The sequence below is a fragment of the Astyanax mexicanus genome, chromosome 12 (assembly GCF_023375975.1).
Source record: "Astyanax mexicanus isolate ESR-SI-001 chromosome 12, AstMex3_surface, whole genome shotgun sequence".
In the NCBI taxonomy this organism is placed as follows: Eukaryota; Metazoa; Chordata; class Actinopteri; order Characiformes; family Acestrorhamphidae; genus Astyanax; species Astyanax mexicanus.
In genome coordinates this window covers 49,596,375-49,668,463 of record NC_064419.1, presented here as the reverse complement: position 1 = coordinate 49,668,463, position 72,089 = coordinate 49,596,375, and the positions used below count along the sequence as shown (strand labels likewise).

At 39.4% G+C, this 72,089-nt stretch overlaps 2 protein-coding genes across 3 annotated transcripts; one reads left to right on the top strand and one right to left on the bottom strand.

The window, feature by feature from the left end:
- Nucleotides 1-33,042: 33,042 nt before the first annotated feature.
- si:dkey-72l14.3 (Glyco_hydro_56 domain-containing protein) lies at nucleotides 33,043-51,687 on the top strand. The gene is made up of 5 exons (XM_022666124.2): nucleotides 33,043-33,317; nucleotides 46,979-47,557; nucleotides 48,874-49,269; nucleotides 50,080-50,169; nucleotides 50,943-51,687. The coding sequence occupies exons 2-5, from the start codon at nucleotides 47,012-47,014 to the stop codon at nucleotides 51,474-51,476; spliced, it is 1,566 nt and encodes a 521-aa protein (XP_022521845.1). The 5' UTR covers nucleotides 33,043-33,317; nucleotides 46,979-47,011; the 3' UTR covers nucleotides 51,477-51,687.
- A 6,782-nt stretch (nucleotides 51,688-58,469) lies between these two features.
- borcs6 (BLOC-1 related complex subunit 6) lies at nucleotides 58,470-70,830 on the bottom strand. Of its 2 annotated transcripts, none has more exons than XM_022666101.2 (6): nucleotides 70,751-70,830; nucleotides 68,822-69,228; nucleotides 63,580-64,072; nucleotides 62,310-62,473; nucleotides 61,271-61,354; nucleotides 58,470-60,692 (listed from the first exon to the last, which is right to left on the bottom strand). In XM_022666101.2, exons 2-6 carry the CDS (start codon nucleotides 69,215-69,217, stop codon nucleotides 60,567-60,569), a joined length of 1,263 nt encoding a protein of 420 aa, XP_022521822.2. In that variant the 5' UTR covers nucleotides 69,218-69,228; nucleotides 70,751-70,830; the 3' UTR covers nucleotides 58,470-60,566. The 2 variants fall into 2 exon arrangements, with proteins under 2 accessions (XP_022521822.2, XP_022521823.2); XM_022666102.2 differs by having other exon boundaries at nucleotides 68,822-69,225; nucleotides 70,751-70,824.
- Between the last annotated feature and the right edge of the window lie 1,259 nt (nucleotides 70,831-72,089).

Sequence of the window (72,089 nt, the reverse complement as noted above, 5' to 3'; positions counted from 1 at the left end):
CTTACCAACTTAAAATTCACTTAATGTTTTACTTGGTCTAATTTAAATTTTATGAAATGTGAACTGTAAGTTCTGTTGTCTGTAGGATCAATTAAATACTATATATTTTTTGTTAATTTAAATTATTCACCTAAAGACTTTGGAGTTTCTGATGCTTTAATGCGAATCCAATCCAAATACATACAATACAATTTTTATGCCCCAGTTTACCCAGATAGCAAAAAATTATGTGGGCCTGGGTTGCATTGGTTCGACTCCAGTTTGAATCTTGGCCCAAAATGCTTTGCTACAAGTGCCAACACCCCAGCTGCAGAGTATAATATAGAAATCGGCTCCAGACATATGTTCCAACACCACAGTTTCAAACACAGTTTAATATTTGAATTGGCTTGAGTTGCTTGTTTAAACACCCCGGTTGCGGAGTATAATATGGTAATTGTCTCGTGCCCTGTGTGCCAACACTCTGGTATAATATGTTATAAGTTAGCAACTGGGAAGTGGGAATTTATGACTATTATACAGTATATCTGTATTTATTTTCAGTCATATAAGATTGTCATAAAGCAAATGTGACCAGCTGGACCCGACCAGCATAAAACACAGTACCTTGTTCTTATAGCCTACAACACTGAGGCCAGGCTATAGTTAACTATTATATAACATACATATACAGTATATAAATCCCAAGAGAAGAAGGCAGCAGCAGCCAATGGGGAATGACTACACACTGATAGTGAGTTAAAGGTGGGAGGACACTATGCAATATGCAAATAGCATGACCAACATCAGGTGAAAACTCCTGCAGAAATTAGAATCAGTAGACCTCGTTCAACTAAAGAGTTAAACTGAGCATGTGCAGTAGTGCAGAATAGTTGGCTTGACCTTAACTTGGGTTCAAATACAGATTGTGAAGTTGTTAGTTTAAACTTTTAACAAGAAACGTAATAATGTTAGTTAAGGCGACTAGTTTGCTATAGTTTAAGGTGCAAAATCGTGAAGGAGGACAAGTTTTACGTTTTTTATTACAGTATATAAGGAATTACGATCTGTAGGAGTGTTTTAGTTAAAATTTTCTACTTGAAACTTGAAAATTCTGATTTATGAGCTGAAATGGAAATCAGCATTAGTAGGAAAAGTATCTCTATTCTTTACTCTGTAGGTAGAAGTATATTTTAGATACTAGGGTTTAATAAAATACTTCTGTAGAAGCTGAAGAAGAATCAACTCAAGCTTTTTACTCTTTAAGTAAAAGTGTTTATTAAAAAAAATACTGATTTTGAAGTATAAAAGTAAAAGTAATGTAAGGAGAAAAAATAAAAAAGCCATTAAGAACAAAAGCTTAGGCCACGCCCACAGAGTCCTATAGTGCACTACTGTGTGTGTATGTGAGGGGGGGGGCATGTGCAGGTGTAATGGATCACAGTATAAACCAATAGGGAGTCGGAATGGTATATGTTTGTACTTCTCTACATCCAATCACAATCAGATTCACTCTATCTGGATGGAGAGATTTATCTGGATAGGGGTTTTATTGAACGATGAGAAGCCGGAATAAAAACCAGCTGAAATGAAACAGGAGTAACGAGGCTGTTTTTAAAAAGAAAATAATTACTCCAGTAAAGTATAGATAACTAACATTTCTACTTAAGTAATTTAATGAAGTATTTGTACTTCATTACTTCACACCTCTGCCCCCCCAATACTCACCACTACCACCACCACCATCCAACTCGGGACACATCCGGTTACAGATAACCTGATAATACACAAAAACACACACGGTTATAAAATTAGTAAACATTTTAAATACATATAAATACATATAAAACATATTTTTTTTAGTTGCATGCATTTCTTTATGATGCAGGTAAACAGAGTGAGGGAGCTCCAGTGCAGGACGGCACCTGTTGTCCTCTAGTATCTGGATAAAAGGATAAAATATGAGCTTTTGCTGCTGGATTTTAACTCATCATACAAGTTCTAATAAAAAGCGGGAACTAGAAGCACATTATATTGGTCATTATCAGAATAATGTGTCTTTTATGTCGCAGAATAGATATTTACATTTAATACAAAAACTGTGTAGCAATACTTTTTACATCAGCATTTACTCTGAATAAACTCATGATTACATATACAGAGTAATAACATTAACCTTCACTTTATTCTGTACTTTTTAATGATATTTTAAGTTTTCCCTGTCCTGCCTATCATCTCAGGATAGCCCCACCCCATTAGACCTTACCTTTGACTAGTAACCTTTGACCTCATCAGTGACATCACAACCTTCACACATTCACTTTATTTTCAAAAGGACTGAAGACACGCACTGCTGCTACATGTTCACCAATTACTAATGTTATTAATTTCTCTCAATATTATATATTTGATATTTTCTCCATACTGAGATTAAAAATAGTTTAGTCCACTCTCTCGCTGTACAATATCATAGTAATTTAAATAATTGTAGAATATTGAAAACCTCTGGAATATAATTACAAGCCATCAAACCACCAAACTGAACTGCTTGAATTTTTGCACCAGGAGTAAAGCAGCATAAAGTTATCCAAAAGCAGTGTGTAAGACTGGTGGAGGAGAACATGATGCAGAGATGCACATGCCAAGAAAACTGTGATTTAAAACCAGGGTTATTTCACCAAATATTGATTTCTGAACTCTTTAAACTTTAAGTAAAATGAACATTTGTTGTTTTATTCTATAAACTACAGACAACATTTCTCCCAAATTCCAAATACAAATATTCTCATTTAGAGCATTTATTTACAGAAAATGAGAAATGACTGAAATAACAAAAAAAAGATGCAGAGCTTTCAGACCTCAAATAATGCAAAGAAAACAAATTCATATTCATAAACATATATGTATAAATAGCAAAATCAGAGAAGCTAATTCAGAAACTGAAGTGGTCTCTTTTTTAATTGTTTTTTCAGAGCTGTATGACTAACAGTTAAAAGAATTAAACATCTTTTTTTAAGTTTTAATTCACTTAAAGGAAATGAAGATCAAAAGGATGCAGTTTTCTGCTAATGTTTTATAAAGATCTGTATGTTTTATAAAGAAAGTAAATTTGTACCTGTTTAGTGAACGCGTGCCAAAAGCAAAGAGGTGCTGAAGTCCCTCCAAAAAAAAAGCAACAAGCGTCCAAACTGCGCAACGTCCTCGTTCAGGTGCCGGGACCGGAGGGTCCCCGAATGCGGTGAACGCAAGAGTGTGTGTGTTTATATAGCGTAGTGCACGTGCAGAGTGGGGTCCGGGGGAATCCGGCAGCTCCAGTCGGACCCGGGAAGCGACTGGCGGAGGAGCGGTGCTGCCGGCGGTGCTGCTGCTCGTCCGACTGTGCTGTGCGCCTGTGTGTGTGAGTGTGTGTGTGCGTGCCCGTCCATTCCTCCGGTTGGGTAGGTAATGAGGCGGGTGGGGGGCGGCTGCCCCCTCTACCCACCCCCCTCACTCACTCATCCACCCCCTTCTTCCCTCCTTCACTCCTCCTCCTCGTGCTCCCGCTTCGCCTTCTTCAGGACACCCAATGGCGAGTCGGCTCCAAGAAGGCAGAGAGACCTGCGTTACCTGCGCGTGAGACAGAGCTCCCTGCATGCATGTGTGTGTGTGTCTCTCACACACGCGTGTGTGTTTCTCACACACTTACACAGCACGCAGCCTCTGGGCAGGGTCTGTTCACAAACTGTGCGGGGAGACAGGGGCTCTTAAATACTCACGCGGTGTGTGTGAGCGCGTGTGCGTGTGTGCATATGTGTGTGTGTGTGTGAGTGTGAGAGAGAGAGATGCGCACGCGTGTGCACGTGAACCCCTTTCATCCAGTCCTCTCCACTCCATAAGGCTTTTAAACAGGCTGGTAGAGTTGGATGTGTGCAATTCTCTATATATGTGTATGTGTGTGTGTGTTTGTTTTATATTGTGTTTTGTGAGGACCAGATTTTACACAACACAGTGGGGACATTTTGCATTTAAACAATTCAAAAGGGGACATTGGATAATTTGGTCCCCATTTTGTAGGAGAAAATGCTTTTTTTATTTAAAAATCCTCCTGTTTTGTTACTTGACTTTGATAAGAAGTAGTTTGGTGTGTGCATGTACTGTGGAGCTCTACCTCACTCTGCATAGATGTATCTCACTCTACCTCCTTCTGCCTCAGCCTACCTACGTTTGCCTCTATTTACCTCCCTCTACCTTACTGTAACTCATACTACCTCGCTCTATCTTGCTCTACCTCACTCTGCCTGACTGTATTTCACTTCTCTTCTCTCTATCTCATTCTAACCTTTTTTACTTCACTCTACCTCCTTTTAATTGACTCTAACCTACATTAGTTCACTTCACCGCACTTTACCTACTTTTGCCTCATTGTATCTTTTTTTAGCCTGCATTACTTTCCTCTCCCTCACTCTACCTCACTCCGCCTCCAGCCTCTTATTAGGTCCTTTCTTCAACATGTGACTTATCTGCATGATTTTTTCCAGGGTAATAGGTAGTTTGATGTGTGTGCATTTACTGTGGAGCTCTACCTCACTCTACCTCCCCATACCTCACTCTACCCCACACTAACTGACTCTACCTATTTTTTGCCTCACTGTACCTTAGTCTACCTCCCTCTGCTTCACTCTACCCCACACTTCCTCCATCTATGCTGCACTACCTCACTTTACCTTGATCCAGCTCACTCTAGCCAACACTAACTCCCTCTAGGTTACTCTACTCTACTCTACTTTTGCCTCATTCTACCTTCCTCTGCCTCCCTCTACCTCTTATTAGGTCCTTTGTTCAACATGTGACTTGTCTGCAGGTATTTTTTCCAGGATAATAAGTAGTTTGGTGTGTGTGCATTTACTGTGGAGCTCTACCTCACTCTACATCCCCATACATCACTCTACCCCACACTAATTGACTCTACCTATTTTTGCCTTACTGTACCTCACTGTACCTTCATCTACCTCACTTCTCCTCACTCTATGCTGCACTACCTCACTCTACCTCCTTCTAATTGACTCTCCCAGTACATTAGTTCATTCTAACGCACTCTACCTACTTTTGCCTCATTTTACCTTACTCTACCTAGCATTCCTCTACCTCGCTCTGCCTCCAGCCTCATATCATGTCCTTTTTTTGACACTTGACTTGGCTGCAGGTTATTTTTTCGGGATGATAAGTAGTTTCATCCCTTACTCTACCTCACTCTACTTTCTTCTACCTTACTCTACCTCACTCTACCTCCCCATACCTCACTCTACCTCCCCATACCTCACTCTACCTATGTTTGCCACATTGTACCTCATTCTTCCCCTCACTCGATCTCCCTCCACCTTCCTCTACCCTTTCCACCAACTTTTGCCTCCCTTTGCCTTGCTTTACCTCAGACTAGTTTACTCTACCTCGCTCTGCCTCCAGCCTCTCATTCTGTCTCACTGTTGCTAAATTTGTCAACAGATAATAATGCAGTTTGAGTTTACTGTTACTCACAATGCAATCGTAGGTCCACCTACACACTTACTGAACTACTCACATTGTTTTAAGGCTGTGTGTGTGTTTGTGTGTGTGTGTGTGTGTGTGTGTTAAAGTGTGTGTGTGTGTGTGTTTACAGTGCCAGGCGCTCGTTCCTCTGGGTTGCCCTAACGACAGACTGAAGCCCAGAACTCTGGGGACAAAAGGCCGCTGCCTCTACAGAGAGCAGAGTAAAGTAAACGACTCCTCGCCGCCGCATTCCTCAGCGTTTCCTCACGGCAAACGTCACGCCGGGGGGGGGATGGGGTGCAGTGGTGGAGGGGGGGTACGGGTGGTGGGATGGTACAGTCCCCAAAGCGCAGGCTTTATTTTGTGCAGGCACCAGTACAGCCATTAAAAGCAAATGTCAGTGATGTCACCCTGATATCTGCCTCCCTTTGTTGGGGAGGGTTTGTTCGCTGCCAGCTCAAAAATAATTGTTTGGACACATAAAGGGAACTATGGAGGAGGCCATGCTGGCTTTGTTAGTCATGTTTAGAGCTGGAAAAGAAAAAAAGTGCTGATTTTCTCTGCGTTCCTGAACGAGGCGGATTCTGTCAGCGTATCGTCAGAACGGTTTACCTGTGCCGGTTTTACTCTGTCTGAAGTAGAGATATTCTCTAGAACAGGGCCGTGCAGAGACCCTTTGGAGGGGCAGGTGCTCAAAGTCAAAAGGGGGCACATCGAGCATTAATTTAAAAACACTATACAGAAACATACCTTACAATATAACCTGTTGATCTGTGGTGTTACTGTAAACTACAAATGAACAGAAGTCATGTTAGATCAGTGTTTCTTAACCCAGTTCCTGAATATTCTACTGCATATCCCCACTGTTCCTCATATTCTAGAGCTTTCTCTGCTTTAAATGCACTTAATAAAGTAAGTGGTGGTATGATGTGTTTAATACACTGGCTAGATATACATAATGACTGATTTATGATCCATAGGGGGCTAAGATATTTGAACAGTTAAACTCAATAAAGGATTATATATTAGCTGATCAGTTTTATGGCAGTGATCAGGGTTAAGAAACTGCTTTAAACTACCAACATAAAGTATTGTACTAAATGCTGAATATCCACAACATCCAGCTTCTAGCTAACTAGTTATCTAAATGAATTTTCATTAATTATAACTTCAATATATATAACTTCATAACAATCCTAAATGAATGAACACAATTTAAAAATGAAATAGTTAGAAATAGTTAGAAATAGCTACCTTAATCTACTCCATGCAAGTTCACTCTTCCCCACACTACCTCCCTCTGGAAGTTCAGAGATGTTGTTTTATCTGGTGTTCTGACGAAACTATTACCAGATATTACAGTTCAGCCAGCTGTACTGAGGAGAGGAGAGTTCTCAGAAGGTAAAAGTAAGAGTTCTGTAACAAATCTGCAGAGTTGAAACTCTGTGGCAATATATAGAAATCCAAATCATAGCGAATGTATTCATTATTAACCAGTTATTATACCATAGTTAGTTCCGATCCTGCATTGTGATTGGCTGAGAGTGTTTCTATGAGTACCGTTATCATCTGGTAATGCAATGTAACTGAAGCTCTACATGTATTACTGTATTACTCCGCCACATACAGGTAACCTAGCAACGATGCAGCAGCGCTTACAAACCAAACAGTGCAGCTACAAACAGAGCAGCAATGGAACTATTTTAACTTGTCTTTTATCAGGGGCTGAGTAATCTGATGGGGACATCTTTTTACGCTGTGGTGTAGTAAAGTGGTTTTGTGTGGTTTTAGTCTGAATCTGCGTTTCGGCTCTTCCATCATCTCACGCTCCGCCAACAGGATTAAAACCCCTCACATCCTGTACAGAGCGACGGGAGCCCCGGGCCGGGAGGAGCCATTAGGACTCTGATACGACCGATAGTCCGTCCTGAGGCTGTAAACTAGTGTGTGTGCAGATACATCAGCATTTCAGACATGGAAAAACACACACACACACCTCTATACACACACACCTCTATACACACACACCTCTATACACACACACGCACAGTAAGGATCTCTCTGGGGGAGTATATCAGCTTGGCAGATGTTCTGATGTGACCAAATAAAAGGAATCTATTGCTGTAACTTCAAAACACACCATCAGCTGAACATCAGCTGGTGATGAACAGGAACGGATGGAGAACAGTGTAGCTGAAGGACGTGTTCAGAGATCTGTTAGTAATGTTTGTTGGCAATCTGGATATAATAATGTCTATATTAATAAAAGAACAGAATCGTGTCCCATGGCTTTTGTCATGTCCAACAGAAACTATAGATTGCTGCACTGACCTGTAAGATATATATTGTATGGGATATATATTGTGCATTGAATATATACACCCAGACAAAGCTATGCCATCCATACATCCCACTGCCCTTTCTTGCTTAGATCAAAAACAACTATGATATGCATGTGTTGAGTGCAAGCAACTTAATATAATCATTGCAATACATTTACACAAGTAAGATAGATCGAATGTGCAATAGTTACTTTAAGTTAAAAAAGTTAAGTTTCAGGTTCACCATATTTTCAGTTTGAAAACTTATGATTTGGGTGGACTTAACTTATTAGGGTTTACGGTGTACATGATTTACATGATTACAGTAATTTTGTTTGTTTAACACTTTTAAAGTTAATATATGTATATTATTTATGTATATGCAGCATCGCCTACTATCATAATTCAGCGTTATTTAGCATTAGCTAGCGTTACGCCTCAAACAAAACCGCAGAATCTGAGGGACGGAACATAAAGCCCCCTGACTGATTAGAGTTGGCCACAGTGGAAGAGCCTGTTTTAGACTCAGCGCTGCTTTCATGGCTGCACCTGTGTGTATGTATGTGTGTGTGTGTGTGTGTGTATGGGGGGATTGAGTGGTGGGTCACTCCGATGTTGGGAACAAAAAGCGAGGTTAGAAAAACGTGAGCGTCATCGGGTCTGCAGCTCCACGCGCCGCTCCAGCACTCGGCACAAAGCGCCGGGAATCAACAGGGATTTACCCAACACAAAGCCTGCAGCCGCCACACACACACACACACACACACACACACACACACACACACACACACACACACACACACACACAGGGGTACTAAAACACACGCGTACGCATACATCCCAGAACCACTGATTCAGCAGCTGGAGCCGGAGTTTGGGGTGTTTTCCATGTGTCCCAAAATATAAAATATACAATCCTAAATAAATAAATAAAATACTGCTCTGGCGAACTTTTGTTTACATGCCTCCCCTGTCTCTCTCTCTCTGTTGTGCTCGGCGTGACTTCAGTTAGTTTCCGCCCGTTCTCGTTTTTCCACCCGTTCTCAGGCTCCCTATCTCCTTATAAGGGCATTTCTTTTCCTGGTCGTGTCCCAATTCACTAGCCGGGGCAGTGGTAGTGTATTGGAGTGCAACCCTGACGACACGGGTTTGATCCCGCGTGAGGAGCGGTGTATTTATTTACTTATTATTTTTCCCTTTCTTTTTGGGTTTACCTGCTTTGAATTCAACTGTTCTAAGCAATTGGGTTCAACAAGCCTCTGGGCTGGAGAGCTACTGGAGAGTCTGTAGTAGCACTCCATCCCATTACACTTCATTACACTTCATTTACAAAGCACAATTTGTTAGGGGTTAGGGGAAGTGTTGGAGCTACATAATCCTCTAAACTAAGATTTTTCAGAGGCAAACTCCAAACAGAGGACTATAAGAATCACTGGCAATATAGCACTGACAAAGCAAACAAAGAAACTCACAAATTTGAGTATTTTCATTGTTAAAAATTACTATAACCACTATATGACATAGATAAATGTGTAGGATATTTATTTAGCTTTCTCCTCCTTACCTGTGTGTTCTCTCCTCACGTGTTCCTCCTGTATCTCTGCCTTAGTGTTTTCACCTGTGTTAATTTGTAACTCTGCCCCCTTGTTACCTATCCCCAGGTGTTTCCTGTTTCCCACATGTATTTATAGTCCATTTATTTAGTGTCCCTTGTCGGTTCTTGTGCGTCTTTATGTCTGTTAGGTTGCTACTCCTTTGTTTTCTGTTATTGTGTTTACTAGTTCCCATGTTCTCTTTTGTTTTCTTGTTTTTGTTTAAAAAATACTAGTTTTTGAGTTCACTCTCCGCGTCTCCTTGCTGTTTAACAGCATTTGTGCCAATTTTTTCATAACAAGCAACTAAAAAAAATCAGTTTCAGTAGCTACCTATCTAACTTTACAGTTTCACCCTAAATTGTGCAACAGATAGCAGAGCATTTAACGTGAAATGGAAAGATAAATTAAAATAAAAGGTGACAAAAGCTTCCTCACTTCCCCCTTCTAAAGCTTTTTGATGATTTTAGATGATATTTATGCAGAAATATAGAAAATTCACAAACAAAAAAGGTTCATAAACGTTCGAGCACCACTGTAGAGACCAAACCGATGTTGTTTCGTGTGTTATATTCAATTTTGTACATTTTATTCTGGTTAGGTTCAGTTTTATGCAGCAGTTTGCCCGACGCTTTAACACAAGACCATCACAAAGAGGCGGGAATCAAGCGGGATTTACCCAACACAAAGACTGCAGCCGCCACACACACACACACACACACACACACACAGGTACAGAAACACATGCATACGCACACATTCCAGAACCACTGATTCAGCAGCTGGACCCATTCTGGCAGATGAGTGTATACACACACACACTCAAACACACAAACAAACACACACCCACCTCATCTAGGATGTGCAAACAATATGCATACAAATGAAAAACAAGAGCATACACAATCAAGCAGATATACATTCAAATGTGATTACACACACACACACACACTCACACACACACACTCTCAGAATAAATATGTACCCGCTGCCTGGCTGATCACATCAAATATGACATGATTACATTAATATTCATGACGTGAGCAGCTGGATGTGATGAGGATGGGCTTTCATTCTGGTGAATGTTTGTGAAACCTGTTGTCGTACTGATAATTCACTTCAATTAGAAATTAGAATTTAATCCATGTACTTTTTAATCAGCCATTACATTAAAACCACCCCGACCTGCCTCAAAGCATCTCTAAACTCAGACACAGAGTAAAAATATGTGTTTTATACTAGTCATTATCATTTAGCCCATTAATTACATCATATAAAAGTGTTATTCACAGTTAACCTCTCTAAATTATACACTTAATTCTGATAGTAAACTACACCAAATAACACAATCAATCATGATTAACTGCAACAAATAAGTACAGACTGTATGTATATCAGTCTGTCAGTTGATCTACCTGTCAGCCTTTCTGTCTACATGTCTGGTGGTCTGCCTGTCTATCTCTCAGTCTGTCTGTTAGTCTGTCGTTCAGGTGGTATATAATTATGTTAGTTTATCTGGTCTGTCTTTATTCTGTCAGTTGGTCTGTCTGTCTCTCTGTATAACTAACTGGTGGTCTACCTGTATGTTTGTCTTTTAGTCTGTCTGTATATCTGTTTGTCGGTTTGCCTGCCTCTTAGTCTGTCTGTATACCAGTCTTTCAGTCTGCCTCTCTGTCTGTCTCTTGTGCGGTTTGTATTATAGTCTGTAAGCCTGTCTGGTGGTCTGCCTGTCTGTTTTCCTTCAGTCTGTCTACATATCTCTCTGTCTGTATATATGTCTGTTGCTCTGCCCGTCTCTCAGTCTATCTGTATATCAGTCTTTCAGTTGGTTTACTTATCTGTCTGTTGTTTTTTTGTGTCTGTTGTTCTGTCTGTCTGGTAGTCTGTCTGTCTCTCAGTCTGTCAGTTGGTCTGCCTGTATGTCTCTCTGTCTATCTCTCAGTCTGTCTGCATATCTGTCGGTCTATTGGCCTGCCTCTCTCTCAGTCTGTCTGTATATTAGTCCGTCTCTAGGTCTGTCTGTCAATCTGTCTTTCAGGTGGTTTGTATGTCAGTTTATCTGGTGTCCTGCCTCTGTCTGTCTTTTGTTTTTTTTCTGTCTCTCAGTCTATCTGTCTTTCAGTCTGTCTGTATATTAGCCTGTCAGTTTGCCTGCCTGTCTGCCTCTCTGTTTATCTTTCTGGTGGTCTGTCTGTCTTTCAGTCTATTTGTATATATCTGTATGTCTTTCAGTCAATCTGCCTATCTGTCTGTTGGCCTGCCTGTCTGGTTGTCTGTCTCTTTGTCTATCTTTTTGGTGCTCTGCCTGTCTTTTTGTCTTTCAGCATGTCTGTAGAACTCTCTGTCTGTATATCTGTCTGTTGGTCTTCCTGTCTCTCAGCCTGTCTGTTTATCTGTCTGTCTGCCTGGCAACCTGTCTGTCTGTATATCTGTAATCTGTTTTTTACAGTCTGTATTTTTTCTTTTGGCAGCAACAATAAACAGATAAGTAAATTCACAGGATCATTTTTACATCAGTTCGGCCATCTGTCTACAGACTCTCAGTTTCCTGTTGGATTATATTGATTCCTTCGGGACAGTGAGACAGATTTCTTGAGCTGTTCCTTGAGATGTAATAATTACAGTATATATCATCAACAATTTGGAAAAGAGAATTCAGCTCCGTTATGTTGGCAGCACTCATACAGCCCAAACCATGAAGCTACCACCACCATGCTTGACCCTGAAGGGACAGTTGCCTTGGTACTCCTTACCAGGATGCCACAGGACACGGCTCCTGTAATCCAAGATCTTGAACTACTCGTCTTCACTACACTGTTTGCAGGCTTTCTTGTGCATCAGCTTCAGAAGAGGCTACCTTTTAGAACAGCACCATGCAGACAGAGTTGATGCAATGCAGTGTGTGCAGGGCGTATGGTCTAATCACTGCATTCACTTCATTCGAAGTCAAACTTTGCGTGTCTGTTGTATATTTCTGTCATTCTGCTCCACTGTGACTGATAGCAGTTCACATTAGCATGTTGTAGCATGATGGTGTTAGCTAGCACTAGCCGGGATCACTTTTTTCATCTCAAATACTCACTGCGTTAGTGGAGCACTGAATATACATTTCGAGAGACTTACATGTTTTAAAAATGATTTAAAATGCCTATTCCTATTAGTTAGTGATTGTGATTATTATAAGATTAGCTGACGTTAGCTAAAGCTCAGTGCTAGCCTTTTTTTGTTTTAGCTAAAACACAAGCATATTTAGGTTTCGTAATATATAAATTTAAAAAAGAATATACGTCAGAACTTAAATTTTGGATGATTTCTCAATATCTTATTTCTTATCCATATAATTGATTCGATATTACATAAAACACATGTTGAGGTATTTTGTTATTATTATTTTCTTACAATTTTATAAAATTTTATTTTATTTTTTATACTTAATCGTTGAACATGAGTTCCACGCAGCTCGCTCCAGTCTATTCAGAGTAACATGGAAAATTAGCAGCAAACCAGCATCAAATGGAGTTCTCTTTAGCCACAGGGCTGAGTGTGTGTGTGAGTGTGTGTGTGTGTGTGTGTGTGCATGGCTGGGCGATTTTGCTGTAGATGGATGCCTGAGAGGAGGTGTGGTAGGGGGTCCAGCAGTGCTTTGATCATTACCGCCTGTGGAAGACAGGTTCTGACAGTGAAACTACCCCCTCTTACACACACACACACATCAACACACACACACACACACACACACACACACATATACACACACACACTTTCCCAAGAAGTATGATTATAGTAACTTTAGCAGCGAATGCACTTCTCCAGAGTCACACGAGAAACTGGAATAACTCTCTGTAGGCCTTATTCCACAAACCTTATTCCATAGTCTGCTGCTAACTGGCCCCTATGGTCTCACACTGGGTTCCAGGTGGTTGCTATGGTGTTGCTAAGTGAATGTTATATCTGTGGCTTTAATGTCATGCCTGATCTTTCTTTCTCTGTCTCTCTCTCTCTCTCCATCACACACACACACACACACACTCTATATAAAGAGAGAGAACTGACTTCCAGTTCTGTTTAATGCAGAGATTTAATTTAGTCTAGGTGTGTATATCAGAGTGTGTGTGTGTGTAGAGTGTGTGTGTGTAGAGTGTGTGTGTGTGTGTGTGTGTACAGAGTGTTTGTGTGTAGAGTGTGTGTAACAGGAGGTCTGTACATGGTCAGGATCTGTCTACAGTAGAGTCTGAACTGACTCAGTAAGACAGTTAACTGGGCTGTGTTCAGACTGCCAGCCTTAATCTTATTTACCACAGCAACCCATACAGATACCACATCAACCCATATGCAGAAACAGATACCACAGCAACCCATACAGATACCACATCAACCCATATGCAGAAACAGATACCACAGCAACCCATACAGATACCACATCAAGAAACAGATACCACAGCAACCCATACAGATACCACATCAACCCATATGCAGAAACAGATACCACAGCAACCCATACAGATACCACATCAACCCATATGCAGAAACAGATACCACAGCAACCCATACAGATACCACATCAACCCATATGCAGAAACAGATACCATAGAAACCAACACAGATACTACAGCAACTCATTCAGATACCACAGCCACTCATACAGATACCACAGCAACCCATTCAGATACCAAAGCAATCTATACAAATATCACAACAATCCATATAGATACCACAGCAACCCACAGATACCACCACAACCCATAGAAACCATAGAAACCAACACAGATACCATAGAAACCAACACAGATACTACAGCAACCCTGCAGATACCACAGCCACCCATACAGATACCACAGCAACCCATTCAGATACCAAAGCAATCTATACAAATACTACAACAACCCATATAGATACCACAGCAACCCACACAGATACCGCAGCAGCCCACGCAGATACCACAGCAACCCATACAGATACCACAGCAACCCATTTGCAGAAACAAATTACACAGCATCCCATACAGATACCACAGCAACCCATACAGATACCACAGCAACCTGGACTCAGTTGAGTTGTGTAGATATCAGCGATATTGAGGAAACCTCCCCTAAGAGTACCCCAGAGACCCCCTCCCCTCTCCATTTATGTGCGGGAGATGCACACATGTGTGTGTGTGTGTGTGTGTGTGTGTGTGTGTGTGTGTGTGTGTGTGTGTGTGTGTGTGAGTTTGTAGCTCTGCTCGCCGAGTGGTTGTCATGACGACAGAGAGGAAATGGAATGCAGTAAATATCTCAATTTGCCAATCAACCCCCTTCCACTGTCATCACACACACACACACACACACACACTCACTCTACACACTCTACACACACACTTGAGAGTCTGGGTTTTTCAGGAACAGGGTCAGGACACAACAAAAATAGACCCAGACAGACGACTGGATAAACAAACACTGGTGCTACAACGAGTACTAGCACTATGTCCCATGACTTTTGCCATATCGCATGTTAATGCTATAGAGCGCTGCACTTTAGCTGAACCGTGCCTGAGCTCACCTGTGCACCTGGGTATGCGTTACTGTACCTGCACCTGGGTTCTATATGGGGAAAACTATGATACAGGTGGAGTAAAACGAACATTGTTGTTTTATTCTATAAACTACAGACAACATTTCTCCCAAATTACAAATAAAAATATTCTCATTTAGAGCATCTATTTACAGAAAATGAGAAATTACTGAAATAACAAAAAAGATGCAGAGCTTTCAGACCTCAAATAATGCAAAGAAAACAAGTTCATATTCATAAAGTTTTAAGAGTTCAGAAATAATCAATATTTGGTGGAATAATCCTGGTTGGTTTTTAATCACAGTTTTTTTTTTCATGCATCTTGGCATCATGTTCTCCTCCACCAGTCTTACACACTGCTTTTGGATAACTTTATTCTGCTTTACTCCTGGTGCAAAAATTCAAGCAGTTCAGTTTGGTTTGATGGTTTGTGATCATGCATCTTCCTCTATTCCTCTACTAGTAAAGTCGGTTATTAGGCTGAAGCGATAAGAGACAGATCTCCTTCACCCGACACACAGGGGAGAGGAGGAAGGGCAAAAACGAATAAAGAAGAAAGGAGGGGGCAGAAGGAGTGAGAGAGGAGAACAAGGAGCCACGGTGAAACAAGACAAAGAGAGAAACAAAGACAGAGAGAAGAAAGAAAACAGAAAAAAGAGAGAAAAAGAGAGAGAGAGAAAGAGAGAGAGAAAGAGAGAGAGAGAAAGAGAGAGAGAGAGAGAGAGAGAAAGAGAGAGAGGTGGTCACCTGAAGATGCCCCGCCCAGCCTGGTCCGAATAGTGGTGGTGGGGGGGCGGGTATTGTGGGGGGCGTCGCCATGGAGAGGGGCACCGGTCACCATGGCAACCGCTGGGCCGGGGGTCAGCGGCCACAGGAATGTGTTTGCACACAGAGGTGCATGCTGGGAGGAGAGTCCTGCTGTGTGTGTGTGTGTGTGTGTGTGAGCGAGGGTTTGGGGTGGTGAGCAGGTTATCCTAAGAAAAACTTTAAATTTAAATGTAAAGAATAAAGTGATTATAATCCTAATTTTGTACATAAAGACCCTGTACAGGGCATGTTGCGATGCTCATCACTATCTTACACCTCACCAACAGTCTTTTATCACTCATTCCTCCTGTCTGTTTTAAACAGCAGCAGATCTTCGGAATATATCTACACTGATGGGCGTGGTGTTCTGGAAATGAGGTGTGTTCAGGTACATTTCTGGAGTTTTATCTTGTTTATCTTGGTAACAGAAAACACAGGAGCTCCACTGACTGAATACAACCTAGACAGACGCCAACAGTCAGACGTTCATCGCTATCTCGGTAACACAGGCGCGCCGAGCCGAGCGTACACCCCCACCTATTACACACACATGAACACACAGCAGCACAAACCCAACATTTACATCAACAATAAACAGAATAGTAAATAAAATAACATTGCTGTTCCCGTAAATGAGCTGCTGGAGCTCCTTCACAGCGTCAACCAGCAGCTCAGTTTCCTCTGCTGAGAAGAGTTTGTTGAACACGTCCAGGTAGCTGCACCGTTAAAATAGCAATCACTAGCAATTAGCAATTACTCAGATGGTTGCTATGATGTTGATGGGTTTGTAGGATTGGTGTTGCCAGGCGTTGGTGTTGGTAGCTATGGCCAGGCGTTGGTGTTGGTTGCTATGATATTACTACAATATATGGTTGCTTACTATCACTAGTGGTTGCAAGGTGGTTACTGAGATGTTGCTTGGTGGTTGCTATGATGATGCTAAATGGATGCTTATTAAGTGAAAATATAAAAATAAGTAAAGTAGAGAGACCAACATTTCTACTTAAGTAAGAGTCACTGGATTAGATCTGGATTTTTTAATTAGTACATCATTAATACTGATAAATAATTCCCATCAAACTATAAAGAGTAATATTTAACAGTAGGACATGATGTTTAAAATGTGATTTTTCATAAAGGAAAAGTTTTAAAAGTATTTTTTTAAGAGCAGACCGAACTGGAGCTGAACTCTGAGACTCTCTCAGCTCTACTGAGGTGCAGAATATTTCCCTCACTCTTTGAACCGCACCGCTGCTAATCCCCCCACTCCTCAGGTGGTGCATCCCAGCCGAGTGTGTGTGTGTGTGTGTGTGTGGAGCCAGATGACAAAAGGAGAGTTTGGACGTGGCATGAAACCGGAAAGAGTTACACAAAGCCCGAGTGACAGAGTGAAGGGGACCATGCCGTCTGGACCATGAGGAGGGGAGGCTTTGATCTGTCCGGTTCTGGAAGAGAGAGAGAGGGAGAGAGAGAGAGAGAGAGAGAGAGAGAGAGAGAGAGAGAGAGAGAGAGAGAGAGAGAGAGAGAGAGAGAAAGAGAGAAAGAGAGAGAGAGAGAGAGAGAAAGAGAGAGAGAGAGAGAGGGAGAGAGAGGGAGAGAGAGGGAGAGAAAGAGAGAAAGAGAGAGAGAGAGAGAGAGAGAGAGAGAGGGCAACTGGGTTTGTGAACAGTAGCTATAAAGGGGTTCTCTTTATTATTTTTCTTTTAAGTTATATATGTATACATATACAGCTCTAGAAAAAAAAAGAGAGCTCCTAAAAATGATGAGTTTCTTTGATTTTACCAAATTAAAAACCTCTGGAATATAATCAAGAGGAAGATGGATGATCACAAACCATCAAACCACCAAACTGAACTGCTTGAATTTTTGCACCAGGAGTAAAGCAGCATAAAGTTATCCAAAAGCAGTGTGTAAGACTGGTGGAGGAGAACATGATGCCAAGATGCATAAAAAATGTGTTTAAAAAGTGGTGGGTTATTTCACCAAATATTGGAATAATTTCTGACTTCTTAAAACTTTATGAATATGAACTTGTTTTCTTTGCATTATTTGAGGTCTGAAAGTTCTGCATCTTTTTTGTTATTTCAGCCATTTCTCATTTTCTGTAAATAAATGCTCTAAATGAGAATATTTTTATTTGGAATTTGGGAGAAATGTTGTCTGTAGTTTATAGAATAAAACAACAATGTTCATTTTACTCAAACATAAACCTATAAATAGTAAAATCAGAGAAACTGATTCAGAAACTGAAGTGGTCTTTTATTTTTTTTCCAGAGCTGTATATAAAGTAAATGTACTGTATATAAATACTCATCTTCAAAACAACATTTGCATCCAGAAGAAAGTGTAGGATTATAATTATATTCAAAATAAATTTAGACTGATATTTAGGGTAATATTTACTGATATACACCTACAGTAGTTGTGTGTAACGGATGTGTAATTCATGTGTAACGCTGCAACATGCCAGATATCTCAGCATGTAGAGAGTTGAAGAGGTTCCTAATGTTCCTCCTGTGATAATCCATCCCATAATAACTCCAGTATTCTCTATACACCGTAGCTGCAGATTGTGTGGTAGGCGTATAGGAGTGTTGATAGGGCATCCAATTGTAGTGATCTTTAGGTTAGCCATTAATATGCAGCTTGATTTAGGGTGGGTCAGTTTGTCTTTGCTATCATAACAACAGATAAAGTACACCTTGCGCAAAAGTCATGCACTAATTCTCTTAATTAATGATGGGTGTGGTTAATTAATGTTGGGCGAAACATGAAATAAACCAATCAGAGTGTCTCTTGCTCATCATTCCCTTTAAGAGTAGATCAGGTGAGCTCTGACTTTGGTGGATTGCTATTTTAACGGTGCAGCTACCTGGACGTGTTCAACAAACTCTTCTCTATTGTTGATGTAAAAGTTGGGTTTGTGCTGCTGTGTGTTCATGTGTGTGTAATAAGTGGGGGTGTACACTTGGCTCGGCACAGCGCCTGTGTTACTGAGATAGCGATGAACGTCTGACTGTGTAGATATATTCAGAAGCTCTGCTGCTAAACGATGCTTGGTGTTGTATTAATGCTTTTGCAATATTGTTCTTATTACAGTCATAGCAAATAAAGCCACTATGGAAGTTTAATTTTGAGAGAGCGAGAGAAAGAGAGAGAGAGAGAGAGAGAGAGAAAGAAAGGAAGTGAGGAGGGAAAGCTGTGGAATTTCCAAATGAAAGGAGAAGTTTTTTCCTTTAATGCGATTAAAGTTTTCCATCTCACTGCATCTCCTCTCCTGTGGACAGTCCGACTCCTGAGTGTGTGTGTGTGTGTGTGTGTATGAGTGTATGAGAGTGTGTGTGTGTGTGTGCGTGTGTGTGTGAGAGTGTGTGTGTGTGTGTGTGTGTGTGTGCATGACATGAACTGAGTGAACTTCTGAAGATGTGTGACTGAAAATGACAAGAGTGGGCAGAGTTTGGCAGGTGTGTGTGTGTGTGTGTGTGTGTGTGTGTGTGTGTGTGTGTGTGTGTGTGTGTGTGAGTGTGTGAGTGTGGGGGGGTTTATAGAGTTTAGAGACACTGCAATCAGAGTTACACAATTAATCAATTCATATTTTTAATAGATGCACCCGATTGGCTGATCAAGTTCTAGGGATTCTAGATATGTAGGATTTCTGTTCATCGCTTACAAGATATCACCTCACAACCTATACAGGTGCAGGCATTCCCAAGCCGTACCCTCAGGTAAAACTACGTGTTAAATTTATGTAAATTCCCATGACGTTTAGGTTTTGGTGTGTACTGTAAGTGTTTTTGCTCCGGGTCCTTTAGTCTGCACTGTAAACTCAGTGAAGGCAGTCTGAGACACTTGATCTGGGATTAGATTTTGGATTTAATTCTATAGAACAAAAAGGATATAGATTTATACAGGACTACAGTGATGCAGATGTCAATCAAAGTATTCACACCAATACAGTAACACCAAGTGAGTGTGTGTGTTTAGTGAGTGTGTGTGTGTGTTTGTGTTTAGTAAGCTAGTGGAACATATGGCCATTGCTTTGAGGATGTTGCTCATTCCTAATCATATGCTGATCTCCTCCTCTAGAGCTGCTCTCTCTCTCTCTCTCTCTCTCTCTCTCTCTCTCTCTGTTTCTTTTTTATCTCTATCTATCACTCTTTGCCTCAATCTATCACTTTATCTTTCTCTCTCTCTTTCTTTCATCTCTATCACTTTCTCTCTATTTCTTTCTTTATCTCAATCTATTTTTTTCCTGTCTCTTTCACTCTCTCTCTTCTATCTATCTATCTATCTATCTATCTATCTATCTATCTATCTATCTATCTATCTATCTATCTATCTATCTCTTTCTTTATTTATCTCTCAGTCACGGTCTCTGTCTTTCACTCTATCTCTCTCTATTTCTTTCTTTATCTCTATCAGTCTCTGTCTCTATCTATCACTCTACAATATCTCTCTATCTATCACCCTCTGTCTCTATCACTCTCTCGCTCTATTTCTGTAGTTCTTTCTTTATCTTTATCTATCAGTCTCTGACTTTATCTATCACTCTATCTCTATCTTTCTTTATATCTATCTATCAGTCTCTGTCTTTATATATCACTATCTCTATCTCTATCTCTCTCTATCTCTACAGTATCTCTCTCTCTCTCTCTCTCTTTATTTCTTTATCTGTATCTATCACCCTGTCTTTATCTATCACTCTGTGTCTCTCTATATTTCTTTATTTATTGTGATCTATTTCTTTCTTTGTCTCTTTCACTATGTCTCTCTCTCTATATATTTCTTTCTTTATCTCCATCACTCTCTTTCTCTATTTCTTTCTTTATCTCTATCTAGTCTTTCTTTCTTTCTTTCTTTCTTTCTCTATCACACTCTTTCAAAACATATATATGTACAGAGAAAGAGAGAGAGAGACAGTGACAGAGATAATATATGTTATTCTATCTCTACCTCTCTCTCTTTTTTCTCTCTATCTCTTTCTATACCTTTTCATGAGCATGTTTTGTAGAGCCCATAGACCTATTCTCCTATTTTATCATATGTGCTCTTTAGGAAATTTAGAGATATCTTGGATTAAGATTTGTATAGTGGATTTTTTTACAGATTATACTGGTAATTAGGGCTTATAACACTGTTATTACTGTTTAGAACTGTTCTATACTGTACAGGTGATTTAGAGCTGCTGGTTTCAGAGCTGCTGTTCTGCAGTGATGTGCTGCATGGAGCCACTAGGGAGCGCTGCGGTGCCTCATATATTCTCCAGTCTGAACCGCCTACTGACACCAGATCAGTCTGTACACTGCAGTTACTGCTCAAACAATCAGCATTAAAATACACTATTTATTAAATACACGACTTATAAAATACACTTAATTTTTTTAAAATACACTATTTTTTAAAATACACTTAATTTTTTTATAAATACAGTTTTTAAAATACACTACTTATAAAATTCACTATTTATAAAATACACTACTTAGAAAATACACTACTTATAAAATACACTACTTAGAAAATACACTTAATTTATAAAATACACTATTTATAAAATACACTATTTATAAAATACACTATTTATAAAATACACTATTTATAAAATACACTATTTAGAAAATACACTATTTAGAAAATACACTATTTATAAAATACACTATTTATAAAATACACTACTTATAAAATACACTATTTATAAAATACACTACTTATAAAATACACTACTTAGAAAATACACTTAATTTATAAAATACACTACTTATAAAATACACTTAATTTATAAAATACACTACTTAGAAAATACACTTAATTTATAAAATACACTACTTATAAAATACACTTAATTTATAAAATACACTACTTAGAAAATACACTTAATTTATAAAATACACTACTTATAAAATACACTACTTAGAAAATACACTTAATTTATAAAATACACTATTTATAAAATACACTATTTATAAAATACACTATTTATAAAATACACTATTTATAAAATACACTACTTATAAAATACACTACTTAGAAAATACACTTAATTTATAAAATACACTACTTATAAAATACACTTAATTTATAAAATACACTACTTAGAAAATACACTTAATTTATAAAATACACTACTTATAAAATACACTACTTAGAAAATACACTTAATTTATAAAATACACTACTTATAAAATACACTATTTATAAAATACACTATTTATAAAATACACTATTTATAAAATACACTATTTATAAAATACACTATTTATAAAATACACTATTTATAAAATACACTACTTATAAAATACACTACTTAGAAAATACACTTAATTTATAAAATACACTACTTATAAAATACACTTAATTTATAAAATACACTACTTAGAAAATACACTTAATTTATAAAATACACTACTTATAAAATACACTACTTAGAAAATACACTTAATTTATAAAATACACTATTTATAAAATACACTACTTATAAAATACACTTAATTTATAAAATACACTATTTAGAAAATACACTATTTATAAAATACACTATTTATAAAATACACTATTTAGAAAATACACTTAATTTATAAAATACACTATTTATAAAATACACTACTTATAAAATACACTATTTATAAAATACACTACTTATAAAATACACTATTTATAAAATACACTACTTATAAAATACACTATTTATAAAATACACTACTTATAAAATACACTATTTAGAAAATACACTTAATTTATAAAATACACTATTTATAAAATACACTACTTATAAAATACACTATTTATAAAATACACTACTTATAAAATACACTATTTATAAAATACACTACTTATAAAATACACTATTTATAAAATACACTACTTATAAAATACACTACTTATAAAATACACTATTTATAAAATACACTACTTATAAAATACACTATTTATAAAATACACTACTTATAAAATACACTACTTATAAAATACACTATTTATAAAATACACTACTTATAAAATACACTACTTATAAAATACACTATTTATAAAATACACTACTTATAAAATACACTACTTATAAAATACACTATTTATAAAATACACTATTTAGAAAATACACTACTTATAAAATACACAATGTAGAAAATACACATCATTTATGAAAGTGATTATAGAATCTGAATCTGATCATTTGCATAGAATCTACATCAGAAAACTGAAATAGAAACACATAAAAAATTATGTAGTAACTTAAAAGTGACTTAAAACTTAAATTAAAACTCAAATTAAAATACTCTGTGAAGAAGAGTTTAGGTGCTCTTATCTAGGGATCTGTTAACTTGCACTTGTACACTGAAAATGTTCCCTTAAAAGTAGAAAAAACAACTGCATGATAATATATAATTAATATAATAATATAATAACATATATGGACATACCCTCATCTCTGCAGACACATCCTCCGAGATGCATTATTATAATATCTTAATAGTTTTACCATAATTTGCACTACTTCTTTATTTATTTGTCCGCTGTTTATTTCTTTTTGCACTGAAAATGTATTATATATCTGTACATTTTGTACTTACACTGTTCTGTACAAATGATATTAGTTATCTTCTCAATATGCACAGCAACTGCTCTCGCTCTATTACACACACACAATACAATACTCTACTTTCATACTTTATATTTTATTGTATTTTTAGATGTAATATTATATCTTATCCTTCTTTTGTAACTTCTGTGTACTACTGTATGTATACCCTATATCTATCCTTTACAGTACCAACCCCAGCGACACTTTTATACTATATTTTCTACCTTTAAACCAAAGCTAATTTTAACCCAAATCACCTCAATCTAGTAGTTCTGTACAATCTGATAGGAACTTAAAAATATATATAAATAAATATATATATATACAGTTAGGTCCGTATATATTTGGACAGAGACAAAATTTTTCTAATTTTGATTCTAGACATTACCACAATGGATTTTAAACAAAACAATTCAGATGCAGTTGAAGTTCAGACTTTCAGCTTTAATTCAGTGGGTTGAACAAAATGATTGCATAAAAATGTGAGGAACTAAAGCATCTTTTAAACACAATCCCTTCATTTCAGAGGCTCAAAAGTAATTGGACAGATTAAATCATTGTAAATAAAATGTTCATTTCTAGTACTTGGTTGAAAACCCTTTGTTGGCAATGACTGCCTCAAGTCTTGAACTCATGGACATCACCAGATGCTGTGTTTCCTCCTTTTTAATGCTCTGCCAGGCCGTCACTGCGGCGGTTTTCAGTTGCTGTTTGTTTGTGGGCTTTTCTGTCTGAAGTTTAGTCTTTAACAAGTGAAATGCTGCTCAATTGGGTTGAGATCAGGTGACTGTCAAAGTCAAAGTCAAAGTGTTTTTTATGGTCATTTCAGCTATATACAGAGTACACAGTGAAACGAAACAACGTTCCTCCAAGGACCATGGTGCACATAAACACAGTGTAGACAGAACAATAGTGCAACAGTACAAAAGTGCAGACAGACAATACAACACAATACAGACAAAGAATAATAAATAACAAGACAGTGTGCAAATTATGCAGTGTGCAAAAAAGACCAGTGAGGTAGTAATTACTCTATTACACAGTGTGCAATAGAGTCCAGTGAGGTAGTAGGGTTTTTAGTGCTTTCCATTTTCTGGGGTAAGTGGGGTAAGAGTGTGTGTGCATGTACAGAAAAACCATCAGTTCAGTCTCTGCAGTTGAGGAGTCTGATGGCTTGGGGGTAGAAGCTGTTGCAGAATCTGGTCGTGCTGGACCGGATGCTGCGGTACCTTCTTCCCGAAGGCAGGAGGGAGAACAGTTCGTGTGAGGGATGGGTGGGGTCATTCACAATGCTGGTTGCTTTGCGGATGCTGCGGGTGGTGTAAATGTGCGTGATGGAGATGCAGGTCCCAAACCAGGCAGTGATGCAGCTGCTCAGGATGCTCTCAATGGTCCCTCTTTAGAAGAGAACTTGACTTGGCCATTCAAGAATATTCTGCTCCTTTGCTTTGATAAACTCCTGGGTTGCTTTGGCTTTATGTTTAGGGTCATTGTCCATCTGCAGTATGAAGTGACGACCAATCAGTTTGGCTGCATTTGGCTGGATCTGAGCACACAGTATGGCTCTGAATACCTCAGAATTCATTCGGATGCTTCTGTCCTGTGTCACATCATCAATAAAACACTAGTGACCCAGTGCCACTGGCAGCCATGCATGCCCAAGCCATCACACTGCCTCCACCGTGTTTTACAGATCATGTGGTATGCCTTGGATCATGAGCTGTACCACTCCTTCACCATACTTTTCTCTTTCCATCATTCTGGTAGAGGTTGATCTTGGTTTCATTTGTCCAAAGAATGTTCTTCCAGAACTGTGCTGGCTTTTTTTAGATGTTTTTTTAACAAAGTCCAGTCTAGCCTTTTTATTCTTGAGGCTTATGAGTGGCTTGCACCGTGCAGTGAACCCTCTGTACCTACTTTCATGCAGTCTTCTCTTTATGGTAGATTTGGATATTGATACGCCTACCTCCTGGAGAGTGTTGTTCACTTGGTTGGCTGTTGTGAAGGGGTTTCTCTTCACCATGGAGATTATTCTGCGATCATCCAGCACTGTTGTCTTCCGTGGGCGCCCAGGTCTTTTTGCATTGATGAGTTCACCAGCCCTTTTTTTCTTTCTCAGGATGTACCAAACTGTAGATTTTGCCACTCCTAATATTGTAGCAATTTCTCAGATGGGTTTTTTTCTGTTTTTGCAGCTTAAGGATGGCTTGTTTCACCTGCATGGAGAGCTCCTTTGATTGCATGTTTACTTCACAGCAAAACTTTCCAAATGCAAGCACCACACATTAAATCAACTTCAGGCCTTTTATCTGCTTAATTGAGAACAACATAATGAAGGGATTGCCCACACCTGTCCATGAAATAGCCTTGCAGTCAATTGTCCAATTACTTTAGGTCCCTTTAAAAACAGGGTGGCACATGTTAAGGAGCTAAAACTTCTAAACCCTTCATCCAATTTTAACGTGGATACCCTCAAATAAAAGCTGAATGTCTGGACTTTATGCCCATGTACATTATATAACTTTAACTTGAATATGTTTCAGTAAACAGGTAAAAAGACAAAATTTGTGTCAGTGTCCAAATATATATGGACCTAACTGTATATATTATTTTTCGCCAGCTGAGCTGTTTTATTGTTTTATGCTGAAACAATTTGGCAAATCAATGTGACTCATACAAAGAATTGTTTTGTGAAAGTTACAGTATTTATGGTATATAATTGTAATGTTATAGTATGTGTAGGTTTGTGTGTATGTTATACACTCACACACACACACACACACACATGTATACATGCACACGCACACACACACCTGTTATATTCCACCTGTCTGCAGGTTGGTGAGGTGAGTGACCTGATGATCCGAGAGCACAGCCGACTGATATAAATCACACCGTCACGCTCTCAGCTGCCCACAGAAACACCAAACTATAAAATATATAAAATATTAAAACTGCAGGAAACAGATCACAACACTGAGTGTGAACAGGAAATACAGGGATACGGTGAAATATAATTAAAATATCATCGAAAATATTATATAATTTATATCTATTTTTGTTGATATATTATTTATTCTATTTACATTGACAATTTATCTCTTTATATATTGTACATAAACTGTATTTATAATATTATTAATAGACTAAAAGTATATATATTTACTTAATTGTGCTTAAAACATATTGAGAAATGTCAAAGTATGCTGTAAATATACTAACAGATATATGTACTTACTTAAAATATATTAAAACTACATTAATATTATGCTTTCATCAAATGTTTTAAATGTTTTTTAAAAAGTACAATATAGTGTATTTTAAATAAAAATAGTGAAGTACACTTTTAATTTAATGTAATTCAACATACTTCTAAAATACTTATTTCCAAATATACTTTTGTACATTTTAAGTAAAGTGTGTTAAAAACAGCTGTTCCAGTAGTTCACTTAAAGTACAATGCATCATGTAACTTTTTAGAAAGTAAATTAAATTACTGCATTGGTAAAAAGTTTAAAAAATATATTTAGGTATTGCATTAAATAATAACAGTTAAAATGTATTTCTAGCTGTAGTGCTCTGTAATTATAATTAGGAAAATATAAATATAAGTAAATTATAGGGTGCATTTAAATGTCACATAAAAAAGATTAAGTACATTTGTAACGCGCTAAAAATTGTACTAAAGTATATTGAAATTTCTATATTTATACCCAACAAAGTATACTAGAAATGTGCTTCTTACAAAAGACAGGAACAATAAGCATGTATATTTGTACTCTGATGTAAATATATAGAACACATATATTTAACATCAATTCTCTATATATACTCTGTGTATAATAAATAGTAATACAGTTGTAATACTTATTATTAAATATATTTTAATTTTACTGTAAGCATATTTATATAAAATATGGGGTTAAATACATGAAGTTGTTTAAATGTTTAAATGCTACTTAAGTATATATTTAAACATAGTTACATTTTAGTACAGTAAAGTACACTTAGAAACACTTAATTTAAGAAAGACTTTTGTACTATTTTTATACTGTAATTAAAGTATAATAAGTACAAAAAAGTGGTTTAATTTGATCACTCTTTAAATATACTGATTAATAATAAAGTGGCTACAAGAACACTTTAGTACTTTAGTGCACTATAGTATAATAATGCTTAGTATACTTTAATCTACTTTAATTGACTTTAAATGATAATCTGAATATTTAAATAGTTTTATTATGGAGGGTGGAGTGAGATGTTATCTAGAGCCTCAGACAGATATACTGATATGATGGAACAAATAAACAAGGCTACGTGCAGAACACACACACACACACACACACACACACACACACACACACACACACACACACACAAAAACACACAGATGAAGCGTTGAGGTCAGGTGTGTTAACATCAGCTCAGTAGGTGAACATGGGTCACACAGAATCCCAACCACCTGTTAACATCCTCACCCAGATCCTCAGATATACAGACATATACAATACAGACAACACGACTTAAATACAGAGTTTTTACATTATTTTAAAATATTCTGTATTGTAGATTAATAATAAACTCATCCAAACTAAGAAGAAAATCATATTAAATTATTTATTAAACAAAAAAGTGTAAAACAAACCAGAATATGCTATATTTTATATTTTAGACAACAGTTTTACACACCTCTGCTGGATTTTCTTAATCAGCTTTAAAAGCTGATTCCTAATTCCTTTAATTTTCTCTCAAGAAAGTCTTTATTTTGAAGAAATGTTTGACTTCACGATCAAATAATTTATATTTATGATAAAAAAATCTCTCCTGTTAAATGCACTCTCTCCTGTTACTGGAACTCATTCCTGTTACTTTTTATGTTTTGAGTAACAGGACTTAAAAAGTAACAGAAATTAGTTTTTAGCATATAGCAATTAGCAAAAACATGAAAAATAGCTAAACGGCAGCTATGCTAACAGCACGAGGTCACTGAGCACATTCTAGTGATTTTCCCCGAAATTTGTATTTAAAAAAAATAAATCAATCAGATGTAAGAATGAATTTAGGTAACAGGACTGAGTGTTGAGATTGATCTCCTCAGTCATCTTTACAATAAGATCAAATATACAGAAAAAAACTAATTAGGGAACTTTAAGAACTTTGATCTTCCCATGATCTTCAGAACAAGAACCAGCTGATGATGTCACTTCCTGTTGTAGATGTGACTTCCTGTTCCAGAAAGTTCCAGATGTTTCAGATGATCAGGGTAATGTGTTGCAGTAACAGGACTGAGAGAAAACCACGACACAGGGACACAACTAAAATGTGTATTTTAACTTAAATATTATGGATTTATTAAAGATGGGATTTGGAGTAAAAAAAATCTATCTGTGAAGGATTTTAATAATTATATTTTACTGTAAAGTTTATAGTTATAGAGAGTGGGGGAGAATGGATATCTAATGCTATTATTTCAGTGTTCTAAGTAGTTTTTATTAATGTTTTTATTATGCATATCTTACTTTTGTGATTAGATCAATGTACAAAACACTATGCTTAATAATAAAATGTATTTTAAAGTTATTTTGTGTGCACATTTATACATGTAATTTCCTGGGGACTGAAATAGCACCCATTCTGTGGAATATATCACAATATATATGATCTTCCTCTTGATTATATTCCAGAGGTTTTCAATTTGGTAAAATCAAAGAAACTCGTCATTTTTAAGTGATCTCTTATTTTTTCCAGAGATGTATATGTTTTATTGTTGACTTACTGGCTCATTTATATTTATGGTTCTTCTTTGATAAGTAAAATTATTGAGGTTTTGCTAATATATTGTTTGATAAATCAATGATGTATTTATCGAGACAGATCTACATGAAAGTATTTTTATTGTTTGCAATTGTTACAAATCCTTTAAGAACTCTTTGCTTTCAGAACCACGTGTCACAGCGCATTCCATCACACAGAGTACTGAGTTCTTATCTGAGTTCAGGTGTATTGTTTCTGTATTTGTCCTGAAGAAAGGGTTCAGTCCTGATTACTTTATCCTGTAACAAAGAGCCCATTTACCTTCATTATATAAACCATCTCACTATCTCCTCCATCAGTCCGTACGGGTTCAATCTGACCTCAGATCAGCACAACGCACAGGATGCCAAACCGCACGTCCATCAACCCGTACCACACTGCCCACAGCGCCAGATACCAGCGCTCTGTCTAACAGGTGCCCACATAACTGACATGACCGGCACATAACTGAGTATATCGCTTTCTTACCCTGAGATACACAAACTGTATCAGTCCGTCTCAACATCACATAACTCTCTGTTCAATAAACACACACACATGTTCATCTTATTACACTCATGAGGACTGTTTTGTACTTGTAATGAGGACTGTATTATACTTGTGAAGACCGTATTATAGTTTTGAGAGCTGTATTATACTTTTAAGGTATTTGTGAGGACCTAAGTATACTTATTAGGACCGTATCATACTTGTGAGGACCGTATTATACTTGTGAGGACCGTATTATACTTGTGAGGACCGTATTACACTTGTGAGGACCGTATTATACTTGTGAGGACCGTATTATACTTGTGAGGACCGTATTATACTTGTGAGGACCGTATTATACTTGTGAGGACTGTGTTATGCTTGTGAGGACCGTGTTATACTTGTGAGGACCGTATTATACTTGTGAGAACCGTATTACACTTGTGAGGACCGTATTATACTTGTGAGGACCGTATTATACTTGTGAGGACCGTATTATACTTGTGAGGACCGTATTATACTTGTGAGGACCGTATTATGCTTGTGAGGACCGTATTATGCTTGTGAGGACCGTGTTATAGTTGTGAGGACTGTGTTATACTTGTGAGGACCATATTATACTTGTGAGGACCGTATTATAGTTGTGAGAACCGTATTATACTTATGAGGACCGTATTACACTTGTGAGGACCGTATTATACTTGTGAGGACCGTGTTATACTTGTGAGGACTATACTATGCTTGTGAGGACCGTATTATGCTTGTGAGGACTGTATTATACTTGTGAGGACCATATTATACTTGTGAGGACTGTGTTATACTTGTGAGGACCGTATTATGCTTGTGAGGACTGTGTTATGCTTGTGAGGACTGTGTTATACTTGTGTTATACTTGTGAGGACCGCATTACACTTGTGAGGACCGTATTATACTTGTGAGGACTGTGTTATACTTGTGAGGACCGTATTATGCTTGTGAGGACCGTATTATACTTGTGAGGACCGTATTATACTTGTGAGGACCGTATTATACTTGTGAGGACTGTGTTATACTTGTGAGGACCGTATTATGCTTGTGAGGACCGTATTATACTTGTGAGGACCGTATTACACTTGTGAGGACCGTATTATACTTGTGAGGACCGTATTATACTTGTGAGGACCGTATTATACTTGTGAGGACCGTATTATACTTGTGAGGACCGTATTATACTTGTGAGGACTGTATTATAACTTTTATTAAAACTTATATTACAACTAAAGACCACAAAAAAATTCTTAAATTGCTGTCATTGTGAGGATACCTTGTCCTAACCTAATCCTAAAAAAAAGTAAAGAAAAGTAAGAAAAGTAAACCATTCCACTAGTGTATGTTTTCTAATTAAATAACAGGTTTTGTTAAGATAAAAAGCATCTGAATTACTGAGGAAGTATTGCTGTCATTGTGGGGACATCTGGCCCTCACAAGTATATGAGACTAGTACACACACACGCACACACACACACACACACACACACACACACACACTTCCATGTTCACTTCCTAAATCCCCATTCGCAGTCTGGGCCAGTCTTACTGTTGCCGTGGGCGACAGAACCAGGAGCACGGGCATCACCTCAGATACCTCAACCAGATTATCTCAACTCAGAACAGAACACACACACACACACACACACACACACACACACGCACACACGCACACTGGGTCAAAGCGGAAGGACACACTGACTGACTCACATCTGAGTCAGGAATGTTAGAAAAGTTCATCAGATCTAACTTCACCCACTAATCTCTTACACACACTCCTAGTGCATCTAAATTTCCCTTTTTGTTTTTACACTAAAATCAAATTCAAAACAATTTATAAAGCTTTGGGACAAAAGTGGAACTTTTTGGAAGGTGTGTGTCCATCCGGGGCTGCTTTGTTGCTTCATACGCTCAAGCCATAAGAGTTTCTGTGTCCCACCAAAATTGGCGTATTTAAGTAACACCAACAACATCATAGCAACCAATACGGATACCATAGGAAAAACGTTAGCAACACCATAGCAACCACGATTGGTGTGAGCCATGTTAGCTGCGCAACCATCCTAACTTTTTTTTTTCTTCAGGAAAAGCACTACCACCAAGTATGGATAATTCAATTATGAATTTAAAAATGCTAAATTGTACATTGTTTTGAAGATGCTGGACAACAAGATCAATAAAAATTGATTATAGTCCAGCAGTCTAAAGCGCTGCCACTATGAACGATAGATCACTGCTTCGAATGCCGGTCATGCAGCTTGCCATCAGCTGCCGAAGCCCTGAGAGAGCACAGTTGTCCTTGCTGTTTCTCTCTGGGTGGGTACAGTACAGTAGATGGCGCTCTCTCTTTTCCCTCATCACTCCTAGGGTGATGTGGATCAGCACAAGGCTGCGTTTGTGAGCTGATGTATCAGAACCGAGTCGCTGCGCTTTCCTCCGAGCGTTAGCACTGTGATGCTACTCTGTAATGCTACATCATCAGCAGCAGCTCAAAAAGAGGCGGAGTCTGACTTCACATGTATCGGAGGAGGCGTGTGCTAGTCTTTTTAACCCTCATGGTGTTGGAGCATCACTGGTGGTACGGAAAAAAAAGTAGGTCTAGAAAGTTTTATACCAAATTTGATGCTTCTATCACAAAGTTAAGAAAAAAATAAATCATTTTATTATTTGAATTTTACATTTTTCATGCCGTCCCAACATTTTCAAATTTAAGGTCGTATTTAAGAGTGTATTTGAGATAACGTGTGTGTTATTTTTTAGAGAATTCAGCTCTGGAAAAAAAAAATAAGATTTCACTTAAAAATGATGAGTTTCTTTGATTTTACCAAATTAAAAACCTCTGGAATATAATCAAGAGGAAGATGGATGATCACAAACCATCAAACCACCAAACTGAACTGCTTGAATTTTTACACCAGGAGTAAAGCAGCATAAAGTTATCCAAAAGCAGTGTGTAAGACTGGTGGAGGAGAACATGATGCCAAGATGCATGAAAAAAACTGTGATTAAAAAACAAGGTTATTCCACCAAATATTGATTTGAAACTTTATGAATATGAACTTGTTTTCTTTGCATTATTTGAGGTCTGAAAGCTCTGCATCTTTTTTTGTTATTTCAGTCATTTCTCATTTTCTGTAAATAAATGCTCTAAATGAGAATATTTTTATTTGGAATTTGGGATGTATAATTTAGTTTATAGAATTCTGATTCAGAAACTGAAGTGGTCTCTTGTTTTTTTCCCAGAGCTGTATGTCTGTTATTTACCTCTGTGTGTGTGTGAGTGTGTGAGTGTGTGTGTGTTTGGCGTTTGGACGCTGCAGTGGATTATGGGATTACGGTCAGGCAGGTCATGTGACTGGTGTGGTCTGCACTGACCCTGCTTATAGACAGATTACCACGGTGAAGGTGAGGCAACCGCTCCTCTCGTCCGTCTGTTCATCCACCCCTCCATCCATCCGTACACCTGCTGCCCACCTGCCCGCCCACTTCCTGCCCGCCGGACTGCGCCACACCTGAGCGGAGCTCACCTGCAGAGACACACACTTACTATACACACCTGCACCCACAGGAGACTGCACACCTTATACCAACATCATCAGCATCATCTTCATCATTATCATTATCAACATCATCACCGTCGCTGTGATCACTGCTCTCCGTTCTCACCGTGACACACAGGTGAGTTCTCTAAATGATCTTTAACCTCTGATACCTGAGCCCACCTGTCTGCTCTGCAGAGTAAAGTGCTGAAAAAGCTTAGGACACAAAATAATCACATTTTAAAAGGAGATCTTGACTTTTAATAAGGGATTCTATTGTTTTTTGTTAAATCTGTATTTTAAATATCTGTAATTTAATACAAAATGTAAAAATTGGGTTACAAATGGGAGTTTAATTGTTTTAACAGTGTATCACATTCATTTATATCTATGCAAACACTAACTAACATTAACTATCTGTGGCATGAATTTTATTTTATATGGTGCTTAAAAAAAAAAAAAGAACATGCAGAAATGTTGTCCTGAGGCAGCAAATGAAAAACACTGTTTAAATCAGTCAATTTAAAACCTAAATATATTTAATTACATACAGGATTTTTATTATTTAAACATGTTAAAGCATCATATTCATTTTATTAATTGCGGGTATTGTGTATATATATATATATTGGAATATAAGCAGCTTTAGGTAAATTGTGTGTTAATTTGCTGTTGATATATTCAGTGGGGTGAGGACTTAACTCAACTCATATAACTAAAATAACTTTATGTGTAAACTCTTATCTGTACTAAATGTAATTTTGCATGTGTATGTAGTTCCCACTTAATAATAAGATACTATCCTTTAAATAATTTGATTAATCAGATTAATAATACATAAAGGATGCTTGGTCTTTTCACCAGCACACTAAAATGGCTCACATTAAAAAACTCAAGATATACACGGCATTATATTAAAATGTATAAAATACCCTGTTTAAAGCTTTAGAAGGAGATCTCAGGAATATACATTTAACTAAGTATTTATTAATGCTATATGGAGATGCTCTCTTTAAAATGTAGAATGAAACACCTCACCCCCTCTACCTAAAGCCTAGTATATGTGTAGGTCGTAGTCTTGATCATAAATCCCAACAACAGTCTATTTTCATGTCTATTTTGAGTCCATGCTGTTAAAATAGCGTCAGAGTTTATGAATATATCTACACTGATGGGTTTGGTGGTCTGAAAGTGAGGTGTGTTCAGGTACATTTCTTGCGTGTTTCTATTTCGGCGGTGAAAAATACTGACTGTGTGCTCCACTGACTGATTAAAACCCTGACAACAGTCATTCATCAGAGTTCATTCCTATAGGTGCTCCCAGCACTCGTACACCCCCACTCATTAAACACACAAACACACAGATGCACTGCAGAGCACAAACCTGTCTTTTAACTCAACAATAAAGAGAATAAAGAATAAAATAAAATTACTATTCCCTTAAGCGTCAGTACCCTCCATTGAGATGCACAAAAGTGCTGCCCTGTTAAGATACAAACGTGCTAAAGTCAGAGCTCACCTGACTCTTAAAGGAAATGACTACTGGAACACTGATTGGTTTATTTCATGTTACGCCCAAAACTAAACACACTCATGATTAATTAAGAGAATATGATAATGCCTTTTGCGGGTTTGATTGAAGCTGCACAAGGTGTATTTTTTTGTGCCCTCATGATACCAGTGACACACTGACGCCCCAAATCCAATTGTGAGATACGCAATTGACTGCCGGCTATAGGTGGCTAAAATAGGGTACATGGTCTTGCGTTGAACTTGGTGTGTCCTGGTCTTGGTCTTAACTTGGTCTTGCATTAGACTCAACGTGGTCTTGGTTTGGAGGTCCTGACCTTGACTCTGACTCAACTACTATTTAGTCTTGACTCAGACTTGATGTGTCCTAGTCTTGGTCTTGACTTGGACTCAATATTTCCCACTCTTGGTTTTGAATCAGACTCAACATGGCCTTGGTATTGGTCAGGAGGTCTTGGTCTTGACTATGGCTTGATGAGTCTCAGTCTTGGACTAAAATCTGACTTGATGAGTCCCATGCTTGGTCTTGGTCAGAAATCCTTTGTCAGAAAGTCTTGGTCTTGACTTTGACTCAATTACTATAAGTCCTGGTCTTGACTTGGATTAAATGTGTCCTGATCTTGGTCTTGACCTGGGCATGATTACCCTGGTGTTGGCCTTCACTCTGACTCAGTGTGGTCTTGGTCTTGACTCTTAGTTGATGAGTCCCATTCTTGATCTTGGCTCTGACTCAATGAGTCTTGGTCTTGGTCACAAATTCTTTGTCAGGAAGTCTTGGTCTTGACTCGAGTCTTTGATTTGATGAGTCCCGGTCTTGATCTTGGCTTGGATTCAATAAGTACTGGTCCCAGTCTTGGTCTTAACTCTGACTCAACTACAACTTAGTCTCGACTTGGAAGTGATGTCTCCCAGTCTTGATCATGACTCAGACTCGGCATGGTCTTGGTCTTGACTCTTGCTTCTACGACTACAAGTCTTAGTCTTGACTCAATGTGTCCTTGTCTTGGTCTTGACTCTGACTCAATGTGGTCTTGGTCAGGAGGTCTTAGTCTTGACTTGGACGTGATGTGTCCCAATCTTGGTCTTGACTCTGCTTCTACTACGACTCTGCTTCTCACAGTCCAGCTACACACAAAAAGCAATGTGTGAATAAAATAAATATAAAGATAAAATAGAATAGAATATTAGAATAGTAGATAAATACACAACATATTAGTTGAGTAGCAGCAACAAAAAGTCCAGAGTGCATGTTTTGCTGCAGCATCGTGGATGATTGTGAATGAAGTACAGCAGTACAGGTTTTATATTATAGAGTACAGACTACTAATATTCTGTATATATTTGACACTCTGTACGTAAGTGTGGGAATATTATGTTTCTGTTATTTCCTGTTTGGGAAATGATCCACTCTGAACTGATCAGCAGTAGATTTGTAGGATTAAATCGGGCAGAAAAACAGCGTAATGATGATTTCCTCATAGTTTAAATTTGCTTTCAGTTCACACATCTCTCACTGAAGCTCCTCTCCTGCTTCATTACCTACATTACCCTCAGCATCGCTCTGAATCTGCACTATAGCGGAGTAACTGCAGCGTAAAACACTGAGATCATCCCGGAATAAAGAGAAGAAACGTGTTTAAAGGTTTAGATCAGAGAGAAACAGAGCGGAGTTAATCTGCTGCAGCTCAGCGAGAGCAGAGACGTGGCTTAATGTCATGAAGACAATTCCTCGAAACACTGAACAATTACCTCATGTTTCATTATCTGAGCTGTAGAGGAACATTTATACGATAAAAAAACCTCGTAATGATCAGAGCCATGAATAAAAACATGAAATAATCACAGCTAGGTGTGTGTGTATACAGTATAACTGCATTACTGTACGAGTTATTATCAAATACTGTGACTTTTAAGGCAAGGAAAGTTTATTTATATAGCACCTTTCATAAAAAAAAGAAGTCAAATTAAAAAAGAATGTAAAAGAATAACATTAAAATGGAAAAATGGAAATAAAAACTAAAATAAGAATTAAGTATGAAAGATTCAAACATGATTAAAACAAAGAGAAGTAAAATTAATAAAATGTAAAAGAACAACAAAGAATTGGAAATTAAATAAGAATAAAGCATGAATTAACTCATATTCTGTCATGGTCAGAACAGAATAGCAGACAAGCGCAGATACTGATAAAAACAAAATGTGTTTATTATGATAATAAACAGATGAAATCAGGGTCGATACAAAAACAAGGGTGATCACCAGTAGACAGAGCAATGCAGACAAAACCATACCATAAACGAGAGACAGTCCAGAGTTCATACACAAGCAATCCAGTATCAGAGATAATCCAAGAGGCGGTGGTGAAAGTACAGTCCAGGTCATACACAAACAATCCAACATCAAAGGCAGAGGCAAGAATCGGCGTCGAGAAACAAAAAGCAAGGTCATACACAAAGTAAACAGAGACAAGAGATAAGTAACGCTTTGTATGAGGATAACCTACAATACGCGGCGATGAAGTCTGTTTGGCGTGCACCTTTATAGTGCCAGTAATCAGTATTCGGGGCTTCCTGGTGGAAGCAGGTGAGGTGTCACGTGATCAGGTGAGTGCGTGATGTCAGCGGGTGGTGCATTCTGGGTAGTGTAGTTGTTAACCTGAGAACCTCCGTTAGAGCTGGGTGTGGAAGGGACAGAGGAGCTAACAGCACCAGACGTGACAGTACCTCCCCCCGAGGGAGTCGGAACGGAGCCGGAACGGGGACGACCACGACGACGTCCACCCGACGGGCAGGGAGTACCGGCGGGAGGACCAGGCGTAGCCTCAGAGGTGCCGGGCAGGCGGGGGTTGCGAGACTGGGAACCCCTACGTACCGGAGCCGAAGAAGAGAGTGAGCGCTTGGGACGCCCACGGGGTCTAGGAGCAGGCTTACTAGGGTGACGGGCATGAAATTCGGCCAGTAGAGCAGGATCCAGCACGTCACCAGCGGCAACCCAGCAACGCTCCTCAGGGCCGTAACCCTCCCAGTCTATGAGGTACTGGAGCACACCGCCACGCCTGCGTGAATCCAACACCTCTCGAACCGCATAGGTAGACGAATCCTCCCCCTCCACAGCCGCAGGCGGCACGTCATCTGGAACACCCTCAGCAAGCGGACCTGGGACAAGAGGCTTGAGCAGAGAAACGTGGAACGAGTTATGCACTCTGTACTGAGCTGGCAACTCAATCTTATAAGTCACCTCGTTAACCTGAGACAACACCTTAAATGGGCCAATATACTTAGGCAGCAGTTTCCTACAGGCCCCCTCAAACCTCAAGTCCCGGGTCGACAACCACACCCTGTCTCCGGGTTGGTATTGGGGGGTGGTACCACGGTGTCTGTCGGACTGCTCCTTATATTTCCGTAAGACTTCCGAGATCTGCTGATGCGTCTCCTCCCACACCTGCTCACTCCGCTTCATCCAGTCGTCAACAGCGGGAAACTCAGTGGACGACGCTGTCCACGGAGCTAACGGAGGCTGATAACCCAGAATGCACTGAAAGGGAGTGAGACCAGACGTGGAGTTAGTTAAGGAGTTTTGGGCTATTTCAGACCAAATCAAATATTGTGACCACTCAGAAGCATGCTTGAAACAGTATAACCGTAGAAACTTTCCCAACTCTTGGTTTACCCTCTCACACTGACCATTACTAGTGGGGTGAAACCCAGAAGTGAGACTCACGTGTACACCCAAATGTTCAAAAAATGATTTCCATACCCGGGAAGTAAATTGAGGACCTCTATCTGACAAAATGTCCTCCGGGACCCCATAATGTCTGAAAATGTGTGTGTATATAGCTTGGGCGGTCTGAAGAGCAGTAGGAAGTGCAGGAAAAGGGATAAACTTAACTCCCCTAGAAAATCTGTCTACCACTGTAAGGATAGTTGTGTAACCTTCAGATTCAGGTAAATCAGTAACAAAGTCTACAGCAATATGTGACCATGGTCGTTCAGGAACAGGCAGGGGACATAGCTTACCGGCTGGAAGGGTTTTGGGTGTTTTGCATTGTGCGCAGACTGAACAAGAAACTACGAAGGTTTGAACGTCAGCTCGCATGGTTTCCCACCAGTACCGAGCTGAGATTAATTGTAGTGTGCGTGTAACACCTGGATGACCGGAAGTAAGGGCAGCATGTGCCCAGCCAATGAGCTGATCGCGAAACTGTTCAGGTACATAAATCTTGTGAGGAGGGCAACCCTCCGGAATACGTGTGTTAACTTGACTTTTCTGAATGAGATCATCTAGTTCCCATCTAATAGCTGCTACTTTAACAGTGGGTGGCAGAATGGGTTCGGGTTCGGAAGCGTGGCATGTGTCGTCTGGGGAACTAAAAACACGGGATAAGGCATCAGCCTTAGTATTACGGTTACCAGGACGAAATGAAATAGAAAAATTAAAACGGGAGAAAAACAATGACCAACGAGCTTGACGGGGGTTTAGGCGTTTAGCTGTACGGAGATACTCTAGATTCTTGTGATCTGTGAGAACGGTGAATGGGTGTGCAGCACCTTCCAGCCAGTGACGCCACTCTTCTAGAGCTAGTTTTACAGCCAGCAACTCTCTATCCCCTATCCCATAATTACGCTCCGCAGGTGACATTTTCTTTGAGAAGAAAGCTACGGGATGTAATTTGGGCGGTGAACCGCTGCGTTGGGAGAGTACTGCACCAATGCCAGTATTAGAAGCATCAACTTCAACAACAAAAGGTAGATCCGGATTAGGATGTTTGAGAATGGGGGCAGAAACAAAGGCGGCTTTTAACTCTTGGAAAGCCTTGTCAGCTTCAGGAGACCACTTAAGAACTTTGGTGGCATTCTTAGTTAGCGCTGTAAGGGGGGCTGCTATGGCACTAAAGTTGCGTATGAAACGCCTGTAAAAATTCGCGAATCCTAAAAAGCGTTGGAGGTCTTTGATAGATTGGGGAACAGGCCAACTAGTAACGGCATCTACCTTCGAATCATCCATAAGAACTCCCTGGGAGCTGATGACATAGCCGAGAAATGCGACTCTCTGAAGGTGGAACTCGCATTTCTCGGCTTTAGCATAAAGGTTGTTATCTAACAGCTTCTGGAGAACAGAACGAACGTGCTTGACATGTGATTCAAGATCGGGGGAATAGATCAAAATGTCGTCTATAAAAAGTGTTACGTATTTCCCAATCATGTCCCTGAATACGTCATTCATAAATGACTGAAAAACGGCGGGGGCGTTAGCGAGACCATAGCTCATAACTTGATACTCATAGTGGCCATTAGTAGTGGTAAACGCTGTTTTCCACTCGTCCCCCTCCCTAATGCGGATAAGATTATATGCACTGCGGAGATCGAGTTTGGTGAAGTAAGAGGCCGTGCGTAGTTGCTCGAGTGCACTAGGAATGAGAGGCAATGGGTAGGCAAATTTTTTTGTTATAGCATTCAACCCTCTATAATCTATACAAGGTCTCAGTCCCCCGTCCTTTTTCTTCACAAAGAAGAACCCAGAACCGACAGGGGACTTCGACGGCCGAATGAAACCTTGAGCTAACGCTTCGGTAACGTAATCATTCATAGCTTTCTCCTCATCTAAAGTAAGGGGGTAGACCCTAGCTTTGGGTAGGGTGGCACCCTCCACTAGGTCAATGGCACAGTCATAAGAACGATGCGGAGGCAATTTAGTAGCATTCTCTTTGCTAAACACTTCTAAAAAATCTGAATATTCAGGGGGTATAACAATAGGATCAGAAACTTCAGGACTCTCTACAGAAGTTGACTGAATAACTAAACTATCCAGAGCTAAACAATGTTCATGACAGTGAGTAGACCAAACCGTGATATCCCCATCGCGCCAGGAGACAGTGGGATCGTGGGTCTTCAGCCATGGCATGCCCAGGATAACTGGATGCTCGGTGCAGGGAAGCACGAAAAGTGGTAGTTCCTCAAAGTGAAGAGCGCTGGCTTGTAGAGTGATGGGCAGAGTCTGCAGGGTAACCGGCTTGGAGCGGACAGTCTTTCCATCAACAGCATGGATGGCTAATGGACGTAGAAGTTCTCTGGTGGGCACTCCATGCTCCTTAACTAGGTCCTGGCTGATGAAGTTCCCCTCCGACCCGGAATCTACAAGCGCTGGGACAGAGAGCATACCAGTAGGTAACACAATATTAACAGGCAAAGAAAAACATTTAGAGCGAAGGATTGTGTTGTGCTTACGTACCACGTTAGCGCGTGGAGAGCACTCCACGCGCTGTCCCAGGGCTGGAGCTTTCACAGGTCGGGTCAGGAGACCACACTCAGCCTTGAAATGCCCGGCCTCTCCACAATAAAGGCATAGGCGAAGCTGGATTCGTCGCTGCCGCTCCTCAGGAGTTAGCCGGGTTTTCTGGATATCCATGGGTTCTGGGGCAGGCAGCGCAGCTTTCTCTGGAGTGGGAGCGCGGGGCAGAGACACAGAAGTGTGTTGAGTGCGAGGACTGATCTTGGGTCGGCGCGAGAGAAGTTGATCCAACCGGATCGACAGTGAAATGAGCTGATCCAGGGTCAGGGAATCATCTCTGCAGGCTAATTCCCTCTGTATATCTGGATTAAGTCCGCATCTAAACACGTTGATCAACGCAGCGTTATTCCACCCACTACCAGCCGCGAGAGTGCGAAACTCCAGAGCGTAGGAAGCCACCGGCTTCTGACCTTGCTTAAGAGCCAGCAAAAGTTCTCCATTAGACTGTCCATAACGCGAATGATCAAAAACTGAGCGGAAAGTAGCCAAAAAGTCAGTGTAACTAGCCCCAGAAAGGTCTTCCCAAATAGCTGTAGCCCACTCGAGTGCCTTACCAGAAAGCCGTGAGATAATAAAACCGATCTTAGCTTTATCGGTTGTAGGCGGTGAATTACTGAAAAACACGGAGCATTGTAAAAGAAAACCGCTGCATTTTTCCGGATCCCCATCAAACAACTCCGGTTTAGAGACAGAAAATCCAGGCACAGAAGAGTTAGCGTTGGGCATACTGGGGGCAGCTAACGGGCTAGGGCTAGGCTCAGTTACGCCTCTGAGGTGAGCTAGCAGCTCAGCTAGTTGTTGCTGCTGCGTGGTTTGCTGGCGGGCTAGCTCAGAAACAGCTTGGGTCACACCAGCGAGCGTTTGCTGGTGCTGACCGAGTAGCCTCCCCTGGTTGGCTAAACCAGATCTAATAGCCTCAGTATCTGCTATCTGATTTAGTTCGGCCGCGTATTCTGTCATGGTCAGAACAGAATAGCAGACAAGCGCAGATACTGATAAAAACAAAATGTGTTTATTATGATAATAAACAGATGAAATCAGGGTCGATACAAAAACAAGGGTGATCACCAGTAGACAGAGCAATGCAGACAAAACCATACCATAAACGAGAGACAGTCCAGAGTTCATACACAAGCAATCCAGTATCAGAGATAATCCAAGAGGCGGTGGTGAAAGTACAGTCCAGGTCATACACAAACAATCCAACATCAAAGGCAGAGGCAAGAATCGGCGTCGAGAAACAAAAAGCAAGGTCATACACAAAGTAAACTGAGACAAGAGATAAGTAACGCTTTGTATGAGGATAACCTACAATACGCGGCGATGAAGTCTGTTTGGCGTGCACCTTTATAGTGCCAGTAATCAGTATTCGGGGCTTCCTGGTGGAAGCAGGTGAGGTGTCACGTGATCAGGTGAGTGCGTGATGTCAGCGGGTGGTGCATTCTGGGTAGTGTAGTTGTTAACCTGAGAACCTCCGTTAGAGCTGGGTGTGGAAGGGACAGAGGAGCTAACAGCACCAGACGTGACATATAACTTTGGATTTTCCATTCTTTTGATTATTTATCATATTTATCCCATTTCCAACTATATCGAAATCACATTTTCCAGCATAATCATTATTCTGTACAATAGAGAAAACTCTTCCTTTCTTGCTCTTCCTTTCCTGGGGCGATCCTGATGAGTGCCAGTTTTATCATTATAACATATTTGAAGCTCTTTTTTTAGTGACTGCACTTGAGGATACTGTAGAAGTTCCTTAAATTCTTTCATTTTTCTTAACACTTTCACACCCTGCATCCTTTACATTGGACACCATGTATTTCCTTTTTTGACTATTTACTATTTTACTGACAACTAAACCCCCCCAACATTTTTAAGTTATTAAAGTAATTGTAAAGAATATTTACAGTGTTATTGTGTATTATTATTTATTAAGGCCAAAACCTTTACATAGAAACAAAACACTACAAACTCTACGAAAGCTGAAATACTTTGTAATTAATGTATTAATTACTAGTATTTTTTTCTTTACTTAGTTGAGTAGTTGTTGCTTCTCATAATCTGGATTAGAACATTACTCAAATATTCACTATTCACTGTATACCTGTAACTCTACCTCTTCACTACTTTACTTTAACTGATGCTCTCAAACACTTTATTAAGAGACAAGAAATTCAAGTAATTAACTCTTGATGAGTTCAGCACAGCTGTTAACTGAAAGCCTGAATTCCAGGAGACTCTACCTCATAAAACTGACTGAGAAAATCCAGCAGAGATGTTCAAAACTCATCATCTAAACAAGAAAATGTTTATTCTTTATATATTTTAGTTTGAATGAGTTTAACATTAATCTACATTTGAGTGGTACTGTATATATGCTGTATATTTAATTTTCTTGCTTTTTAATGATTAATTTGATGTATTTATGTGCGCGGATCCCACTGCTGCCCTCTATAGGTGACCTGAGTAAGAACACAGGGCACTACTGGACATGTTTTAAGGAGTGATTACCGATGAGCGTGGGCAGCACTGATTAATCTCATTTGGCTTCTACTGAACATCCTCTTCAGCTTCTGCTTTTTCCTGTTCAGGCTTTCCCTCCGCCTACTAACAGTACTGAGAAACCGGGGAGTCCTGAACTTCTACTGACCTTCAGTACAGGTCGAAAAAATTGGACTCATTCAGTGTTTTTATGCTTTATTTCTTTATTTGATGTATTTTCTACATGTAGATTAATATTAAAGACATGAAAACGATTAAGGGACACATAGTTAAGGGGAATTCTGTAGTATAAAAGTATTAAAGAGTATAAAAGTGTTTTTCCTCCACATTAATCTCCTGATCTAAAGCTGATGAACTGAGATGGTGATTTGAGGTGATTTAATTGGGATGAGCTGGAGCTCATCCCAAGAAAAGCAGCAGCTATTGTTCAGCACCTCCAGAAACTCCTTCCTTCTTCAAGACGCTGAGAAAACTATTCCAGGTGACTCTCCCTCATGAAGATACTGAGATTAAAATATTTTTACACCAAGAGTCTGCAGATCTGAACTCAAACATTCATCTGATATTTATTTAGAAGAATCTAAAGTAGAAAATAAACAGATTCTAGATTGTTTAACCAGCTTAAATATAGTATTTACTATTAAATTTACAATAAAAACACACTAAATGAGAAGAGGTGTGTCCAAAATTTTGACTGGTACTGTATCTACAGTAAGGTTTTGTGTTGCAGCATAGTCGTTTATATTTCATACAAACATTGTGTTGTAAAGGTTATGATTTAATAAAATGCTTTCAGAAATTTTAGAAATTAGAACGGTACCATCATATAAGAGCAGATAAATGTTTTACTAATCCCAAAATTCACCAAATACAAGAATTACAGAAATGAAAATCAATATCAACATCTCCTTGATTGATAAGTGCACAAAACATCCAAAGAAATACATTTCTCCAGTCTTTTAAATCTTTCAAATGGATTTTCCAAGAAAGAATTGGACCATTCTCACCAAGTCTGGCTGACAGAGTCCTTAGAAGTCCATAGAAATCCTAAAAAATTGCTTTGGCCGTGAAAAAACTTCAGTGAAAATGTAAAAAAAAATTAGAAAAACAAGAACTTTTCTTAAAAAAAATAAAAAATAAAAAAACTGAACAAAACTTCAATTAGTACAAACAAGGACCAAGATTTTTCTAACGCAAACATCATTAAAACACTTACGTTGAAATTTCATTTTTACCACATGGCTTCCATCTTTGATGGCTTGTAATCTGGGGTAAATAACCAGTACTGCCCCCAAAGGTCAGGGGAGGAATTACAACTACAAAAGAAATGTGACCACTGTCACAGAGTAACAATACATTTTAAATCAACATTTACTCCAGTTAATACACATATTATTACACATATGTTCACCTTACTATTTTAATCCATCCTGTAAAATATCACAGTAATGTTCTGCATTGTAGATTAATACTAAACTCATCACAACTATGAAGAAAAACTTCTGGAATTATTAAGTAAACAAAAAAACAGAATATGTTTTATATTTTACATTCTTTAAAGTAGTTCCTCTTGTTTAGATGATCAGTTTTGAACATCTCTGCTGGATTTTCTCAGTCAGTTTTATGAGGTAGAGTCTCCTGGAATTCAGGCTTTCAGTTAACAGCTGTGCTGAACTCATCAAGAGTTAATTACTTGAATTTCTTGTCTCTTAATAAAGTGTTTGAGAGCATCAGTTAAAGTAAAGTAGTGAAGAGGTAGAGTTACAGGTATACAGTGAATAGTGAATATTTGAGTAATGTTCGAATCCAGGTTATGAGAAGCAAGGTGTCAATCCAAAAATAAATATTTTTTAATAACATTAAAGAAAGTTTCCTCAAGTGCAGTAGCAAAAAATACCATCAAAACCATTCTAATGATGGAACTGGCACTCATCAGGGCCACCCCAGGAAAGGATAGAAGAGTGAGAGTTTCCTCTGTTGTACAGAATAAGTTTATTAGAGTTTCCAGCCTCAGAAACTGCAATTTTTTGGTCTGTATTTAGGTTTGTTTAACACTGTTTTTAAGTTACTACATGATTCATTATGTATTCCTTCATAATCTGATAGATCACTTCACTGTTCATTTACAATGTAGGAAACATAAATAAGTAAAAACACTGAATGAAAAGTATTAGCTTAAAAATACTATTCTAATGTATGTTTTGCAGGTCTAGGATGTTTTTTTTTTACATGAAAAGAATGAGATGTTTTCTAGAAAATATCTGTGTTTAATGCTCAGTGTGAGAGCTCTTATCTGATCTTAAGTAACAGAGGTTAAGCTCCTGTAATGCACTTATAAAGCCTTAACTAATCAGTAGCTCGTAATTAATGGGCAGCTCATTATGAACACACACGGCTGTGCTTTTATACGGGTTTATACAGTATATGGCATATATGGTAAGTATTAATTAGGGTATAATATGCACAGTGTAGTGTGATAATACAAAGCAACTCATCACATTGTGTTAGTTTAAGTAATTAAGTCATGGGACAGATGCTGATTTTTAAGAAATCAAAGGTTTTAAAAAGAGATTTTTATGCTTTTGTTGGAGTAACTGTCTCTACTGTCCAAATAAGTAATTATACAAGAAGTTGGAACATTGCTGGGAGAAAATATATTATTTATGCATAACATAAGCATTAGTGAGGTTAGTGAGCTGGGTAGAATACTCACCCCAGTATTATAGAGTATTGTATGGAGCCCCTTCAGTCCAGAAAAACACAGTACCACTTAATATTGAGGGCTTTATAAGCAGAACAGTCCTAATTTATATATATATATATATATATATATATATAGTGGATACACCGTACACTATATATATAGTGGAGTGAAGAAGTATTTGTATTAATCTACAATACAGAACATTAAAACTTTTGATTGGTGCTGTATATATGCTGTATATTTAATTTTCTTGCTTTTTAATAATTAATTTGATGTTTTATTAATTTGTGGCGCATGCATCACTCTGAGGCCCTCTATAGGTGACCTCAGTATGAACTCAGGGCACTTTTTTTTGTCATCCTTACATTTTTCACATTAACTTTAATATCAGACAAATATAAATATGAATCAGGAAATCACTTAAATAGAATCTGTCTGACAACATGAAGCAGATAAAAGATCTCAGATAAAAGCAGCACATTATTAATATTAGTATTAAACCCCCATCTGAAGAAACTCGACAACAGATGAGAAGAAAACTAAATCAGTCTGAAAAAATTATTAAATTATTTATTTCTAAAGCTTTGGGACTCCAGAGAACCACAGTGATTCACTATTATTCACTAATGGAGAAAATGCAAATGGAACAGTGGTGAACCTTCCCAGGAGTGACTGGCCGACCAAACAAAATTACTCCAAAAGGGCATGAAGAACTCATCCAGGAGGAACAACACAGTAAATCATTAGCATAATTTTTATTTTAATATGTGTTTCAGGTGGCGATGGTCGGCGAGTGGGGATGAGGAGCCATGGGTCACTCCCGAATCACCTTCATGGCTCTCAGGACTCAGTTCTCCAGGCCCCGCCCCTTCCTCTCACCTGTGCTTCACCTGCTCTCTCTCTGGCTGCTCCTGTGCCCGTGTGTGGGTGGGCCGGCCCGTGCCCCTCTCCTGGCGGGGCAGCCGTTCCTGGTGCTGTGGGGCGTCCCCAATAAGGACTGTCTGGGGCGTCCGGACCCGGCGAGTTTGGGGATGGAGTGGGAGGGGCGGGTGGCGCTGTTTTATGAGGACTCTCTGGGGCTGTACCCGTATTTCACCGCTGATGAACAGTCGGTTAACGGAGGCCTGCCGCAGCACACCAGCCTGGACCTCCACCTGCAGAAGGTGGAGGGGGATCTGACGGCCGGTCTGCCCCAGGCAGGAGCTCCCGGGCTGGGGGTGCTGAGGTGGGAGGAGTGGGCGCCTCAGTGGAGCAGAAATAAGGGGAAGCAGAGGAGATACCTGGAGGAGTCCAGAGCTCTGCTCCGGGGATTCTTCCCCGACTGGAGTCCGGAGGAGGTGGAGAAATGGGCTCAGGTATATATATATTCTACATATAAGATAAGATAGCCTTTTATTATCACACTCATCCCACATGCATTGTTTCAGCAGCATAAACAATAGAAGAAAAAGTGCAAAGAGTATAAAAAATGTAATAATAAAAAGATACCTTGACAGGAAAACAAGAGTAGATACACATCTGTTATCTAAACAAAATAAACAAATAAATCCACAAATTTACAAGTGATAATAAAAAAAATAGAAAAAGAAATACTAGATATGAGATTGATGAGAAAAACAAACTGCACACATCCCAGAAATGACTATTGCTGATTACATGTACTAATACTGCACATAATATCAGTACAGTATATTCTAGTGCACCTCAAAAAAAATAGAATATAAATTTTTAAAAAGTTACGTTATTTCAGTCATTCAAAATTCATCAAAGTGTGAAAATCATACACTATATAGATGTACAGTATTACACACAGAGAGATCTACATCCCTATCAAGATGGGATTAGTTTCTCAGGGGGTTTCTGGGGTAATTTTGTCTTTTATTGGGGTTTTCTCGGTCACATGACATCGCAGAGTTCAGTAGCTCCTCCATTTCCACTCGCTGTTGTGTTTTTAACGTGGATCTCCGTGGAAACTGTTGCACGATGTGCAGCAGTGGACAAATATCTATTTTATTAAAGGTGAGGAGACGAAACTCAGAGATGTGCGTCCGGACGGGACTAAAATTACCGGAGGAGCACGGAGTTCAGAGAAAAACAGTAGATAATTCAGCCTGTAATTTTCTCAGAGGACGTCTGAGAAAAACACCTACATGATCGTTCTGGACGGGAATAAAATCACAGAGAAAAGAGAAAACTAATCCTGTCCAGATAGGGCTTATTTTAAGAATGTATTTCTTTTATAATTAATGATTATGGATTACAGCCAATGAAAACCCAAAAATCATCAATTGGTCTTATATAATATTCTAATTTTCTGAGACATGAGAATTTTTGAGTTTTCATTGACTGTAAGCTTAATAATCAACAATAAAATAAGTAAATGCTTAAAATAGATCACTCTGTGTTTAATACATCTATATAATATATGAGTGTCACATTTTCAACTGAATTACTGAAACATAGTAATATTCTATTTTTTGAGATGAACCTGTAACTAAGGTGTCATTAAATTCATTAAATTTTACATACTATTAATTTAAGCGCTAATGCAAATCTGATGATGTTTGAGGTCAAATTCATGCAGAAATACTGAAAATTCTAAATGGTTCACAAACTTTAGACCACTGCTGCTATATTTAGAGAAAATGACATAATTTCCTGTGTTTTCCAGGTGGATTTTGAAGCAGCAGCCCAGTCCATCCTAATGGAGACCCTGAGAGAGCTGAAGAGGCTCCGCCCACAGAGGCTATGGGGCGTGGCTCCATATCCAAGCTGCTACAACTCTGACCCCGCCCAGATGCAGCTGGCCAATTACACGGGGCGCTGCCCGGCCGCGGAGATGGCGTTAAACGATGAGATGATGTGGCTCTGGAAACGAAGCTCCGCCCTATACCCAATCCTATCACTGGAGAAACAGCCTGAGGGGACCAAGGGGGCGTGGCTTTACGCGTCCAACCAGATCAGAGAGGCCCTGAGAGTGGCGGCTCTTGCAGGGTCAACTTCTGATCTTCCTGTCTTCCCATTGGTCAAGAGTGTGTACGCCTCATCTCGTACATTTCTCTCAGAGGTAACTTATGCTAACGTGCTATCACGCTAACATGCTAATGTGTATAACTGGTGTTTTGTTTATGCTATACACTCGTTTTCATCCTTTTTTTTATACATACACCTGTTTACCTGCTCGACTGATTTACTCAGTTTCAGAAATGCTTTCTCAGGACAGGCACCCAAGAAAAAAAAAGAAATAACACAGTTGTTTTGGATCGCACTCGTTTACTTTTTTTACGTTTTTTTTTTTATCCCTTGTTACTCACATTTAGTCCTATTCATTTTTGCTCTTAACTCTCTTCTGTGGCCTGACAACCACCAAAATGCATGTATTTATTAGGTCCTCAAACTCTAATCATCATAAACCAGTCATACTGGAATGAAAAAACACCTGGTTCACCACAGCAACCACCTAGCAAAGCAACACGGTAGCAACTAACAGCTACAGTGTTTTAAAACCTTAGCAACCAATAGCTATATTACAGCAAACAGCTGAAAACACTTTAGCAACCAGACAGCAACCATTAAAGAAAATCTTAGCATCCACCTAGGATACCATGGTGACTGCCTAGCAACACCAGAGCAACACCACTCAGTGACACCATAGCAACCACCTGGGATACCAAACCAAATAAGTGTGAATCTGTTTTGCAGTTTTAGGGGTATGACACACAAAATGCATTATGCATTTACTATAATTCTTGAAACAGACATCACTAATGGAATCACTCTAAAAACCTTGAAATTGTATTTAAAATATACATATATTTATATATGCATTATATTTACATTACATTTATATTTATATATGTGTGTGTGTGTGTGTCAGGCTGACCTGGTGAATACCGTAGGTGAAAGTGCTGCCATGGGAGCCTCAGGAGTCATCATCTGGGAAAAATCCATCCCTGCAAAAACACAGGTACCAATTTATTCATCTATTTATCTATATTTCTTACTTTAATGTATTACATAAAATATACAGTGGCTTGCAAACCTGTCCATACCCTTTTCCACATTTTGTAATCTTACAATCACAAACTTAAATATATTTTATTGAGATTTTTAATTAATTGACCAAGAAGTCCTTCCACCTGAGCTGTGGATCTCTGCAGCTCCTCCAGAGTGACCATGGGCCTCTTGGCTCTTCTTGCTGGATCTGTCAGTTTGGGTAGATCTAGTTCATGTCTTGGTTTGTTGTAGGTTTGTAGAAACAGTTGTAGAATAGTTTTTTCTTCATTATTGGATGATGGATTGATGGAACAGAGCTGCTTGGGATGATTAAAGCTTGGGAGATGTTTTTATAACCTAACCCTGCTTTAAACTTCTTCTCCACAACTTTACTGTGTCTCTGACCTTTATGTCTGGTGAGTTTGTTCATGGTCTTTATGATGCTGTTTGGTCACTAGTTTTCACTAACAAACAACTAAGGCCTTCACAGAACAGCTGTATTTATACTGAGACTAAATTACACACATCTGGATTAACTCTATTAGCTCATTAGCTAATTAACTTGACAATTATGTGCTACTTTGTGGTGGTCTGTCACTTAAAATCTCAATAAAATATAATTTAGGTATGTGGTTGTAAGGTGACAAAATGTGAAAAAGCTGAAGGGGTATGAATACTTTTGCAAGCCACCATACACAAAAATATTTTTAATTATATTAATAAATCTTCACCTGTGTCCATCAGAAGACCTGCTCTGAGCTCAGCTCCTACGTACGGGAGGTTCTCGGTCCGTACGCCGTCAACGTAACCACGGCGACCCGTCTCTGCGGCGTCTCACTGTGTCAGGGGCGTGGCCGATGCGTCCGCAAGAAACCAGAAGACCCCGTCTACCTCCACCTTCCCTCCGCCCACTTTCTCCTAATGACCAATGGCGTGGAGGGAATCCGGGCGACGGGGACACTTCCGCCTGCCTATCTGGACACGTGGAGGCGGGACTTCCGCTGCCAGTGGTTCGAGGCGTTGGAGGGGGCAGCCGCCGATCAGGAGTCAGGGGGGCTGGACGTTAGACGCCAGAGGCCGCCGCCCACAGTAAAGCCCCCCTCTGATATTGTTCAGACTGAGGGGACCGTGGCGACCACCACGACTTCTCCGCAACAGCAACCAGCAGCCAGCGGATGCCCCGCCCACAACGTGCCCGTTATAGTTCTCTCTGTGCTGCTGATCATCAGCCTCGCTAACCTCAACCTCACCTGTGCACAGGTGAGACGCACAAGATGACCAGACTGGCCTTGATTTTGTATTAAAATACATTATAATATGACAGACTTCAGAACTTCTAATCTCCTAACGTAGGAAACTGTAGGAGCAAGAACTGGATGTCTGCTCTGAATTAACTACTAACCTGCAGTGAGTGAAGGAAGGGGGCGGGGCCTCGGTTGGATTATCCTATGAAAACTCCTTTTCTGTCGTCTCTTGGTCTATTTGTAAATATATACTGTATATATATATATATATATATATATATATATATATATATATATATATATATATATATATATATATATATATATATATATATATATATATATATATAGCTGTGATTGGTCCACTGGCCAACAGTATAGGGAAGACTTGTGGGGACATCATTAGAGACTTTATTAAAGAGGAGGCGGGCCACTATGACCACTGTATGAATGGGATTTCTTGTAACGCAAATCATGGTGCCTAGTCCTGCCCCCACCCCGTTAGGAAAATCAATTTATGTTTCTGCATCAAACCTACACTGTAACCCGACATGCACCTCCCCAGAAATGCACCTGCATGACACGAACATCAGCAGCTGTGATTGTGCTACTGAAGAAGACGAGATATGGAGATGTGCGCAGGCGCAGCAGCCATAACAAGCCGAAATATGTAGTTTATTGTGCATTATTATAAATTTGTTTCTAAAAATGACAATCCGACATTTGTTTTTTAGTATTTTGAACCCTTCCCATTCAGACAAATGGAAGGCTGGCCTTGCATAACTGGAAATAAGCACTTAATCACGTTGCAAAGATAAACTGACATGTCTATAAGGACTTTAAAGTCACATGATTACACAAACATGTACATTTCTTTTTCATTTCTTCACAGAAATTATAACAAATAAGCTTGTAATAACATTTTAAACCAACTCAATCTGCACCAAAGTTATTCTTTGTGATGCTGTTTTATTTATTTATGGGTAAATGAGGGAATCTTTAATTTGGAACAGCCTTAAATGACGTAGTAACAGATTTCACACAGGTATAAAAGATACTGGGTCTGTGAATAAAATGTGATCATACTAAAAAAATGTATAACTAAAAATACTGTGCAGAAGTGTGGCCAGTATCAGATAAGTGATGGTATAATTATCATGATATTATTCTCCACATCATACAGCGATCAGCCATAACATTAGTACCATTAAAGGACTAATATTGTCTCAGACCACCTCCTGAAGGGATCTTTTAGATAACGAATGTTACTGGTCAATAGTATTAATGTTATGGCAGATCTTTGTAAATGTGATATTAGTAAAGATTCTGGTTACCAGAGTATCATGGCCTTAATCAAACAAGATAAACCAGTAGCATTTTACTGCAATATTTAATATCGAGGCACTGTTCGTTGTTTCAGGTGAAAGACTAAAAAACATTTTTCTTGTTACTGAATTATTGCACTTTCTATATTGTGTATTTTGTACTATTTTGATGAAAATTGTGGAAAAACACTGTTTTGTTCTGTTTTAGAGGTAATAATCATAATAACTGAGGAGGAACAGTAGATAAACAGTGACTGTATACAGACTGTATTAATGTAATACTTTTCATGTTTCATAAAACTTTGAAAAAATAAAATAAAATAAATAAATGAATGGTATCTGGACAATCCTTTTTATACACTGTTGATCATAATACGTTCTGCATAACACAGTTAATTAAGAATAATAATTGTATCATACCTTTTACAGTGTTGCAGCTGAAACCCCATTGCAACAATGTAGCAACACCTATTCTACAATCTAATGAAATCATAGCAACCTCTGAGCAACATCATTGTAACCCCGTAGCAACCACCTGGAATAGTAACCACCAGGAATACTAAAGCAACCAGAGCAACCACCAAGCAACATCTCAGTAAGCCCCTAGCAACCATATAGCGACATCATAGCAACCACCTGGCAACACCAATTTTACAATTCTAGCAACATTTTAGCAACCACCAAGCAACATCTCAGTAACCACCAAGCAACCACCAGCAATAGTAACCACCAGGAATACTAAAGCAACCAGAGCAACCACCAAGCAACATCTCAGTAACCACCAAGCAACCACCAGCAATAGTAACCACCAGGAATACTAAAGCAACCAGAGCAACCACCAAGCAACATCTCAGTAACCACTAAGCAACCATAAAGCGACATCATAGCAACCACCTGGCAACACCAATTCTACAAATCTAGCAACATTATAGCAACCACCAAGCAACATCTCAGTAACCACCAAGCAACCACCAGCAATAGTAACCACCAGGAATACTAAAGCAACCAGAGCAACCACCAAGCAACATCTCAGTAACTACCAAGCAACTACCAGCAATAGTAACCACCAGGAATACTAAAGCAACCAGAGCAACCACCAAGCAACATCTCAGTAACTACCAAGCAACTACCAGAGATAATAAGCAACCATTTAGCAACATCATAGCGACCAATTGGCAACAGCCATTGTACAAATCTAGCAACATCATAACAACCACCTAGCAACATCATAGTAACCAGCAAGCAACCACCAGCAATAGTAACCACCAGGAATACTAAAGCAACCAGAGCAACTACCAAGCAACATCTCAGTAACCACCAAGCAACCACCAGAGATAATAAGCAAACAAATAGCGACATCTGAGCAACCACCTGGCAACACCAATTCTACAAATCTAGCAACATTTTAGCAACCACCAAGCAACATCTCAGTAACCACCAAGCAACCACCAGCAATAGTAACCACCAGGAATACTAAAGTAACCAGAGCAACCACCAAGCAACATCTCAGTAACCACCAAGCAACCACCAGCAATAGTAACCACCAGGAATACTAAAGCAACCAGAGCAACTACCAAGCAACATCTCAGTAACCACCAAGCAACCACCAGAGATAATAAGCAAACAAATAGCGACATCTGCGCAACCACCTGGCAACACCAATTCTACAAATCTAGCAACATTTTAGCAACCACCAAGCAACATCTCAGTAACCACCAAGCAACTACCAGAGATAATAAGCAACCATATAGCAATATCATAGCAACCACCTGGCAACACCAATTCTACAAATCTAGCAACATCATAGCATCCATCAAGCAACATCTCAGTAACCACCTAGCAACCACTAGGGATAATAAACAACCCTAAAGCAATATCATAGCAACCACCTAGCAAAACCATACCAAATCCCTTGCTACGTCACAGCCTTTCAATTGTAACCACCTGGAATACTTTGGCAACCATCTAGGTAAACCATATCAACCTCCTGAGATACTTCTGTACAATTAATACTTAACAACTCTCAAGCAACCACCTGAAATAGTAAATCATGCTGAAACATCATAGTAAAGTACAAATACTTTGTTACCTTACTTACGTATAAATGTAGGTTATCTATACTTTACTGGAGTAATTATTTTACATTTTCACAGAATTAAGTAGTGCACTATAGGACTCTGTGGGCGTGGCCTAAGCTTTTGTTTTTATTTGGCTTTATTTCTTTCCCCTTACATTAGTTTTACTTTATACTAAAAGTAGTTTTGAATCCAGTACTTTTTTAATTAACACTTTTACTTAAAGAGTAAAAAGCTTGAGTTGATACTTTTTTATCCTCTACAGAAGTATTTTATTAAACTCTAAAAAAAAGTATCTAAAATATACTTCTACCTGCAGAGTAATGAATGGAGATACTTTATTAGTTTTTACATCTTCGCTTGAGAATGCTTAAACGTATAAGTATAAGTTGTGAGGTGTTATCTTGTGAGGGAGACCGGACACTGGTGGGCCTCCCCTTTGAACTCTTTTAATTTACTACGTATACTTTGACTGTAGTCGTGAAGCTGCAGAGCAGATTACTCAACTCAACATCTGATAGCGTTCGTGGTTAAAACGTTCTTTCATCCGTGTGATACAGTGTTACACACAGATACATATATGCAAATATCCGTGAGAAATAAGCGTGTTGTAGCCTGACTTCAAACAGAGCTTTACCTGCACCAACAAAAACACGTACACAACTGTTTATCTAAACAAGCGAGCGCATGAATGCGGACATAACTGCAACACACACGCACACACACACACACACGCGCGCGCAGGTGAGACGGTGATAAGTGTACGATCAGATGTGCTGAATGTTGCAGTGCCGGTCAGCTCCACCTCTATCAGCCCATCTGTCCAAACTAAACCCCTAATCTCATGTTTAGTCTCTGGTTTATCCGTAATCTGGGACTGAGACACGGATCTAACCACGTTTACCCTCCAACCGGAACCTTCATCTGCACCATCTGCACCACCAGCCAACTGCATCAACCACAATAAACAACTATAATAAACTATAAACACCTAAACGCTGCTGCAGAAGTGTACAAAATATAATAAAGCTGTTACTCTGCATCACAACACAAATTACACAAAGCAAATTCAGATTAAATCTAAATTAGCAAACAGAGAAAAGCAAAGGTGTGAAAAGGTGTGCTGACATTTATTACTCATAGAGGTATAGATACTGGGTTTAAGGGTGTTTTCACGCCTGCACTATTTGTTCCGGTTAAAATGAACTCTGTGAAGCGGTTTGCAGGCTCGTAGCCAGCATTGTGATGGGGGGGATCTTTTTCCCCCAAAAGTGGACTTCATTTGGCTCTCTACTCCAATGCCCCCTAAATACACGAGCACACTTCAAACCTTTTAATTTAGACATATTTTATTTATTATAAGTTTGTTGTGAATCTGTTGTTGCTGTCCTTATTTGTTCGTCTGTATTTTATATATGGCCGTAAAATACACCCTAGCTTGATCGTCAGCATTGCAAAGTGAGTGACTGAATGTTACTGTCACTTAACCTACATTTCTTAAAAATCAACTAAATTTGGGGTGGCTGAGGGGGGGTGGGGGTTGATGGGGGGGATCGAACGAACCCTTCCATCCCCCCTGGCTACGGGCCTGGGTTTGTTCTCTTGTGGTGAGAACGTGATCTGGTCTCGATCCGACCCAGAGATCAAATATACTCCTACGTATAAACATAAAACACAGTTTAATCTGATATATTAGCCAGATATCGCTAATTGCCACAGCTATAAAAAAATTCTCTCTGCTGCTCCATGCTGTTTACACACTGAGTGTGCGATATGTGCAGCATTCACAACCACCCACCCAGCCAGCGCACCAACCAAACACCACCCACCCAGCCAGCGCACCAACCAAACACCACCCACCCTGCCAGCGCACCAACCAAACACCACCCACCCAGCCAGCGCACCAACCAAACACCACCCACCCTGCCAGCGCACCACCCGCCCTGCCGATCCACCACCCACCCTGCCAGCGCACCACCCGCCCTGCCGATCCACCACCCACCCTGCCAGCGCACCAACCGCCCTGCCGATCCACCACCCACCCAGCCAGCGCACCAACCAAACACCACCCACCCTGCCAGCGCACCAACCAAACACCACCCGCCCTGCCGATCCACCACCCACCCTGCCAGCGCACCAACCGCCCTGCCGATCCACCACCCACCCAGCCAGCGCACCAACCAAACACCACCCACCCAGCCAGCGCACCAACCAAACACCACCCACCCTGCCAGCGCACCAACCAAACACCACCCGCCCTGCCGATCCACCACCCACCCAGCCAGCGCACCAACCAAACACCACCCACCCTGCCAGCGCACCAACCAAACACCACCCACCCTGCCAGCGCACCAACCAAACACCACCCACCCTGCCAGCGCACCAACCAAACACCACCCACCCTGCCAGCGCACCAACCAAACACCACCCACCCTGCCAGCACACCACCCGCCCTGCCGATCCACCACCCACCCTGCCAGCGCACCACCCGCCCCGCCGATCCACCACCCACCCTGCCAGCGCACCAACCGCCCTGCCGATCCACCACCCACCCAGCCAGCGCACCAACCAAACACCACCCACCCTGCCAGCGCACCAACCACCAACCGCCCTGCCGATCCACCACCCACCCTGCCAGCGCACCAACCAAACACCACCCGCCCTGCCGATCCACCACCCACCCTGCCAGCGCACCAACCGCCCTGCCGATCCACCACCCACCCAGCCAGCGCACCAACCAAACACCACCCACCCAGCCAGCGCACCAACCAAACACCACCCACCCTGCCAGCGCACCAACCAAACACCACCCGCCCTGCCGATCCACCACCCACCCAGCCAGCGCACCAACCAAACACCACCCACCCTGCCAGCGCACCAACCAAACACCACCCACCCTGCCAGCGCACCAACCAAACACCACCCACCCTGCCAGCGCACCAACCAAACACCACCCACCCTGCCAGCGCACCAACCACCAACCGCCCTGCCGATCCACCACCCACCCTGCCAGCACACCAACTGCCGTGCCGTTGCCTGATTGAAGGGGTCTAAATTCTTAAATTATGCATAAAAACCTGCCAATGGGGTGAGCAAATTTATCGTAGTAAGATTTCCTAAAATAAGCTCAATCACAACATCTCAAAATGAGTGAAGTAAGACTTAAATTAAGCGAACATCACTTATTTTCTGGCTTAAACTTGTACTTAAGAAAATAATAACTTGACTGGTTACTTTTTATGCTTATTTTGAGTTTAAATTACTTAAAATATGGTGTAAATTCTAAATAAGACTGAATAAGATCATTATTTCTAAAATGTAAAAGTTAAACAATCTTACTTTTACACAATGCTTAGTAAGACAAAAAAATCTTATCAAAGAAAAAAAATAAGATTTATTGCCTTGTACTTAGATCATTTCACTTGCTTATTTTTTTTTTTTTTACTAATATTTTTTTTTATTTTTTTTTTTTGCAGTGTTTCACAAAGATTGTAATGTAATGCTTAAATAATAATCCTCAAGCTTTAGGCGTGTAACATCAGATAGAAATAAAAAAAAAAATGACTAAGAAGTTGTCAAGCCGTTACGAGATTAAATGAAGAATAAAAGAAAGACATTTGTGGATCAATCTAGTAAATGTATTGTTATATTAATTCTTTAAAACATACACAGATTTCAGACAGACTGGTAGACAAATCAGGATTGTAGAAGCGGAGATGCACAGGACTGACGGGACGAACGGGAGGCTGGAGAGAGGAACGGGACTGTCCTGCACTCCTTCATTTCATTCCTCCACTCAATCTCCTTTTATTTACGATAACGTTCAACTACAGCGCAACTTACAGCATCTTCTTCAGTCCTCACGAACGTCGCAACCTCAACACGCCGTCTCCACAGCGCCCCCAGCCTCCAGGACCATTAATAGAACATATCGGAGTTTATGAGGCTGTGTTCAGACTGCAGGTAAATCGGATTCGGTTCTCTGTCTGCACTCCTATTCAAAAGTGATCAGACGGGATTTGCCTATCTGAACATCACAACTGTAGCTACATGGGCTGAGTGGAAACAGCATAGATCTTGTGAGCATAGAACTGGTGATGAGGCGTTCATATGTGGAAGCAGAAAGAGTGGAATTCATCATCATCATCATCATCATCATCATCATCATCACCATCATCAACTCTCCCTCCAAACCTTTAGTTCAAGTTTTTGTCAGTTTAGAGACCACAAAAATTTCCAGATATACAACTGCAGCAAGAGATACGCCACATAATCCAATTTTATGTGGATTCTAATGTCCTGACAATTATAATTAATCTGGATTCACTCTAGATATGCAACAAAAATCTACGTTTATGTGGTTTTTGGCTGTACAGACAATTCGAATCAATCTGGATTCAATCCTAATCAAACTGGATTCAATCTAGATACACCAAAAATCTACTTTCATGTGAAGTCTGGCTGTCCCGACAATTTAAATCAATCTGGATTCAATTTAAATCAATCTGGATTCAAATTAAATCAATCAGGATTAAATCTAGATATACCAAAAATCTACTTTTATGTGGATTCTGGCAGTCCAGACAATCAAAATCAATCCAGATTTAATCAAAATCTATCCGGATCCAATTAAAGTCAATCTGGATACAACCTAGATATGCAAAAAATCTACTTTTATGTGGTTATGGATATCCTGACAATCAATATCAATCCAGATGTAATCCAAATCAAGCCGGATACAAACTAGATATACCAAAAATCTACATGTGTGAATTCTTAATGTCCTGACAATTAAAATCAATCCAGATAAAATCCAAATCAATCAGGATTCAATCCAAATCAATCCGGATTCAATCTAAATATACCAACAATCTACTTGTACATTGTTTCTGGCTGTCCAGACAATCAAAAGCAATCTAGATACAATGCAAATCAATTCCGATTCAATCTAGATATAACAAAAAATTCGGATGTCTTGGCAATCAAACTCAATCTGGATTGAATCAATATATGCCAAAAATATACTTTCATGTAAATTCTGGTTTTCCTGACAATCAAAATTAATTCAGATTCAATCTAGATATACCAAAAACAGAAACCTGATTAGGACTGTCAGTCTGAACACAGTGTTGGAGATGATGGATGGTCAGTGTTGTAAGAGCAGCCTCAGGCCCTCTCCCAACTCTATCGACGGTATTCCACACGACGAATACCAACATCAGACCTTCTCCACTCTAATCTCAGGCCTTCAGAAGCGAGGAGGAGGTACAGTAAACATCATTGACTTATTATCTGTTACATAATTAACACACACACTCGTACACACACTCTTACACACACTCAACATACTTCATTCATACTTCATAAATACTCCCGCAGTTCTCGGTGGTACAGTGTGCCGTGAGAATGCCGGACGGTGTGAGCTCACCGAGAGTCCGTTCTCTCGCTTATCCCTCCCCCTCACAATTATCCTACAGGGGGAGGAGCCACAAAAAGAGGAGGGGCTAACAACAGGTCGTCTCCAAGGGGAGGTGCTAGAGCAAGGCGGTCTCTAAGGGGAGGAGCGCTTGCAGAGCATTGCTAGGAGACACAATCATTAGCAAAGTGATTGGGTTGCATGATAATTAGCAAACTGTCTGCAGAGGGCGGAGTTTCATCGCAAAGCATCTCCAGGAGCTTCCGAGTCGCCGAGGGGGGCGTGGCCTGTGGCCGCCGGTTGCTTGGTTACTTGCAGATGGCTTCCAAGGTGTCCAGCGTGCGTTTGATGTCTCTGATCTGAGCGGCGAGGGCCTGGATTGGCTGCATGGAGCGGTCCAGCTCCTCACACCGAGCCATCAGCGTGTACATTCCCTGCACAACACACACACACACACACACAACACACTCAGATAAACACAATAAAACACAAATTCAGGGCTATTTTTTGGGTAATTTTTTTGTTTTTTGCTTTTTTTGTCCCTCAGGAATTAACTGTGATCAATAAATCACTTGTCCGACAACATGAAGCAGATAAAAAAATCTCAAAAAACAACACATTATGCCCCAATCTGAAGAAATTTAAAAACAGATGAGAAAACTAAGTTATTAGCCCTATCTGGATGGGATTATTTTCTCAGGGGGTTCTGGGGTAATTTTCTCTTTTATTGGGGTTTTTTATCCTCTGTGATTTTATTCCCGTCCGGATGTGTGAGTTTCGTCTCCTCGCCTTTAATAAAATAGATATTTGTCCACTGCCGCGCACCGTAGTTACACTTTGGGCACGCCATGGTTTCCACAGAGATCCACGTAAAATCACAACAGCGAGTGGAAATGGAGGAGCTACTGAACGCTACTGAGGTCATGTGACCGAGAAAAAAGCCTAAAAACTCACTGATCCTCCTGAGCACAAAATGCTCCCAGAAAAATATTAAATATTAAATCCTTCAAACCTTTATGCTCATATCCACCGACTCTCCCAAACTATCCACCGAGTCTCTGTAGGTCTGAATATAGCCCACACTCAGAGCCGTCATCTGCAGAGAGAGAGATACGGAGAGAGAGAGAGAGATACAGAGAGAGAGAGAGAGATACAGAGAGACACTAACATTACTTACTCAGGAATAGTTACATATAACTTAAAATGCATGCAAATTTACCGTATTGTTCACACTACAAGGCACATCAGGATTATAAGGCGTACTTTATGCGACACTAGTAAGGAACAGGGGTGCTGCCATGTTTTCCTTCTAATTCAGCAGGTCTCACCGCTGGGTGGTGGTGTGGGGGAGTAGGTTAGCTAAGTTAAGTAAAGCTAAGCTAAATAAACAAAACTGTAACTCTTGAGAAAAAAAAAATCAATCTACACAGATTTCTCTCTTGAAAATTTGGGGTTTATTTTGGTGAGTAAAGCGCTTCCATTTATTTACAGTAAGCTTAGATTCCCAAATTTCTCCCACGCTAAGGCTGGAGCATTAGCATTAGCTGCCCAAAAGCGCTATACTGAGGAACCCTGAGTGTTCCAGTGAGTCAGGGTGATATTAGCTAGCGGTTTGTCCCACGTAGCTTGTTTTAACATGGTAAACACACAGACTACAGTCCAATATACTCACCTCTGAACGGCAAAAGAGCTAGTAGCGCTTAGTGTGGTTAGCGGCTAATGCTGCTACAGCAGTGCTAGCTGGGTTTAGCAGCAGGCTACAGGGCGGTGATACTCTCCTCTGAACAGCGAAAGAGCTAGCACTTAGCACGGTTAGCAGCTAATCCTAATACTGCTCCAGTCTCTGTGCTGGAGAACTAAACTGAATCTCCTGTATAACTCTGTACTTCAGTGGAGAGTCTTTACTGCTCCTTAATACCTGACTGATAGAATTCATACATAAGGAGCACCGGATTATAAGGAGCTCTGATGATTTTTGGTAAAATTAAAGGATTTTAAGTGCAGCTTATAGAGTGAAATATACAGAAAATACTGAATTAGAGAAAGCTCACGTTCTGGATGGTTCCGTTGAGGCTGCGGAGCATCATCTCCACACTCTGCGCCACTTCCTGTGTGTGTTTATGCAGATCCAGCAGCACTGAGGGGTCAATAGGGGGGATATCAGCCGGCCGACGCGACGACCCCCGACCTCGGACCACCGGACCCGAACAGTCCGCTGTACAGGAAACACACACACACACACACACTTTATAATACATGAACTGTGGTAAACCCAAACATTACATTAGGGATATTGCATATTCTTTCATACGCAATAATATTACAATTTTCTGACACCAAATAGTGATAAAAATGGTATTGAAATCACTATATTTTATATTTGTATACTCCGGTTAAGAGTACACACTCTAGGGGTATCAAATCGTATTGTACGCGATAATATAACCAACATTTTGAATATGGTGAAGGATATTATACCCTTAAATAGATATAAATATATATGCCATATTACCACCCCTAATTATCATATTTACTTTATATATATTTTTTCTATTTTTAAGAAAGAAAAAATCACACTGTTCTCATAATTTCCCATTATATATCTACTAGAGGCTATAGACTATATCTGTCCATTATCATTTATTTTACTTTAATCCTGGATATATGGAGATACTTTATTAGTATTATGACTGATCATTCTGGATCATTGACTTCTGTTACAAATCTGATAAAATTCTTGCATTTAAAAAAAAAAACTCAGTTAGGGGTGTGCTATATCATACTGAATGCAATAAATAATAAAATAAAAATTTGTCATTTCGAGTATCGTTATCACGAAAATACTATGAAGCTAAAATCCAGATCTCTTCATCAGATTTATTTTTTAGTATGCATTTTTGAGAGTTTAGGCACTATATATCCTCAATAGGGCTGCAACTAGTGATTATTTCGGTAGTCGACTAACCTGACGATTATTTTTTCGATTAGTCGATTAGTCGACGATTATTTCTGCCATCTCTAAAAACGATAGAAACAGCAAAACATGAGATTTAAATGCCATTTAAATATCTGAATGTTGTTTAAACAGGGAAATTACTGATATTTAGTGATTTAATATGTAATCTGTTGTGTTTGGGCACTTCTGTCTCCAGCACTTTGTGTAATACAGTACTGTTACAGATTAACGATTAGTCGACAATGAAATTTGTTGTCGACACATTTAAATAAATGACATTTACGATTAAATCGACTAATCGTTGCAGCACTAATGCTCATATACAGTCATTAGTATATTATATAGAGTAAATAAAAGGCACCCACACTCGCAGTCGGTGTCGAGACTGGGTCTCGAGCTCATCTTGATCTTCTGCTCCAGGTTCTTGGTGATGAAGTGCGTGAGATCTCCGTCGTGGCTCACGGTCCCCTCCAGTTCCAGAGCACTGGAGATGGTGGCCCTGCGGCCCTCAGCCTGGCCCCCTTTGGCCCCTGAGCCCCGGGGTCCTCCTCCGTACGCGTTACTGATCCCGTCCAGACTCTTACTGTCCTGCATCCCCCGCACCACCCGCTCCCGCTCCGGCGCCGAGTGCACGCGCACCTCCGCCATCACATGCACCGGCCGCTGCCACGCGTCAGCCTCCGACACCACGGGGGCGGGGTCTGAACCAGGGGGAGGGGCTGGAACCAGGGGCGGGGCCTGCTCAGGTGGCGTGGAAGAGGAAGAAGGAGCATCGTCTTCAGACGCGGTTCTGCTGGGCGGTTCTGTGGGCGGAGCTTCTGAGGTTGGTGGATTTTCTGTGGTGGTTTCTTTCACTGGCTGAGAAGCAGAGAGAGTTATTGATTATTGATTACTACAACAGGTTTTTATAAGATATATTATATATAGATATCACCTCGTATTTAAAATTATTACAGTCTGAATTAGCTTTTGCTGTACACTCTGTAGCTAGCTATGCTAACCTAATAATCAAACAGGCTATTTAATTAAATCAAAAGTTGGGAAATGCCTTAAATTCAGTGTTTTTTCATTAGTTTAAAATGTTCTGCATTGTAGATTAATACTAAAGTATTTAATGTTATGCAGTTGTGCTGCTCACACTACATAACTGATCGGAGACATAAGGTGACCAATTACATGATTGGCTGCTCTCCAGAAACACGTTTATCACAAGAACATGCCAGAAATCTATGCACGTGAGAACTAGCGACACCAAGCCAGAGAAGCCAGAGAAGCCAGAGAGGAGAATACGCACTTGAAGTGAGTCCAAAATGTATGGAACATCAATTTATATTAAAAAAAAAATGTAAATGTCTTATCATTTGTATACAGGGTTTCCGCCACGTTCATTTCAGTGCGGCGGTCCGCCACGCCTTCGTTCTTCCCCGCCACCCTTCGTGAAAATTCGGAGCCCGGCGTTTTTCCCGCGCTTGATCAGCGTTGCCCCGCCCTCTCTCGTTTCTGACACTGGAATTTGATCATCTCGACAGGACACCGGCTGTCAAACTGGACAACTGAATCCGAGGTATGTGGCGCTGAAATGATGTTTTTTTATATTTGTGAACAAGTTGTTGAACATTGTTCAAGGGTTATATCGGTAATATGTTGTAGACGTAGCCTACACAACACGGCTGGTTTCGCATGTTGCATCTATTTCGGGAGGCTACAGGTGAGGGCTTCTCTAGCCGTAATTCCTAAACGCACAGCTGTGTTCCAGTCCTGCACATGTAGCAGGGTGGCCGCGGGTCCTTAAAAAGTCTTAAATGGTATTAAATTTCATTTTTGTCAGATAAGGCCTTGAAAAGTCTTATTTTGTCTTAAAATTTCAACCAAAATGTCTTAAATTTGCCGGAGCTAAATTTAGGGGGGAATAATTCCGTCAGCCATGTGTTGAACTTCGGGGGTGGAAATCGGTAGTTAGTCATGCAGTGCCAACATAACGCGCGCGCGAGAGAGAGAGTGTGAGTATAGGACACAGCGAGAGAGAGAGACTGAAACATAACGCGAGAGAGAGAGAGAGAGAGCGAGAGCGCGCCTGTAAATAGCGAGAGAGAGAGACTGAAACATAATGCGAGAGAGAGAGAGAGAGAGAGACTGAAACATAATGCGCGCGCGAGAGAGAGAGATGAATTAAACAGTGATTAAACAGCTTCAACTTACGCAGGTGTCCACTCAGGCTCACTCACCTGGTGGAGTGAAAATCACGCTATGTTTCTGTTTCTGGAGCTGTCATAAAGCAAGGATGTAGGGCCCTAGAATAGAGGCACCCTAGAACAGCTCTGTGATGCATTTGTTTTCACGGTCCAGTAAACATTTTATTGTAATTAAATTAAAGATTAAAGATATTGATATGTATAATTTAACATTTTGTGTTGCACACTTTTACGTTTACCGTATCTGAAAAAAGAACAATAAGGATTTATTTTAAAGAAACCTACTTTTTGCAACTTTTTGTTTTAAGTGGGCATTTTTCAGTGACAGTTGGAAATAAAGAAAATAACTGGAAACATGTGTAATTGTGTTATATCGTGATATCATTAACGTGATATAAATTATCGGTTCCCAACCGGGGGGTCCTGCCACCGCACCTTCAAGGAAATCCTGGGGGAAACCCTGGTATACTGAAATATGTACATATATCCTCAACACAGAACTATATCAAATGTTTCAGAACTGAAGATATAATTTTTAAGGTTTTAAACTCCATTTTTAAGCCTTTTAAAATGTGTTCTAACTGTAAGTCCAGCATCAGCTCACCCACCAGTCAATCAGCTCACAGTAGCAGAAAAACTGAAAAATATACAGGCACAACTTCTCTGTTTGTTCAGTAAAATACATTATTCTACTTACTAAAATTAAAGGAATTTAGCTTTTAGCTCCATTTAACCCCATTCATAGAGGACTTACTTGCAGGCTTCCTTTAGAGTTTAACAGTAATATAAGAGGGAAACAGAAAGTGGTCAGATTCTCCATAAACAGCTCTTTTGGAACCGTGGTTCTCTTTCTCGTTGTACGTGCTTCCATTGGCTGTAGGTAGTTACTGCTCCTGACTACCAGTCGCCGACTGAGTCACATATTAAACCTGCTAGATATTTGCTGAGTGTCTGCAACTTGTTGGTGATCACTCAGCGAGTCTTTCACTAATTCACACAATTAGCACTGAGAGACTCAGATTTCCCTCAGAGTAGATTTAAAATAAAACTAAAAACAAATATTTAATAATAATATATATAAAAAACAATATATAAAAATTAATATATAATATAAATTAATAAATAAATAAATAAATGAAACTGCCACGACTGAAAAACTAGACTTAAATCGTAGCACATGAACCTGGCATTAGCTTTTAGCTTCATTTACCCCCCATTCACAGACACTTACTCACAGCCCCCTCTAGAGTTTAACAGTGATGTAACAGGGAAACAGAAAGTGTCAGATTTTCCATAAACAGCTCTTTTGGAACTGGGGTTCTCTTTCTCTTTCTACGTGATTGTATTGGCTGTAGGTAGTTCTGCTCTTGACTCCCAGTCGCAGACTGGGTCAGATATTAAACCTGCTAGATATCTGCTGGGCATCTGCGACTTGTTGGCAATAACTCAGCGACAGCTCGGCAAGCATCTTTCACTTATTCACACTTTGAACACAGAGAGACCCTCATTTCCCTCAGAGTAGAGTTTTTTTTGACAAACTAAAAAAATATATATATATAAAAATAAATAAATAAAATAACGACTGAAAAAAACCTATTGATAGAGGGCTTACTCGTGGGCTCCCTCTAGAGTTTAACATATATAATAATATAATATATAATAATATAACAGGGAACAGAAAGTACTCAGACTCTCTGTAAACAGTTTTTTTGGACCACTTGGTTCTCTCTCTTTTTGACTCCCAGTCGCCGACTGGGTCAGATATTAAACATGCTAGATATTTGATGGGCTACTGCGACTCGTTGGGGATAACTCAGTTATTTGTTTTTTGGGGCAAACTACAAAAAAATTAAATAAATAAATAAATAAAACTGCCAACGACTGAAAACCTAGGCTAAAATCGTATTGCGTAAACCTGGCATTAGCGAAGCTTGAGGTCAGTATGTTCTGGTGTTGGTTGAAACTTATCATTTGTAGTATTAAAAGATTTATCAGTTATCAGGCATGTTATTCAGACACATCCTGTCTGAATCACACTGCAGCCATCAGAAGGCCGAGAGTCAGCTGTAAACACAATGTAAACTATGCTGTAAACCACGCACCACCCTCACATTCCCGTCGTGCTGATGATCTAACAGCATGTGACAACGAGGAAGATGATACAGTGACAGCGGCCGGGTCTGAAATGTGAAAAATGCTGACGTGAAGCATTACTGCCCACACGCTCTCTATTAGTCTCTGAATCCAAATCAAAAGGAAACCATACAAACAGAAGTATGGAAGTTGTGAGCTATTAGTGAGCTTTTATAAGACCTGTCATGATAATTACATTATCAACTTATCGTACAGTAAACGGACATCAACCTCAATAATGAGAGATAATGGTGATCTATTGCGTCTATTGGCGTCTAGTGTGTTTATTTGTATGTTTGTTCACAGTTTATAGCTCGGGAAAAAAAATGAAGAGAGCACTTCAGTTTCTGAAGTGACTACTGAAAATTAATATTGCATTTATTTTATTTGCAGAAAATGAGAAATGTCTGAAATAAAAAAAAAGATGCAGAGCTTTCAGACCTCAAATAATAGAAAAAGAAAACAGGTTCATATTCATAAAGTATGTATTCATAAAGTTCAGAAATAATCAATATTTGGTGGAATAACCCTGGTTTTTAATCACAGTTTTTTTTTTCATGCATCTTGGTATCATGTTCTCCTCCACCAGTCTTACACACTGCTTTTGGATAACTTTATGCTGCTTTACTCCTGGTGTAAAAATTCAAGCAGTTCAGTTTTGGTGGTTTGATGGTTTGTGATCATCCATCTTCCTCTTGATTATATTCCAGAGGTTTTCAATTTGGTAAAATCAAAGAAACTCATCATTTTAGGCGCTCTCTTATTTTTTTTTCAGAGCTATATATGCTGTATACAGTATCCCATGTTGTTGTCTTTAAAATGGTATAAACACTTTGTTATGCTGTAATATTATCATTATGTCAGGAGCATTAAATGCTCTTAAAATGACAATAATACAGTTTTTTACAATAATTTTGGGACTATATCGTACACAGAAAATTGTGACATAGGCATAGCTATTAGCATTTTTACCTTAAAAAAACATAATAAAAAACAAAAAGTAGTTCCAAAACAGCAACTTTACAGGGGAGAAATAAAACCTTTTCAACTTTGGATGGAAGTCAATGTAGAAAAGTTTATTTCATGTAATTTTGGAGTTTTTTTTATTGGTAAATTTATTAAGAAATGTGACATTTTAGAATCTTGTGGAAATGATGCGACAGCGTCCAAGCCAATATTGTGTATTATGTGTGTGTGTGACCTTTTTTTTTGTACATTTTATTATATACATTATTATATACATTATTATTATAATAACTGCAGATTTTACATTTACACCAACCTCATCTTCATCTTCTCCTCCGTCCTCCTCTTCCTCCACTCCTCTCCACCCATCGTTAGTGTGTGTGTGATCAGGGTCGGCTGAGTCCGAGCAGTGTTTGGACGCTGGTTGTGAGTGGGGTGTGTGTGGGGGATCTTGGTCAGGGGTGTGTGTGTTGGTGTGAGGTTTGTCTGAGTGTTTGTCTGTTTGTCTGCACACCGACTCTGTGGTGTGGGGTGTGTGAGGTGTGTGAGGTGTGTGTCCATCAGTTTCTGCTACAGTTCCGTCCTGAGAGTCCTGCTCTGGGCAAGCGCCTCCATCCCGATACTTCAAAGAGGTGGATCCATGAGTGCTCATCCAATCAACCCCATTGGTTGCCTCCTGCAAGTCATGGCCAATCCCAGGGGAGTGGCTCATCCCTCAACCTGCTAAAAAAAGAAATATTAGTCAATATTTGGAGTGGGGAAAATTTTCGATTTTTAGATGCATCTCGATTCAGAGACGATTCTGAATCAATTGAATAATGAGAAAAAATATATATTAATTTTCTAGATTTTTGCTATAACTGAGAACGTTATGATGACGCATGTCGTGAACGTGATTTTAGTCAGTGTAGCATAGCATAGTATAGCACAGCATAGTATAACTGGCTGTCTGATAATACACATAGTTAGATAGATAGAGATAGGAGATTTAGGCATCCAGCAGCAACAACACAATAGAATAAGAAATATATTCAACAAAATTAAACACAGCAAAATAGAAAATAAATAAGGGTATAAAAAAAAAAGAAAAAAGAAAATATAAGAACTGTAAAGATTTAAGTGGCTGTATAAGGTCTATGTAGTGTTAATTAGTGATAAATAGTTAATTAATGATAATATTGATTGTGAAAATGTGGAATGTTATAAGACAGTATAGCAGAGTATAGCATAGTATATCACAATATAGTATAGCTGGCTGTCTGATGTTGACTGTAAAATTGTGGAATGAGATTATAGTCAGTAAAGCATAGTATAGTATAGTGTAGTGTAGTGTGGTGTAATATAGTATAGTATAGCTTGCTGTCAGATAATGTTGATTGTGAAACTGTTAAAGGTGATTATAGTCAGTATAGTATAGTACAGTATAGTATACCACTGTGTAGTATAGTATAGTAGATATAGTACAGTATAGTATAGATGCCTGTCTGACAATGTTGATTGTGAAACTGTTGAAGGTAGTCAGTGCAGTATGGTATTGTATAGTATAGTGTAGTGTAGTATAGTACAGTACAGTGTAGTATTGTGGAGTATAGTATAGCTGCCTGTCTGATAATGTTTTGTGAAACTGTTGGTGTTTATAGTCAGTATAGTATAGTGTAGTGTAGTATAGTACAGTACAGTGTAGTATTGTGGAGTATAGTATAGCTGCCTGTCTGTTAAGCTTAGCTAATAAATCAGACAGATTGGGGAACTGAAATCATATGACGACACTTAGCTTAGCTTAGCATTAGCTTAGCATTAGTCACCAGATCTTGCAGCAGTAATCACAATATCATTTATTTATCTCGCTAGCAAACTGCTAACGCTAGCCCGCTAATAACAGACACTGCAGCCGGTATTAAAGCCCGCAGAATGGTGATAAAATGTGATTTTACTGATAAAAACTCTTTAAATAAACTATAAAACGGCCGCAGTCCTGTAGCACCAGCACACAGTCATCTGCCGTTAGCATTAGCATTAGCTTTAGCCTGCTGCCCATGGAATTGAACGGTAGCTGACAGGCTAACAGGCTAAGCGCAAAGCTAACACCGCGGGCCCGGGGCTGTTTCTCCCGGGGAAAGAGGCGCTATAAGCCGGGTGTCAGTGTCCGTCGCTCCGCGGGCAGCTCCGCGTCTCCGCGCTGCAGATAAACAGCCGTAAAATCCGCGCGTTTCGCGGCGTTTTATATAAAATTAAACACTTTTACCTTCAGCTTTCCTTCCTCAGAGCGAACACTGCAGCTAACCGAGCCGCGACCAATCCCTGCCCTGTAAAACCCGAGCCCAGCAACTATAGTTCCGCATTACTCACAAATACTCACTGTTACTCTTTATCACTCACAAATACTCACCTTTACTCTCTATTACTCACAAATACTCACTGTTACTCTCTATTATTCACAAATACTCACTGTTACTCTCTATTACTCACAAATACTCACTGTTACTCTCTATCACTCACAATTACTCACTGTTACTCTCTATTACTCACAGATACTCACCGTTACTGTCTATTACTCACAAATACTCATTGTTACTCTTTATCACTCACAAATACTCACTGTTACTCTTTATCACTCACAAATACTCACCTTTACTCTCTATTATTCACAAATACTCACTGTTACTCTCTATTATTCACAAATACTCACTGTTACTCTCTATTACTCACAAATACTCACTGTTACTCTCTATCACTCACAATTACTCACCGTTACTCTCTATCACTCACAATAACTCACCGTTACTGTCTATTACTCACAAATACTCATTGTTACTCTCTATTACTCACAAATACTCACAAATACTCAATGTTACTCACAATTACACACGATTGACGTTACTTACCATTATTCTCCATCTCTCTCTATTACCCAAAAATACTCACTGTTACTCTACATCACTCACAATTACTCAGTTACTCACAATTACTCAGTTACTCTCTAGTACTCACAATTACTCACTGTTACTCTATATTACTCATAATAATTGTTACTCTCTGTTACTTACATTACTGTCTGTTACTTTCCATTACTTTGTGTCAATAAATAAAAACTAAACAACAAATAACATCACTAAATCAAATTTAAAACCTTTTTGTCAATCTGATAAAGTAAATACAAATTGCTTCAAACAGCTTAGATGGTAAGGGACTGTTTTTAAAATGTGGACATTGTTAAAAACGGTAAAATATTTACAGGGTTATAAATCCTGTTTGTGATTGAAGTAAGTTAACATTGATCAGATGTAACATTGATATAAATATATATACATATTATGCCAAAAACTACTCAACCAAGAAATAAAGGTCAGTCGATCCGAAAAGAAACATTTGAAGAACTTTGAAAAAATGTCCTCAAGTGCAGTCGCAAATGATGAAACTGGCACTTATCAGGGCCATCCTGGTTTATGTAACAGTTTTAACTTATTTTACTACATGATCCCTTATGTGTTCCTTTATAGTCTAGATCACTTCACTATAAATATACAATTTTGGAAAATAATAAAATAAACAAAAATATAGACTAACAATAACTAACTAAATGT

Bases quoted from the DNA above. Each gene is read 5' to 3' on its own strand.
- si:dkey-72l14.3 (XM_022666124.2), top strand. From the start codon at position 47,012: ATGGGTCACTCCCGAATCACCTTCATGGCTCTCAGGACTCAGTTCTCC. The intron at 47,558-48,873 runs GTATATATATAT...TGTGTTTTCCAG, and splicing joins AGGTGGAGAAATGGGCTCAG to GTGGATTTTGAAGCAGCAGC. The intron at 49,270-50,079 runs GTAACTTATGCT...TGTGTGTGTCAG, and splicing joins CTCGTACATTTCTCTCAGAG to GCTGACCTGGTGAATACCGT.
- borcs6 (XM_022666101.2), bottom strand. From the start codon at position 69,217: ATGAGCCACTCCCCTGGGATTGGCCATGACTTGCAGGAGGCAACCAAT. The intron at 62,474-63,579 runs GTGGGTGCCTTT...TTTCCTGTACAG, and splicing joins TCTCGACACCGACTGCGAGT to CGGACTGTTCGGGTCCGGTG. The intron at 61,355-62,309 runs GTGAGCTTTCTC...CTCTCTCTGCAG, and splicing joins TCAACGGAACCATCCAGAAC to ATGACGGCTCTGAGTGTGGG.